Here is a 68,546-nt window from a genome sequence, read left to right as displayed (position 1 = left end):
ACATATGCCTTTATTTTTAAGTAGTTTAGTGTAAATATAAAATAATCGGTGTGAGTAAAAGTTTAAGAAAATTTGGTCAATTTTGTTTAAAAAATTATTTCTTAAAACTTTAGAAGTCATCCACTTATATACTTGATTTGTATTTCAAAATTAAATAAAGAATCTCAAAATAATAAATGTTTTCAGATTCTATATTAGCTAATCTTATCAAATATATACAGAACAAGTATTAATATCTAAGCAATTATAGTAGTTAATATCATAGTCAAAAATGTTAAAATAAAATAGCATAGTCAAAACATAAATATATTATCATACATCCTCTCTACCAACTAACCATTTACGTTGTAAGCCACGCAGATTAAGGAACATATGGTTATATTTGTTACCTTATGCTCTTAAATTCATAACGTTTATGTTATGCTGTTTTTCAACTAAACTCTCTTTTATTTACAGAAATTATGTACATAGTTCCAAAACAGTCAACACTAATAAAAAGCACTTTGCATTTTCTTACAAGTGTCAAAAATTTAAAGATTCTGTATTTCATCATTTTTGCTCACACATATCACCATGTCCTCATATATCTATATAACAACAGAATTAATGAACATCTCCGAACAATCCAAAGAAAAAATTTATCATACCAAAACACACAAGATATGTAGATATGGAGACTGTAGTGGTGAACTGGTGATTGTGGGAGCTGGACCAGCTGGTTTAGCAACATCTGTTTGTCTAAACCAACACTCAATCCCAAACGTGATCCTCGGGAAAGAAAACATCAATGCATCATTTGGGAAGAAATGAGCTTATGATCATCTCAAATTTCACTTAGCTAAAAAAATTTGTGAGCTTCCTTTCATGATGCACGGTCCCAATGTTCCAATCTTCATGCCCAAAGAACTTTTCATCAACTACACCTACAAAGTGGCGTACGTGTCTAGATTTTTACGTGCTCAAGATAAACATATAAATATATTACTACAAACTTTTTATGAAAATCTATTTAGAATACCAATAAAAACATATAAAACCATTTTATATGCATTAGTTTTACCGACGAGATAAAATTATATTAGTAAGAAAATTATCATAAAATTATATAGGTGATTGCGAACATCTTCATCATTTATATAAGTTAACTGAAATATATACAGTTTACATGTCAAGTTATAAGTGATAAACTAATATAAAGATGTAAAAAGAAAATATTTGCTAAAATATAGACAAAACAAAAGAAAGTATTAGTAAAAAGTCATCAAATTTCTAGCAATGCATCCATTTTCATTTCTCTTCTCGTGCGACCTAACTCTCACACTTGTTTGTTTCTTTTATTTAACATTAAAGCAACTAACTTTTTCGATGGTTTCAAGTAAAAACCATGTTTGTAATCGCATTTTAAAAAGGCATGTAGTAGTTTTAAAATAAATATGACACTAATATTGTCTTTTACTACGAATTTAGATAGTCAAGTTAATTTGTAACTATTGTAAACATATGCCTTTACTTTTAAGTAGTTCACTGTAAATATAAAATAATGGGTGTCAGTAAAATTTTAAGAAAATTTGGTCAATTTTGTTTCAAAAATTATAATTTAGAACTTTAGTAGTCATCCACTTACATACTTGATATTTAAAAATTAAATAAAGAATCTCAAAATAATAAATGTTTTCAGATTCTGTATTGGCTAGTCTTATCAAATATATACAAAACAAGTATTAATATGTAAGCAAGTATAGTAGTTAATATCATAGTCAAAAATGTTAAATTAAATAGCATAGTCAAAACAGAAATATATTATCATACATCTTCTCTGCCAACTCACCATTTAAGTTTTAAGCCACATAGATTAAGGAATATATGGTTATATATGTTACCTTATGCTCTTAAATTCGTAACGTTTATGCTAGGCTGTTTTTCAACTGAACTCTCCTTTATTTAGAGAAATTAGGTACATAGTTCCAAAACAGTCAGCACTAATAAAAACCACTTTGCATTTTCTTACTAGTGTCAAATATTTTAAGATTTCGTATTTCCACATTTTTGCTCACACATATCACCATGTACTTGTATCTCTATATAACAACATAATTAATGAACATCTCCGAACAACCCAAAGAGAAAATCTACCAAACCTAAACACACGAGATATATAGATATTGAGACTGTAGTGGTGATTGTGGAAGCTAGACCAGCTGGTTTAGCAACATCTGTTTGTGTAAACCAACACTCAATCCCAAACGTGATTCTCGAGAAAGAAGACATCTATGCATTTTTTGTAAGCTTCCTTTCATGATGCACAGTCCCAATGTTCCAATCTTCATGCCCAAAGAATTTTTCATCAACTAGCTTTACACCTACAAAGTGACGTACGTGTCTAGCATTTTACGTGCTCAAGATAAACATATAAATATTTTACTACAAACTTTTTATGAAAATCTAATTAGAATACCAATAAAAATATATAAAACCATTTTATATGCACTAGTTTTACCGAAGAGATAAAATTATATTAGTAAAAAAATTATTATAAAATTATATAGGTAATTGTGAACATCTTCATCATTTATATATGTTAACTGAAATATATACAGTTTACATGTCAAGTTAAAAGTGATAAACTAATATAAAAATGTAAAAAGAAAATATTTGCTAAAATATGGACAAAACAAATAAATATTTTAGTAAAAAGTCATCATATATCTAGCCATACATCCATTTTTATTTCTCTTCTCGTGCGACCTAACTCTCACACTTGTTTGTTTCTTTTATTTAACATTTAAGCAACTTACTTTTTTGATGGTTTCAAGTAAAATCTCTGTATGTAATCGCATTTTAAAGATGACTGTAGTAGTTTTACAATAAATATGACACTAATATTGATAGTCAAGTTAATTTGTAACTATTTTAAACATATGCTTTTATTTTTAAGTAGTTCACTGTAAATATAAAATAATGGGTGTGAGTAAAAGTTTAAGAAAATTTGGTCAATTTTGTTTAAAACATTATTTTTAGAACTTTAGTAGTCATCCACTTACATACTTGATTTGTATTTCAAAATTAAATAAAGAATCTCAAAATAATAAATGTTTTCAAATTCTGTATTGGTTAGTCTTATCAAATATATACAAAACAAGTATTAATATCTAAGCAAGTATAGTAGTTAATATCATAGTCAAAAATGTTATAATAAAATAGTATAGTCAAAACAAAAATATGTTATTATACATTCTCTCTGCCAACTCACCATTTAAGTTGTAAGCCACGCAGCTTAAGGAACATATGGTTATATTTGTTACTTTATTCTCCTAAATTCGTAACATTTATGCTAGGCTGTTTTTCAACTGAACACTCCTTTATTTACAGAAATTAGGTACATAGTTCCAAAACAGTCAGCACTAACAAAAACAACTTTGCATTTTCTTATAAGTGTCAAAAATTTTAAGATTCCGTATTTCGTCGTTTTTGCTTACACATATCACCATGTACTCGTATCTCTATATAACAACATAATTAATGAACATCTCCGAACAACCCAAAGAGAAAATCTATCATACCTAAACACACGAGATATATAGATATTGAGACTGTAGTGGTGATTATGGGAGCTAGACCAACTGGTTTAGCAACATCTGTTTGTCTAAACCAACACTCAATCCCAAACGTGATCCTCAAGAAAGAAGACATCTATGCATCACTTGCGAGCTTCCTTTCATGATGCACGGTACCAAAGTTCCAATCTTCATGCCCAAAGAACTTTTCATCAACTAGCGTTACACCTACAAAGTGACGTACATGTCTAGTATTTTACGGGCTCAAGATAAACATATTAATATTTTACTACAAACGTTTTGGGAAAATCTAATTAATACTCCAATAAAAATAAATAAAACCATTTTATATGTCCTCGTATCTCTATATAACAACATAATTGATGAACATCTCCGAACAACCCAAAGAGAAAATCTATCATACCTAAACACACGAGATATATAGACATTGAGACTGTAGTGGTGATTGTGGGAGCTAGACGAGGTGGTTTAGCAACATCTGTTTGTCTAAACCTACACTCAATCCCAAACGTGATCCTCGAGAAAGAAGATATCTATTTTACACTTGTGAGCTTCCATTCATGATGCACGGTACCAAAGTTCCAATCTTCATGTCCAAAGAACTTTTCATGAACTAGTGTTACACCTACAACGTGACGTACGTGTCTAGTATTTTACGGGCTCAAGATAAACATATTAATATTTTACTACAAATTTTTTAGGAAAATCTAATTAATATACCAATAAAAATATATAAAACCATTTTATATGCACTAGTTTTAGCGAAGAGATAAAATTATATTAGTAAGAAAATTATCATAAAACTATATAGGTGATTGCGAACATCTTCATCATTTATATATGTTAACTGAAATATACACCGTTTACATGTCAAGTTATAAGTGATAAACTAATATAAAAATGTAAAAAGAAAAGATTTGCTAAAATATAGACAAAACAAATGAAAATATTAGTAAAAAGTCATCCAATGTCTTGCAATGCATCCATTTTTATTTCTCTTCTCGTGCGACCTAACTCGCACAGTTGTTTGTTTCTTTTATTTAACATTAAAGCAACTAACTTTTTCGATGGTTTCAAATAAAAACCATGTATGTAATCGCATTTTAATGATGCATGTAGTAGTTTTACAATAAATATGACACTAATATTGTCTTTTACAGCGAATTTAGATAGTCAAGTTAATTTGTAACAATTGTAAACATATTCCTTTATTTTTAAGTAGTTCACTGTAAATATAAAATGATGGGTGTCACTAAAATTTTAAGAAAATTTGGTCAAGTTTGTTTAAAAAATTATGTTTTAGAACTGTAAAAGTCATCCACTTACATACTTGATTTGTATTTAAAATTAAATAAAGAATCTCAAAATAATAAATGTTTTCAGATTCTGTATTGGCTAGTCTTATCAAATATATACAAAATAAGTATTAATATCTAAGCAAGTATAGTCGTTAATATCATAGTCAAAAATGTTAAAATAAAATAGCATAGTCAAAACAGAAATATATTATCAAACATTATCTCTGCCAACTCACAATTTAAGTTGTAAGCCACGCACATTTAGGAACATATGTTTATATTTGTTACCTTATTCTCTTAAATCCGTAACGTTTATGCTAGGCTGTTTTTAACCTGAACTATCCTCTATTTACAGAAATTAGGTACATAGTTCCAAAAAAGTCAGCACTAACAAAAACCACTTCGCATTTTTTTACAAGTGTCAACAGTTTTAAGATTCCGTATTTCCTCGTTTTTGCTCACACATATCATCATGTACTTGTATCTCTATATAAAAACAGATTAATGAACATCTCCGAACAACCCAAAGAGAAAATCTACCAAACCTAAACACATGAGATATATAGATATTGAGACTGTAGTGGTGATTGTGGGAGCTAGACCAACTGGTTTAGCAACATCTGTTTGTCTAAACCTACACTCAATCCCAAACGTGATCCTCGAGAAAGAAGACATCTATGCATCACTTGCGAGCTTCCTTTCATGATGCACGGTCCCAATGTTCCAATCTTCATGCCCAAATAACTTTTCATCAACTAGCTTTACACCTACAAAGTAATGTACGTGTCTAGCATTTTACGTGTTCAAGATAAACATATAAATATTTTACTACAAACTTTTTATGAAAATCTAATTTGAATACCAATAAAACTATATAAAACCATTATATATGCACTAGTTTTACCGAAGAGATAAAATTATATTAGTTAGAAAATTATCATAAAATTATATTGGTGATTGCAAACATCTTCATCATTTATATATGTTAACTGAAATATATACAATTTACATGTCAAGTTATAAGTGATAAACTAATATAAAAATGTAAAAAGAAAATATTTGCTAAAATATGGACAAAACAAAAGAAAATATTAGTAAAAAGTCATAAAATGTCTAGCAATGCATCCATTTTCATTTCTTTTCTCGTGCGACCTAACTCCCACACTTGTTTGTTTCTTTTATTTAACATTAAAGCAACTAACTTTTTCGATGGTTTCAAGTAAAAACCATGTATGTAATCGCATTTTAAAGATGATTGTAGTAGTTTTACAATAAATATGACACTAATATTGTCTTTTTCTGCGAATTTAGATAGTTAAGTTAATTTGTAACTATTTTAAACATATGCCTTTATTTTTAAGTAGTTCACTGTAAATATAAAATAATGGGTGTCAGTAAAATTTTAAGAAAACTTTGGTCAATTTTCTTTAAAATTTTATTTTTTAGAAATTTAGTAGTCATCCACTTACATACTTGATTTGTATTTCAAAATAAAATAAAGAATCTCAAAATAATAAATGTTTTCAGGTTCTGTATTGGCTAGTCTTATCAAATATATTTAAAACAAGTATTAATATCTAAGCAAGTATAGTAGTTAATATCATAGTCAAAAATGTTAAAATAAAATAGCATAGTCAAAACAGAAATTTATTATCATACATCCTCTCTGCCGACTCTCCATTTAAGTTGTAAGCCACGCAGATTAAGGAACATATAGTTATATTTATTACTTTATGCTCTTAAATTCGTAACCTTTATGCTAGGCTGTTTTACACCTGAACTCACCTTTATTTACAAAAATTAGGTACATAGTTCCAAAAAGTCAGCACTAGTAAAAAACACTTTGCATTTTCTTACAAGTGTCAAAAATTTTAAGATTTCATATTTCCTCGTTTTTGCTCACACATATCACTATGTCCTCGTATCTCTATATAATAACATAATTGATGAACATCTCCGAACAACCCAAAGAGAAAATCTATCATACCTAAACACACGAGATATATAGATATTGAGACTGTAGTGGTGATTGTGGGAGCTAGACCAGCTGGTTTAGCAACATCTGTTTGTCTAAACCTACACTCAATCCCAAACGTGATCCTCGAGAAAGAAGACATCTATGCATCACTTGCGAGCTTCCTTTCATGATGCACGGTACCAAAGTTCCAATCTTCATGCCCAAAGAACTTTTCATCAACTAGCGTTACACCTACAAAGTGACGTACGTGTCTAGTATTTTACGGGCTCAAGATAAAAATATTAATATTTTACTACAAAATTTTTAAGAAAATCTAATTAGAATACCAATAGAAATATATAAAACAGTTTTATATGCACTAGTTTTACCGAAGAGATAAAATTATATTAGTAAGAAAATTATCATAAAATTATATAGGTGATTGCGAACATCTTCATCATTTATATATGTTAACTGAAATATATACAGTTTACATGTCAAGTTATAAGTGATAAACTAATATAAAAATTTAAAAAGAAAATATTTGCTAAAATATGGACAAAACAAAAGAAAATATTAGTAAAAAGTCATCCAATGTCTAGCAATGCATCCATTTTCATTTCTCTTCTCATGTGACCTAACTCGCACAGTTGTTTGTTTCTTTTATTTAAAATTAAAGCAACTAAGTTTTTCGATGATTTCAAGTAAAACCATGTATGTAATCGCATTTTAAAGATGACTGTAGTAGTTTTACAATAAATATGACTTTAATGGATGTCAGTAAAATTTTAAGAAAATTTGGTCAATTTTGTTTAAAAGTTTATTTTTTTAGAAATTTAGTAGTCATCCACTTACATACTTGATTTGTATTTCAAAATTAAATAAAGAATCTCAAAATAATAAAAGTTTTCAGATTCTGTATTGGCTAGTCTTATCAAATATATTTAAAACAAGTATTAATATCTAAGCAAGTATAGTAGTTAATATCATAGTCAAAAATGTTAAAACAAAATAGCATAGTCAAAACAGAAATATATTATCATACATCCTCTCTGCCAACTCTCCATTTAAGTTGTAAGCCATGCATATTAAGAAACATATAGTTACATTTATTACCTTATGCTCTTAAATTCGTAACCTTTATGCTAGGCTGTTTTTCAACTGAACTCTCTTTTATTTACAGAAATTAGGTACATAGTTCTAAAACAGTCAGCACTAACAAAAACCACTTTGCATTTTCTTACAAGTGTCAAAAGTTTTAAGATTCCGTATTTCTTCATTTTTGCTCACACATATCACCATGTACTTGTATCTCTATATAAAAACAGAATTAATGAACATCTCCGAACATTCCAAAGAGAAAATCTACCAAACCTAAGCACATGAGATATATATATATATTGCGACTGTAGTGGTGATTGTGGAGCTAGACCAGCTGGTTTAGCAACATATGTTTGTATAAACCAACACTCAATCCCAAACGTGATCCTAGAGAAAGAAGACATCTATGCATCACTTGTGAGCTTCCTTTCATGATGCACGGTCCCAATGTTCCAATCTTCATGCCCAAATAACTTTTCATCAACTAGCTTCACACTTACAAAGTGACGTACGTGTCTAGCATTTTACGTGCTCAAGATAAACATATAAATATTTTACTACAGACTTTTTATGAAAATCTAATTAGAATACCAATAGAAATATATAAAACCATTTTATATGCACTAGTTTTACCGAAGGTGATTGCGAACATCTTCATCATTTATATATGTTAACTGAAATATATACAGTTTACATGTCAAGTTATAAGTGATAAACTAATATAAAAATTTAAAAAGAAAATATTTGCTAAAATATGGACAAAACAAAAGGAAATATTAGTAAAAAGTCATCCAATGTCTAGCAATGCATCCATTTTCATTTCTCTTCTTGTGCGACCTAACTCTCACATTTGTTTGTTTCTTTTATTTAACATTAAAGCAACTAACTTTTTCGATGGTTTCAAGTAAAAACCATGTATGTAATCGGATTTTAATGATGACTGTAGTAGTTTTACAATAAATATGACACTAATATTGTCTTTTGCTGCGAATTTAGATAGTTAAGTTAATTTGTAACTATTTTAAACATATGCTTTTATTTTTAAGTAGTTCACTGTAAATATAAAATAATGGGTGTCAGTAAAATTTTTAAGAAAAATTGGTCAATTTTGTTTAAAAATTTATTTTTTTAGAAATTTAGTAGTCATCCACTTACATACATGATTTGTATTTCAAAGTTAAATAAAGAATCTCAAAATAATAAATGTTTTCAGATTCTGTATTGGCTAGTCTTATCAAATATATACAAAACAAGTATTAATATCTAAGCAAGTATAGTCGTTAATATCATATTTAAAAATGTTAAAAAAATAGCATAGTCAAAACAGAAATATATTATCATACATCATCTCTGTCAACTCACAATTTAAGTTGTAAGCCATGCACATTTAGGAACATATGTTTATATTTGTTACCTTATGCTCTTAAATTCATAATGTTTATGCTAGGTTGTTTTTAACCTGAACTCTCTTTTATTTACAGAAATTAGGTACATAGTTCCAAAACAGTCAGCACTAACAAAAACCACTTTGCATTTTCTTACAAGTGTCAAAAATTTTAAGATTCCGTATTTCCTCGTTTTTTCTCACACATATCATCATGTACTTGTATCTCTATATAAAAACAGAATTATGAACATCTCCGAACAACCCAAAGAGAAAATCTACCAAACCTAAACACATGATATATATAGATATTGTGAGTGTAGTGGTGATTGTGGGAGCTAGACCAGCCGGTTTAGCAACATCTGTTTGTCTAAACGTACACTCAATCCCAAACGTGATCCTCGAGAAAGAAGACATCTATGCATCACTTGCGAGCTTCCTTTCATGATACACGGTCCCAATGTTCCAATCTTCATACCCAAATAACTTTTCATCAACTAGCCTTACACCTACAAAGTGACGTACGTGTCTAGCATTTTACGTGCTCAAGATAAACATATAAATATTTTACTACAAAATTTTTATGAAAATCTAATTAGAATACCAATAGAAATATATAAAACCATTTTATATGCACTAGTTTTACCGAAGAGATAAAATTATATTAGTAAGAAAATTATCATAAAATTATATTGGTGATTGCGCACATCTTCATCATTTATATATGTTAACTGAAATATATACAGTTTAAATGTCAAGTTATAAGTGATAAACTAATATAAAAATGTAAAAAGAAAACATTTGCTAAAATATGGACAAAACAAAAGAAAATATTAGTAAAAAGTCATCAAATGTCTAGCCATACATCCATTTTTATTTCTCTTCTCGTGCGACCTAACTCTCACACTTGTTTTTTTCTTTTACTTAACATTAAAGGAACTAACTCTTTCGATGGTTTAAAGTAAAAACAATGTATGTAATCGCATTTTAAAGATACATGTAGTAGTTTTATAATAAATATGACCCTAATATTGTCTTTTGCTGCTAATTTAGATAGTCAAATTAATTTGTAACTATTGTAAACATATGCCTTTATTTTCTAAGTAGTTCACTGTAAATATAAAATAATGGTGTCAGTAAAAGTTTAAGAAAATTTGGTCAATTTTGTTTAAAAAATTATTTTTTAGAACTTTAGTAGTCATCCACTTACATAATTGATTTGTATTTCAAAGTTAAATAAAGAATCTCAAAATAATAAATGTTTTCAGATTCTGTATTGGCTAGTCTTATCAAATATATACAAAAAAAGTATTAATATCTAAGCAAGTATAGTAGTTAATATCATAGTAAAAATGTTAAAATAAAATAGCATAGTCAAAACAGAAATATATTATCATACATCCTCTCTGCCAACTCACCATTTAAGTTGTAAGCCACGCACATTAAGAAACATATGTTTATATCTGTTACCTTATGCTCTTAAATTCGTAACGTTTATGCTAGGCTATTTTTTAACTTAACTCTCCTTTATTTACCGAAAATAGGTACATAGTTCCAAAACAGTCAGCACTAACAAAAACCACTTTGCATTTTCTTACAAGTGTCAAAAATTTTAAGATTCTGTATTTCCTCGTTTTTGCTCACACATATCACCATGTACTTGTATCTTTATATAAAAACAGAATTAATGAACATCTCCGAACAACCCAAAGAGAAAATCTACCAAACCTAAAAACATGAGATATATAGATATTGAGACTGTAGTGGTGATTGTGGGAGCTAGACCAGCTGGTTTAGCAACATCTGTTTGTCTAAACCTACACTCAATCCCAAACGTGATCCTCGAGAAAGAAGACATCTATGCATCACTTGTGAGCTTCCTTTCATGATGCACGGTCCCAATGTTCTAAATCTTCATCCCCAAATAACTTTTCATCAACTAGCTTTACACCTACAAAGTGATGTACGTGTCTAGCATTTTACGTGCTCAAGATAAACATATAAATATTTTACTACAAACTTTTTATGAAAATCTAATTTGAATACCAATAGAACTATATAAAACCATTTTATATGCACTAGTTTTACCGAAGAGATAAAATTATATTAGTTAGAAAATTATCATAAAATTATATAGGTGATTGCAAACATCTTCATCATTTATATATGTTAACTGAATTATATACAGTTTACATGTCAAGTTATATGTGAAAAACTAATATAAAAATGTAAAAAGAAAATATTTGCTAAAATATGGACAAAACAAAAGAAAATATTAGTAAAAAGTCATCAAATTTCTAGCAATGCATCCATTTTCATTTCTCTTCTCGTGCGACCTAACTCTCACACTTGTTTGTTTCTTTTTTTTTAACATTAAAGCAACTAACTTTTTTGATGGTTTCAAGTAAAAACCATGTATGTAATCGCATTTTAAAGATGTCTGTAGTAGTTTTACAATAAATATGACACTAATATTGTCTTTTACTGCGAATTTAGATTGTCAAGTTAATTTGTAACTATTGTAAACATATGCCTTTATTTTTAAGTAGGTCACTGTAAATATAAAATAATGGGTGTCAGTAAAATTTTAAGAAAATTTGGTCAATTTTGTTTAACAATTATGTTTTAGAAGTTTAGAAGTCATCCACTTACATACTTGATTTGTATTTCAAAATTAAATAAAGAATCTCAAAATAATAAATGTTTTCAGATTCTGTATTGGCTAGTCTTATCAAATATATACAAAACAAGTATTAATATCTAAGCAAGTATAGTCGTTAATATCATAGTCAAAAATGTTAAAATAAAATAGCATAGTCAAAACAGAAATATATTATCATACATCATCTCTGCCAACTCACAATTTAAGTTGTAAGCCACGCACATTTAGGAACATATGTTTATATTTGTTACCTTATGCTCTTAAATACGTAACGTTTATGCTAGGCTGTTTTTAACCTGAACTCTTCTTTATTTACAGAAATTAGGTACTTAGTTCCAAAACAGTCAGCACTAGTAAAAAATACTTTGCATTTTCTTACAATTGTCCAAAAATTTAAGATTTCGTATTTCCTCTTTTTTGCTCACACATATCACTATGTCCTCGTATCTCTATATAACAACATAATTGATGAACATCTCCGAACAACCCAAAGAGAAAATCTATCATACCTAAACACACGAGATATATAGACATTGAGACTGTAGTGGTGATTGTGGGAGCTAGACGAGGTGGTTTAGCAACATCTGTTTGTCTAAACCTACACTCAATCCCAAACGTGATCCTCGAGAAAGAAGATATCTATTTTACACTTGTGAGCTTCCATTCATGATGCACGGTACCAAAGTTCCAATCTTCATGTCCAAAGAACTTTTCATGAACTAGTGTTACACCTACAACGTGACGTACGTGTCTAGTATTTTACGGGCTCAAGATAAACATATTAATATTTTACTACAAACTTTTTAGGAAAATCTAATTAATATACCAATAAAAATATATAAAACCATTTTATATGCACTAGTTTTAGCGAAGAGATAAAATTATATTAGTAAGAAAATTATCATAAAACTATATAGGTGATTGCGAACATCTTCATCATTTATATATGTTAACTGAAATATACACCGTTTACATGTCAAGTTATAAGTGATAAACTAATATAAAAATGTAAAAAGAAAAGATTTGCTAAAATATAGACAAAACAAATGAAAATATTAGTAAAAAGTCATCCAATGTCTTGCAATGCATCCATTTTTATTTCTCTTCTCGTGCGACCTAACTCGCACAGTTGTTTGTTTCTTTTATTTAACATTAAAGCAACTAACTTTTTCGATGGTTTCAAATAAAAACCATGTATGTAATCGCATTTTAATGATGCATGTAGTAGTTTTACAATAAATATGACACTAATATTGTCTTTTACTGCGAATTTAAATAGTCAAGTTAATTTGTAACAATTGTAAACATATTCCTTTATTTTTAAGTAGTTCACTGTAAATATAAAATGATGGGTGTCAGTAAAAATTTTAAGAAAAATTTGGTCAATTTTGTTTAAAAAATTATTTTTTAGAACTTTAGTAGTTATCCACTTACATACTTGATTTGTATTTCAAAATTAAATAAAGCATCTCAAAATAATAAATGTTTTCAGATTCTATATTGGCTAGTCTTATCAAATATATACAAAACAAGTATTAATATCTAAGCAAGTATAGTAGTTAATATCATAGTCAAAAATGTTAAAATAAAATAGCATAGTCAAAACAGAAATATATTATCATACATCTTCTCTGCCAACTCACCATTTAAGTTGTAAGCCACGCACATTAAGAACATATGTTTATATTTGTTACCTTATGCTTTTAAATTCGTAACGTTTATGCTAGGCTGTTTTTTAACTGAACTCTCCTTTATTTACAGAAATTAGGTACATAGTTCCAAAATATTCAGCACTAATATAACTACTTTGCATTTTCTTACAAGTGTCAAAAATTTTAAGATTCCGTATTTCCTCGTTTTTGCTCACACGTATCACCATGTACTTGTATCTCTATCTGAAAACAGAATTAATGAACATCTCCGAACAACCCAAAAAGAAAATCTACCAAAACTAAACACATGAGATATATAGATATTGAGACTATAGTGGTAATTGTGGGAGCTAGACCAGCTGGTTTAGCAACATCTGTTTGTATAAACCAACACACAATCCCAAACGTGATCCTCGAGAAAGAAGACATCTATGCATCACTTGTGAGCTTCCTTTCATGATGAACGGTCTCATTGTTCCAATTTTCATGCCCAAAGAACTTTTCATCAACTAGCTTTACACCTACAAAGTTACGTACGTGTCTAGCATTTTACGTGCTCAAGATAAACATTTAAATATTTTACTACAAACTTTTTTTGAAAATCAAATTAGAATACCAATAGAAATAAATAAAACCATTTTATATGCACTAGTTTTACCGAAGAGATAAAATTATATTAGTAAGAAAATTATCATAAAATTATATAGGTGATTGCGAACATCTTCATCATTTATATATGTTAAATTTAATATATACAGTTTACATGTCAAGTTATAAGTGATAAACTAATATAAAAATGTAAAAAGAAAATATTTGCCAAAATATAAACAAAACAAAAGAAAATATTAGTAAAAAGTCATCAAATGTCTAGCAATGCATCCATTTTCATTTATCTTCTCGTGCGACCTAATTCTCGCACTTGTTTGTTTCTTTTATTTAACATTAGAGCAACTAACTTTTTCGATGGTTTCAAGTAAAAACCCTGAATGTAATCGCATTTTAAAGATGACGGTAGTAGTTTTACAATAAATATGACACTAATAATGTCTTTTACTGCGAATTTAGATAGCTAAGTTAATTTGAAACTATTTTAAACATATGGCTTTATTTTTAAGTAGTTCGCTGCAAATATAAAATAATGGGTGTGAGTAAAATTTAAGAAAATTTGGTCATTTTTGTTTAAAACTTATTTTTTAGAACTTTAGTAGTCATCCACTTACCTACTTGATTTGTATTTCAAAATTAAATAAAGAATCTCAAAACAATAAATGTTTTCAGGTTCTGTATTGGCTAGTCTTATCAAATATACACAAAACAAGTATTAATATCTAAGCAAGTATAGTAGTTAATATCATAGTCAAAAATGTTAAAATAAAATACCATAGTCAAAACAAAAATATATTATCATACATCATCTCTGCAAACTCACCATTTAAGTTGCAAGCCACGCAGATTAAGGAACATATGGTTATATTTGTTACCTTATGCTCTTAAATTCGAACGTTTATGCTAGGCTGTTTTTCAACTGAACTCTCCTTTATTTACAGAAATTAGGTACATAGTTCCAAAACAGTCAGCACTAACAAAAACCACTTTGCATTTTCTTACAAGGGTCAAAAATTTTAAGATTTCGTATTTCCTCATTTTTGCTCACACATATCACTATGTCCTCGTATCTCTATATAACAACATAATTAATGAACATTTCCGAACAACCCAAAGAGAAAATCTATCATACCTAAACACACGAGATATATAGATATTGAGAATGTAGTGGTGATTGTGGGAGCTAGACCAGCTGGTTTAGCAACATCTGTTTGTCTAAACCAACACTCAATCCCAAACGTGATCCTCGAGAAAGAAGACATCTATGCATCACTTGCGAGCTTCCTTTCATGATGCAGGGTCCCAATGTTCCAATCTTCATGCCCAAAGAACTTTTCATCAACTAACTTTACACCTACAAAGTGACGTACGTGTATAGCATGTTATGGGCTCAAGATAAACATATTAATATTTTACTACAAACTTTTTATGAAACTTTAATTAATATACCAATAAAAATATGTAAAACCATTTTATATGCACTAGTTTTAGCGAAGAGATAAAATTATATAGGTGATTGCTCTTCATCATTTATATATGTTAACTGAAATATATACAGTTTACATGTCAAGTCATAAGTGATCAACTAATATAAAAATGTAAAAAGAAATAATTTGCTAAAATATGGACAAATTAAAACAAAAGAAAATATTAGTAAAAAGTCATCAAATGTCTAGCCATGCATCAATTTTCATTTCTCTTCTTGTGCGACCTAACTCTCCCACTTGTTTGTTTCTTTTATTTAACATTAAAGCAACTAACTTTTTCGATGGTTTCAAGTAAAAACCCTGAATGTAATCGCATTTTAAAGATGACTGTAGTAATTTTAAAATAATTATGACAATAATATTGTCTTTTACTGCGAATTTAGATAGTCACGTTAACTTGTAACTATTTTAAACACATGCCTTTATTTTTAAGTAGTTCACTGTAAATTAAAAATAATGAGTGTCATTAAAATTTTTAAAAACATTTGGTCAATTTTGTTTAAAAAATTATTTTTAGAACTTTAGTAGTTATCTACTTACATAATTGATTTGTATTTCAAAATTAACTTAAGAATCTCAAAATTATAAATATTTTCAGATTATGTATTGGCTAGTCTTATCAAATATATACAAAATAAGTATTAATATCTAAGCAAGTATAGTAGTTAATATCATAGTCAAAAATGTTTAAATAAAATAGCATAGTCAAAACAGAAATATATTATCAAACATCCTCCCTACCAACTTACCATTTAAGTTGTAAGCCACGCATAATAAGGAACATATGGTTATATGTGTTACATTATGCTCTTAAATTCGTAATGTTTATGCTAGGCTGTTTTTCAACTGAACTCTCTTTTATTTACAGAAATTAGGTACATAGTTCTAAAACGGTCAGTACTAACAAAAACCACTTTGCATTTTCTTACAAGTGTCAAAAATTTCGTATTTCCTAGTTTTTGCTCACAAATATCACCATCTACTCGTATATCTCTATATAATAACAGAATTAATGAACTTCTCCGAACAACCCAAAGAGAAAATCTACCAAACCTAAACACACGAGATATATAGATATTGAGACTGTAGTGGTGATTAGGGCTGGATATTTTATCCGTTAAATTTTATTTGATTCGTTATTTGTTTCGACTCGATCCGAAAATTCTGGATATCCGTATACTTTCGAAGCAAAGAAAATACTAAAAGTCAATATCCGTTAAAATCGAAGCAAATCACAAATATTAAATTTTTGGGAAGTGGATATCCAATCCGATCCGGTAATATATAAATACATGTATATATTGATTCATTTTAAATTTTTAATGTATAAAATTATATAATTATTATTCTAACATATGATTTGATAAATTCTATTCACATAATTAGTTATATAAAAGTATTACATAAAAAGAAGAGAACACATTTATGACAATTATAATTTTTTTCTTAAGTTTTGTGTTATCTATATTATTAAAACTGAAGTACCTTTTGGTACTGTTTGGAAACTTAGATAGTAGATTAAATGAAAGTTGTTTGGAAACATGGATAGCAGATTAAATATTTTTTTATTTACATTTTTAGTCACTGTATTTCTTTCTCATTTACAGATTCTGTCGTTTGGAAACTTGGATAGCAGATAAAATGAGAATTGCTTGGAAACACGGAAAGCAGACTAAATATTTCTTTTTATTTACACATTTAGCCATTGTATTTCTTTCTTATTTACAAATCTGCCACACACTTAAAATCAAAAAATTAAATTAATCACAATGAATTGTTCTTTCTTTTTGCTGAAAATAAAAACACAAACTGTCATATATAGTATATATTAATCTGCTACAATACAATTTTCAAAAAAACCCAATATCATAAAATTAATAATAATTCATAAAAACCTACTGTGAAAATTAAATCATTTTAAATAAATAAACAAAAAAAATCAATAGGTTAATATATGAATATTACAATTACATCAAATTGCATCAAATTATAAAATTATAAATATAATATTACGTACAGATAAAAAATTATCATCAAACATCTATATTATAATATAATATATTCTACTCTAAATATATTTTACAAAACATAAAAATATAAATGGACATTTTATAAAATCAATGGTTTATAAATTTACATTGAACACAAGTTAAATCCAACACCCGCGTGGGGACGCAGCTCAAGATCTAGTTATAATTGTTAACTAAGTTAAAAAAATTTACAAAATATGTAGCTTCACTGCTTCTTTTAATTTGTATCATATATATCATGCAAAAAACTATTTTAAAAAATAAAATTTGTATCAAAATTTTAAGATTATTTGTATTAATCAAAACATATGAGATATCCGTAAGTATTTGTAAATATCCGCAAATATCTATTTATTTTTCGGATATCCGTTTTTCCGAATATCTGTATTTTTCTGAAGCAAAGAAAATCGAAAAATTAGATATCTGTGACATACGAAGCAAATCACAAATACCTCCAAAAACCCGGATATCCAATCCGTGCCCAGGCCTAGTCGTGATTGTGGGAGCTAGACCAGCTGGTTTAGCAACATCTGTTTGTGTAAACCAACACTCTATTCCAAACGTGATCCTCGAGAAAGAAGACATCTATGCATCACTTGCGAGCTTCCTTTCATGATGCACGGTCCCAGTGTTCCAATCTTCATGTCCTAAGAACTTTTCATCAACTAGCTTTACACCTACAAAGTGATGTACGTGTCTAGCATTTTACGTGCTCAAGATATATAAATATTTTACTACAAACTTTTTATGAAAATATAATTAGTATACCAATAAAAATATATAAAACCATTTTATATGCACTAATTTTAGCGAAGAGATAAAATTATATTAGTAAGAAAATTATCATAAAATTATATAGGTGATTGCGAACATCTTCATCATTTATATATGTTAACTGAAATATATACAGTTTACATGTCAAGTTATAAGTGATAAACTAATATAAAAATGTAAAAAGAAAATATTTGCTAAAATATGGACAAAACAAAAGAAAACATTAGTAAAAAGTCATCAAATGTCTAGCCATACATCCATTTTCATTTCTCTTCTCGTGCGACCTAACTCTCACACTTGTTTGTTTCCTTTATTTAACATTAAGGCAACTAACTTTTTCGATGGATTCAAGTAAAAACCCTGTATGTAATCGCGTTTTAAAGATGACTGTAGTAGTTTTACAATAAATATGACACTAATATTGTCTTTTACTGTGAATTTAGATAGTCAAGTTAATTTGTAACTATTTTAAACATATGCCTTTATTTTTAAGTAGTTCACTGTAAATATAAAATAATGGGTGTGAGTAGAATTTTATGAAAATTTGGTCAATTTTGTTTAAAAAATTATTTTATGTTGTTTAAAAAATTATTTTTTAGAACTTTAATAGTTATCCACTTACATACTTGATTTGTATTTCAAAATTATATAAAGAATCTTAAAATATTAAATGTTTTCAGATTCTGTATTGGCTAGTCTTATCAAATATATACAAAACAAGTATTAATATGTAAGCAAGTATAGTAGTTAATATTATAGTCAAAAATGTTAAAATAAAATAGCATAGTCAAAACAGAAATATATTATCATACATCCTCTCTGCCAACTCACCATTTAAGTTGTAAGCCACGCAGATTAAGGAATGTATGGTTATATTTGATATTTTATGCTCTTAAATTCGTAATGTTTCTGCTATGTTGTTTTTCAACTGAACTCTCTTTTTTTTTACAGAAATTAGGTACATAGTTCCAAAACAGTTAGCACTAACAAAAACCGTTTTGCATTTTCTTACAAGTGTCAAAAAATTTAAGATTTTGTATTTCCTCGTTTTTGCTGACACATATCACCATGTCCTTATATCTCTATATAACAACAGAATTAATGAACATCTCCAAACAACCCAAAGAGAAAATTTATCATATGTAGATATGGAGACTGTAGTGGTGATTCTGGGAGCTGGACCAGCTGGTTTATGCGCAAAGTTCACTTAGCTAAAAGATTTGCGAGCTTCCTTTCATGATGCACAGTCCCAATGTTCCAATCTTTATGTCCAAAGAACTTTTCATCTACTAGCTTTACACCTACAAAGTGACGTACGTGTCTAGCATTTTTTGGGCTCAAGATAAACATATTAATATTTTACTACAAACTTTTTATGAAAATCTAATTAATATACCAATAAAAATATATAAAACCATTTTATATGCACTAGTTTTAGCGAAGAGATAAAATTATATTAGTAAGAAAATTATCATAAAATTATATAGGTGATTGCGAACATCTTCATCATTTATATATGTTAACTGAAATATATACACTTTACATGTTAAGTTATAAGTGATAAACTAATATAAAAATGTAAAATGAAAATATTTGCTAAAATATGGACAAACAAAAGAAATTATTAGTAAAAAGTCATCAAATGTCTAGCCATGCATCTATTTTCATTTGTAACTATTTTAAACATATGCCTTTATTTTTAAGTAGTTCATTGTAAATATAAAATACTGGGTGTCAGTAAAAGTTTAAGAAAATTTGGTCAATTTTGTTTAAAAAATTATTTCTTAGAACTTTAGTAGTAATCCACTTACAAACTTGATTTGTATTTCAAAATTAAATAAATAATCTCAAAGTAATAAATGTTTTAAGATTCCGTATTACCTCGTTTTTGCTCACACATATCACCATGTCCTCGTATCTCCATATAAAAACAGAATTAATGAACATCTCCGAACAACTCAAAGAGAAAATCTATCATACCTAAACACACGAGATATATAGATATTGAGACTGTAGTGGTGATTGTGAGAGCTAGACCAGCTGGTTTAGCAACATCTGTTTGTCTAAACCAACACTCAATCCCAAACGTTATCCTCGAGAAAGAAGACATCTATGCATCACTTGCGAGCTTTCTTTCATGATGCACGGTACCAAAGTTCCAATCTTCATGCCCAAAGAACTTTTCATCAACTAGCGTTACAACTACAAAGTGACGTACGTGTCTAGTATTTTACGGGCTCAAGATAAACATATTAATATTTTACTACAAACTTTTTATGAAAATCTAATTAATATACCAATAAAAATATATAAAACCATTTTATATGCACTAGTTTTAGCGAAGAGATAAAATTATATTAGTAAGAAAATTATGATAAAATTATATAGGTAATTGCGCTTCATCATTTATATATGTTAACTGGAATATATACAGTTTACATGTCAAGTTTTAAGTGATAAACTAATATAAAAAGAAAATATTTGCTAAAACATGGACAAAACAAAAGAAAATATTAGTAAAAAGTCATTAAATGTCTAGCCATACATCCATTTTCATTTATCTTTCTCGTGCAACCTAATTCTCACACTTGTTTGTTTCTCTTATTTAACATTAAAGTAACTAATTTTTTTGATGGTTTCAAGTAAAAAATTAGTTATGGGTTTTGTGAAGGGATCTAACCCTTTTTCAGACTATCGGTACGAGTCTAAACCGACTTCTTGGCAGACTAAGGTCAAATATGATTGTGATTTTTCACCTTTTTTACTTTCCAAGTAGACAATCTATATATATAAAAATATGTTCGCCTCTCTCCTGTGATGCTACGTCATCTAGTCGTGCGTTATGGGAGTGACACTTGTCCTATTTTATATTTGGGGCCAAAATAAAACAAAAAGATGTCAGTTGTAATTGAACCTAACACCTCCTGCACTGGTAATTTCTCTTAAAACCACTAGGCTAAAGTCACTTTTTATAAATATGTGGCCGCGAAAATACTTATTATCGTGTTGGCTGGAAGTCCATGCTTCTTCTGCTTGTGGCCAGGGCCGGCACTGAACTGACGTCAAGATGAAGATCGTGAAGTTAAAAACTTTGCTCCAAACAGTTTTGTAATGTTTCCAACCTTTATAACTTGATGCATATAATATATATCAAAATACATTTGTTGTACACGCTTTTATTAGTTTTGCTTTTAAAAGAAGGTATTTGCAGTTATAAATGTTTTGTGCCAGTGAAGTAATGGTTGAAAAACCTCTATACATATGTCATTTTAAAATAACACTCAACTTCTATATATAGTCAATACATATGTCCATGTTATATTCTAGACTAAATATTTTCTCTTTTAAAAATATAGAAAACAATTTTTTTAGTCTACAAGCAAATGTTGTAGAGCAAGTATGCATTATACAAAATAATATATATTTAAAATCCATACGCAAAAACATAAAAGTTGATATAGACCTCTTTCTGACACATGCACACTCCACTATAAATAAGAATTATAAAAAAATAGTATTTTCATCAAACTTTATCACAAATCCACATTTGTACATCTATATTATGAGTTGGACAATTAGTTAATTTGATACAATACCAAAGCAAGAATCATCGAAAAACAACTATACCACCTCATACTAATAAGTAACACATAACAGATAACCAAATTCTTGAATCTTAAAACAAATTTTAACTCGAGCATTTAGTGAATATCAAATTAATTAATATCCCGCCCGTAGGACGGACCGACCCTAGTTGAAGATACAATGATTGTGGTTTACACCTTTGTAGACTAGTTTTGAGTGAAACATCAGATTCACAAGTGATTTGCACAATCGATCCAGAAAAGTACACGTCGACCACGGCCACTTCATATAAAGTACATATTTATTTCAAGAAGGGAACATGTTTCTTCCATTGACATACATACATAAATGTGTTCAAAGACTGAGAACCGCTAGTGACTTTGCTATTCTCATATTGAACGAGGAAAATAACAGAGACAATAAAGAGGGAGAGATCAAATGTTTTGTCATGAACTCTTCTCTTCCAATGAGATCTGTAACTCCAAATCGTCACTTCCTCTCTTGATCGCTAGTTTCACCTTATCACCCACACTATACTCATCCAATACCTTCATCAACTCAGCTTTGCTTTTCACCTGACCAATCACACGATCAGAATCTCAGTTCTGAGCAAAAACAAGAGAAACTTCGTTCTTTCTTCAAGAACAAACAAACTGAAACTTGAGAATAAGCAAAAGCTTACGGGTTTATCATCAACTGCAACAATGATATCTCCAAGTACTATATTACCAGCAAAACCACGGGATGTTGGACGCAACCCTGCTTTTGCAGCCAGGCTATCTCCAGGTACCTGCATTCACACTCATCAAATGTTAGAAAAAGAAAGAACACGTTTCTAGGTTTTCAAGTTATCATTATATACATACCTGAAGTACAAGAGCTCCATTGCGAACATTGAGTTGATTAGCTACTTGATCTGGAGCTAACTCTATGTTAATGCCAGCTCGAAGGACCTGTAACTTTGGATTTTTAGTAACAACATCAAGAAGAGAAAAAAACTAAACAATTGATTTTCTGTGTGCTTACTTTGCTGAATTGGATTAGTTGAGGAACAATCTTCAATACAGTTGATGACGGTATTGCAAATCCCACACCAGCAGATGTTCCTGTTTGTGTGTATATGGCTGTGTTGATCCCAATTAAGTTCCCTTTTGAATCCAGCAGAGGACCTCCACTGCAATTTATAATGCATTAATAAACACACACACAAGAAATGATTCCAGAAGAAAACACCCTTTTGTTTGATTTCTATACCTGTTTCCCGGGTTAATAGCTGCATCTGTTTGAATCCCACCACCAATGGTGACACCGGTTTGGCTAAAAATGTCGCGGTTAAGACCGCTGATGACGCCGACCGTAAGGGTATGGTCAAAACCAAACGGGTTCCCAATTGCTAAACACTGCTGCCCAACTTTAAGAGAATTTGATTGCCCAACTCTGATCGGTTTAAGGAGTGTTTCAGGTGCTTCTACTTTCAAGACAGCAAGATCCTTAGCACGATCAGCACCAACAAGTTTCCCTTCGAAATTCTTCTGTACCCTTCAAGATTTGCACATATCAGCAGACATGAGAAACAACACGAAAGATGGATAAATGTTGAAATCATTAAAAACTCACCCATCAGATGCAAGAATATTGACACGACCAACTACATCACCAGGGCTTGGATTTCTTGAAAGAGCATTGCCAATAACTGTTCAGCAGAAGATACAACCACAATCACTTAACCACTTGTTACTCTATCGCGGTTCACTAAGATCATCTTACCGTGATAATTTGTCACAATGTATCCCTGTTCATCCCAAACTACTCCAGAGCCATTTCCTTCAGGTATCTACGATTGAGTTTGAGAGAAACTGTACGTCAAACAATCGATGCATAACATGAACAAGATATAGTTTGTCTTTTTATGGTAGTGAGACAATAGTACCTCAACCACACCCGTCATTTTGAGCTGAGGGCGTAATGTCACATCAAATATGTTGACAACGGAGTAAGTATTTTTCTCAAACAGTTGAACAATTCTCCCCTGTAACAAACAGAGGAAAGATTATTATGAACTCTTAGTGTGACCATCAGAAACCTGAAACTTTGATATCCTCAGCCAAAGAAACTGACCTCGGTAGGGAAGAGAGGTCCAGCTGGGAAAACAACAGGTGGGATTACATCTTCAACTGTGGCAACAGATGGATCGCCAAGTGCTAGTGCTGCAGTTTCATCAAAAGCGTTAACTCAACAACCAACTACATCACTAGGACTAAAAGTGTTATGTAAAGGCTACAACAGTTGATGATTGATACATGTTCTACTAGACCAATAAATAGCATTAGAAATATGATTTGACACCGTAGTTTCTGTATTAAGATTCTGAAACTCGAACACTCTTTATTTCAAAATGATTTCTAATGTGGGCTTTAGATCATCAGTGGCTAAGAAGTATAATGCTCTGAGTGTGACAATTAAGGCTCCTATACAGACTTTGCCTCATCAATGTGTTGAAAACAAAGCTGAAGAAGATGACAAAAAGGTGCAGACCTGATAAGTACCTTGAAGGATTACAGCACAGATTCATGAATACACTTGTCAACCAGATTCGCCTTGGGACACTTTTCATGGCTAACTCATTCAAACTCGACTTCCAATCTCGACCAATCCTATCATCAAAAAGAATACAAGAAGCTACATGAAAACACAGCTAATGAACCAATGTTCCAAATCTCAAATTGAGCATTTTCTCAATTTTCTTTTAAATTGAAAACTTTATCATTTGAAAAAAAAAGCTTTATGTAAGTGAAACTGAGAATGGCGTTACATGTCTCATTCAATGTTTATGAATTGTTTCTAACAATGGTACTGAAAAATCTTAAAGCAACCCAAATCAAAAGCTAATGCTTTAAGGAACATAAAGTTTCACAATCAAAAGGAAACATCTTTTAAGCGAAAACAGAATAAATTGCAGAAATTAAGCGAAATGGCTGATTACTTCACTGAAGAAGCTGGTCGGTCTGAAACGACGTCGCCTTGGGAGATTCTGGAGCATGCGGAGGAGAGAAGCTGTCGTCGACCCACGAAATCATTCTCGGAGGGAGTGAACGCATCAGGTCGCAAAGAGCAGGACGCAATCACCTGCATCTTTCTGCGACTAACTCTGACCAACCGATCTCACAAAGCCTTGGATGATACAATCTCTGATTTTTTTTTGTAGCTGAGTAAGTAGGAGTCAGCCGAAATACCGTAAGTACCCCCCCCCCCCCCCCCCCCCTCAAATTTTTTCACTTATTTTTTTTTGTCAAACCCTCTAAATTCTAATGAAAAATACAAATTAAGACTTAACTGTTAAACTTGCACAATATTTACAACATAATACCATTAAAATAATTAAATAAACTTATTTTTAAGTATTGTCTTTTCTAAAATTAATGAAGTAATAATTACTCCTACTTCTATGTTTTTCATGTCTTTTTCAAAATTAATAAAACATTTTCTAAATTAAATTCACAATCAATTCAATATAAATCTTTTAACTAATCTATTTCACATTAATATTATAAACATTAATGAATATCAATAATATACATAAAATATTTATGTAACAATATAAGTTACATTTTGTCTCATTCTCTCCCCCCCCCCCAACAATTCACATTACTCTTCATTTTTTTGAACAAATTCTTCTTCTTACCAATTTAAATATATTACATGCACCATTATAATTATTTACCAACTTACCATGTATATAAAATAATTTATTAGACATTATCGTAAAATTTTGATCCACAAAAAAAAAAAACATTTGTATAAATGCACGGATAATATTCTAAAAATTGTGGTAATTCAATTGACGGTTTCCAAGACAAAATAAAATTAAAATATATACTATCATTTAGACAAAATAATTTATTTACAAAAATAAAAGAAAACATTCGCAAAGTCATGGTTTAAATATACACAAACTTAAGAACATTTATAATTTCTTATCAGTTATATCAAATTTATATTTTCATTTTATTTTCTTACAAATTTAAATCTTAATTTGTATTTATTCCAAATTTGATAGAATTTTAACAATCATTTTCTTTTCTTACAAATATTATAGATAATGTATCATTTATAAATAGCATGCTAATTCACAATTGTCTATTTCGAACTTTTTATTTAAAAAAATTGTTCGCTATATATCTTAGACATGGATCTAATTACATAAATGTTATAATTTTTTAATATAATATCCAATATCGGTGATAAATTTTACTCTAAAATTCTAAAATATAAAATTAAATACAAATATAATATTTACATTTACAAATATATCATTAAATACAAACACAAATTAAATACTCGCGCGGATCAAGGTCTAGTTTCACTTATTTATTTTTTTATTTTTGTGAAATGATTTTATCATAGTTTTCTTTTTGTCAACCGATTTTTTTTATCATAGTTATTACTGATTATGACCAGTTGAACTACCGGGGTACCCCGTCATGCGAGAGTCAAGCTCCCTTCATCTCCCTGCGAGTTTGACACCGCAGTAATCTGTCTTTGCTCCGTTTCACTGATGTTGCTCTCCATTGGATTATCCAGAGCTTCATCTCGTAACTGCAAAGGTCTGGGGGTAAAACCACTTCCTTCCACCACCTCTCTAAACGCACCACCGGCTCTCCCTACTTCAGCTTTCTCCACTCGCAATCTTTTTCCCGACTCCGATAGACTGATCTCTCCTTTCGTCGGGCCAAAAATCAAACCTCTAGTGGGCCTATTGCTTAACTTTTTGGGTTTTCCTCTCGCTCCCTCTGCCATTTTCTTATTTCCGGCCCATTTCTCCTTATGACCCACTTTCGAAAGATTCATTAAATTCGTTCTCCCGCCAAAGACTAGAGATTCCTTCCCTCGCAAGATTTCCTCATCTTTGGTATTTTCAATATTCGAATCTTGATTCTCCTTATTTTCCTCACCAGACCCCATAACTTCCCGTGATACACTCAGATCCGTATCCATCTCCAAACTGCCATATTTGTTAGACAACGAAATATTCCCGGTTTCCTTGCTTCGAGGGGTCCATATCATATGTTTTCTTAGATTTTGTAGTTACCAAATCCACGTGTAATAATCTTCTTTGTCAGATATACATTAGTAATTTATTCTTTCTTTTTGTCATCTGAATTTTGTTATAACACAACATTACAAACCCTTTCAAGGGAGATTACAAATCCGAGCATAGGAACTAAAGACATCTCCAACCCTACTCCATTTTTGACTTCAAACTCAATTGTGAAGTAAAATCTTTTCCAACCCCACTCCATTTTGGAGTTGAACTTTTTATATTTATGAAATAATCCTTTTAATTTTAATGTTTTTATTTCATACTTAAAATAATATAATAACATAAAAAAAATATAATATTCCGCAAAAGATTACTTTATAGTTTACAGAAAATATGCATAAACTCATAAAAGTCAAAACTAAAAATAAATAATATAAAATAAATATAATATACTATAAATAAGTAATTTAATAATTAATTTGGTAAATTATTTTCGAAACTACCAAAATCGGTGAAGTATTATTCAAACGGAATAGATGAGTTTTTTAATCTTGTGGGTCAAAGTTTTGATTGATAACATTTGTACTTGTTGAACTTGATATATGCACAAACAAACAATATAACCCAATACATAATTCAAATTACAAAAAATAACTTTGTTTTTTTCTTTATGTTCTTTTAATGCATAAAAATATTTTTGAATTAGAAAAATTGCATATGATAAAATCTGCATGAATTGAAATTGGAAGATAATCTCTCGTTGTATTTTTTGTGATAAATATTTAATTTAAATAAAATATATTATTATGTAAATTTTGTAAACATAAAATAGTTGGGTTAATTGTTAATTTTTTATAAGTTGAAGTTACTAATAACAATTATTAACTAAATGAAAATATAATCCTTTTGTTTGGAGTAAAAAATGGAGTAATACATTGGAGTAAAATTCAACTCCATTTTGGAGTTACACTATTTTGGAGTAAAATTTGGAGTAATACATTGGAGATGCTCTGAAAACCACAAAGAAGAAAACAAGCAGTCGATTAAATACTTGATTCTTAAAGTGGATAAGACAGTGGCCAAGCTAGAAAGATGCTAAAGGGTGTGTTGGGTGGGTGCACATGCACGGATGCACCCATAATTTTTCAAAAACTTGTTTTCTTTAAAGGAACTAGAGTCTTTGTCCGCGCTACGCGCGGAAAATGCTTTTAAATATTTTAATTTTAAATAATAATCTACAATAATTTGTAGTTAGCTTATATTATTTAATATATCATTTATTTAATTTAAATCTTTATACATTTTAGGATTAATACTCTTTGTTTGATTTTCTTTTCCACTTGCTAATGTTCAATAATTTTATAAAAAAAATATTCTTTCATCCTATATAATTACTCTCACAAATGTGTATTTCCAATAGAATTTAATTTATTAAACCTTCAGTTTCATTGCATTGCATGTTTTCTATTGTCTTTGTAGTTAGGTGTAACCTCCTTCTTACTTCATTTTTATTCTCGATTTAGAAGTTTATCTTTGTATAATGTAAATTTTGTCATTTATGTTTCCAATCTTTTTTGGGCCATCTTTTTTTATATGTTTAATTATATTCAGCTTTTAGGTATTTTTTACCCAAGAGAAAGATGAGTTTTTGGGAGAGTTTGATTTTTTTAAAAAAAATTATTTTCCCTTTTAAAGGATATAGTCAAAGATCGTAAATGTTGGTTTAGCGAAATATATTACCTTCCTTTTCAGCTGAAGATTTTTGTAAATATGGGATTTTATATAAAGATTCCTTACAAAGTTAGTAACCACGTATCCTTAGAAAATTTTGTGAGTCGTGATTTTTTTAAAAATCTAGAAGAATTATTGTGTTGGGTTTTAACTTTTAAAACAGCTTCATGGGCTGAGGAGAGAATTATTGGTGGTCAAATATTTAATTTTTTCCAATCACAACCTGTATGCTTATTATGGTGCATAAGAGTTAAATATGGTTTGTGTGTGTGTTCCTGACTCTCTATTAGTGTTGTTGTGAAACTACAGTGTTCAACAATCTTATAGGCTTGTTTTTTGGTGGTCATAGACCTCATGGAACTCCATATATCTGCTGGAAATTGCTTCTATCTCTGCTATTGAGATTGTCAAATCTAGAAATTTTAATCCTGAAAAAATGTTGCAAACAATACAAAAAAAAAGTTAATGTAAGTAATGGTTTAATGTTGTAGTTTTTAATATGTAATAACCCAAAAAATTCAGAACATGAAAAAAATTATGGAAATGAAAGTTTAATAAAACTTTGATTGATAGAAAATGAAATATTTTTTTAAGAGATGAGGAATATAGAGAGAATTATTGTAGTAGACTTCAGCTCAAAGTTTAGATGACCACTTCATGAGTGATTACTAACTTTGTATGAGATTAATAGTGCTGTCACACTAAAATCGAGTAGCAGGAGTTGTGGCGAGTATCAGTTTTCCTGTAGTCATGTAAGAATAAAAAGGGTGTTACAATTTAAAGACAATTTTATGTTCTATCAAACAGAGAAGCCATTGTGAACCACAAAGTAAACCAATAATCCATATAAATATATAAAAAACATGTTGAAGTGGAAGTTTATTCATTCTAATAACTAAACAATATCTATATATCCCTAAAATAATTGATAATTATTACCTTTAAATACTCTGGGATTGATGCTTGTAATGATTACAACTTTGTATTTCATGATTGTCATGCTATGTAAGTCTCTAAACTGGGCAAGCAGACCATTTTTGACCTGCAGGAATTGTGTGAATATATATAAGTTGGCCTTACGCAAAATTTTAAATAAACGGTTGGGTTTAATGTACATTTAAAAAAAAAAAAAAGTTTGGTACCTGTTTAGTAGTAGAACAATTCTGACCTCCGTTGTTGCCCTCGGAGATCGTTACCTTGAAACATTCTTATTTGTCCAACTACATCTGGGATAATGTTTGTCTTTCATGTCAAATTTTACTTTTTAAGAAATAATCAAAATAAGTGGTTGTTTACCTGGTAAGTTGTTGGTACCAGTGGCTATGTCAATCAACTGTTTGTATCGGAGGGGATGGAATGTGGTAAGAGGCATCATCGGGATCATTTTCCTCTATTTGTATAACCGTTGTGAACCTTGTTGCTGAAAAAATAAGAGAAAACACATTACTTATATGGAGAATAATTTTAGATTATCGGATCACCCAATTTGATATTAGATAAGAATAGCACATTTCTTTCAAATATTTCATAGAATAGAGTTTTATGAACAACAACTTCATGAAACTCCTAAAGTTTTTGCTTAATACAAAACCTAACTAAATAAGTCTCTATTTTCTGTTAGACAACAGATGGTTGACCGTTTTGTCATTTAGTTACATTATCTTTATATTGGCTAAGACGCAACTTAGTCTTCCAAGTTAAAAAGAAAAGCCTGAATACAGATTGCAATACGCTTTGACATTCATGGGTAGCACTATCTCTAGGTTACCATTTTAACTTTCTTATGATTGAAAGATTATCAATGTGTATGAGTCAGAGACTGATAAATGATCCAGAATTCTCACCTTTTGTACATAATATATAATTCTCGATGAAGACCTTAGCCATCCTTTAACAAAAGCTAATGCAAATCCACCGACGAATGTAGATACCAGCTGAATAAACTTCCCAACCTGCAAGATTCAAGAAAATATAATCTCTTTGTTAAAAAAAAAAAATTTAAGCTTCAAAGTTTTATTATTTTAAGCTTCAAAGTTTTATTTATTGTGGTATTACCTTCTCACCCATGGCGTCTTGTATAAGAACAGTATCTCCAGACATTCTACCAACAACCTCTCCTGTGTTTGTTTCCACATTGAAAAATCCAATGTCTTGTCTGAGAATTGTTTTCAGATACATACTCCTTATCCTCGCTGCTTGTCTCTCTACCGTGACATCCAAGAAGCCACCTCTGCAGCAACAACAACAAAATAAAAACTTGTGTAAAAAGCAACGAAGAAACAAAAAAAAATGATAAAAACTTGATGAGCTCATCCATGGACGGGAGTATAACGGAGCTAAGCGATTCTCGAAGCATCAAACGGTGGGAGAGGTTGTTGATGTCCTCAGAGGTGCAAGCGAAATGGAAAACTCAAGAACCTTAGCAAACTCTGGATGAGATTCACATTTTTGTTTCAAGAAGTACTCCACTGCCTTGACATCGTGGTTGGTTACTTTCTCGATCTTCTTGACTTCCAACGCGGCTTCCACGTTGAACCCATCGATGATCGCTTGCAAGTAAGCCTCAGCTTCTTTACTAAAGCTTGGAACTTCGGTGAGTTCGGGAATTTTTGAAAGCCTAAGAAGCCATTTAATCTAACAAACACAAGAACATGGGTGCATTAGGACCTATCAAAGATCTCTCAAATATATGTTTTTCACTTTCTGATTCAAGAAGCAAAACCATAAAAAGGTTAAAAAGGAGATTTGTACGTGAATGGACCAAAACCAAGAAAGCTGGAGTTTTTTAGATTCTAACAAACAGAGCAATGGAATGAAATATCATAATTTCCACCTTTAAAAACAAAGCAGAACATGATAAGATCTCATCAAAATCCTTACACTCTGGTGAAACCAAGATTCACAGATGAGTAATGAATGACCAAAACAGAGAAAGCTCAAGCCTTTCATATTATAAAAACAGAGCAAAATCAAATGAAAATCATAACTTCACCGCATAGAAACAGAGCAGAACATGATATAATTTCATCAAAAGCCATACACTACGGTGAAACCAATCTACACAAAACTGACCAATCTGAGACTGAACAAATATTACTGTAACAATACCTGTTGGGAGCAGGTGAGAATTGGAGAGAAGCGTCTGGTTGAGGGAGGTGTTGAAAATTTATTGGTTAATAAAATTAGTTAGGTTAAGTGGTTCTTTCTTACTAAGCAAAAGAAAATTTCATACCCGTAATTGTGGTTTCATCGCCATGGATTGAGCTTTGAGTGGTTCTAGGGTTCTGGTTTGTACGAAAGAGAGAAGATCAGTACATACAGAAAGAGGAAAAGAGGAAGATGAAACGGAATCATTATTGAATCGAAAGTATTGATTGTGTAGAAGTGGTTCTCGGCTTCTTTGCTCTTGATTGGAGAAGACGAAGTGGTAGAGGTGAGGTGAAGGATTTCAACGTTTTTTTTTTTATCTGTGAAGTCTGTCTGACGTGTCCAATTACATCGTTCCTGATTTGTTGATTAAATTGTCCTACGTGGACACTCTCCCTAATGCTCATATAACCCTTTTAGTATAGGTTAGATTATATATATACTAGGTTAAGATTCGCGCCTTGCGCGAGATTAACGTTATATATATATATTATTTTATATATTATATGTTTCTAATCTATTATGAAATAATAAATATCTATTGAATAATTAAAAATTCAGTAACTATTACCTATATAATTAAGTTGGTGCAAACATATAAATAAATTTTATTAATCCAAAAAAATATTTTTTTCTATTTGATATGATATATAATTAAATTTAAATGATAGTAACAAATATATATAATATATTTTAATATTAATATTTATTAAATGATGTTTTTTGCTCATGTTTTTTTATCATTTGTATCTGTTATAGCAAAAAAAAAAATTACTGATAACAAAATTTTTATTGTGTGATTAATAGTTTAAGTAATTTATAACATTTTTAAAAATTAATTTGTCAATATTTTTTTCAAAATTTTTAACCAAAAAAATTGTTCAAAGTAACTTTCAAAATTAAGATATTTATTTATTTTCTTATATGACATATAATTTAATTTAAAATGATATATATATATATATATATATGTATATTTATATATTTTTTATTTTTAATACTTATTAAATGAGACTTTCAACTTATATGATTTTTTAATTATTTGTATCATTTCATAACAAAAAATTTAAACTATAAGTCACAAAATTTGAATGTGAAACTTTTAATGGTTTTAGTAATTTATACTCGTTTTAAAAAATTCAAAATATAACATATAAAGAATTTTTTTAATTTTTATTAAATGGTTACTATGGTTATTTAATTTATTTTAATAGTTTAAAATTAAAAAAAAAACATAATATAAGATTTACTTATTTTTATCAAATCTTTATTAATCAAAGTCATTAATTGTAATATATACTATTGCCATATTAGATAATTCTGGAATTTTATTTATGGAAATAATGAAGCATATTAATAATATATTTATTGTTAGTTTAATAAAAAATTTATTATATATTTAGATGGACCAACTTATTCCTCTAAAGATTCTAAGAATCATTATAGTGATGACATGTGGCTATAAAAAAATGTTATAATGTTTCTCAAATAATATATAGGGGATATATATTATAATGTGTACGTAAGTTTATATCTACTATACTAATTGTGCACCCACTGGAAAAGAGGTCTGGATTCACCCTTGGCTACGAGGCAAATGATGAGTATAAACAAGTAACAAATAAGTAACCTGAAGGTAAGTAACGAAACTGTGTTACAAAAAAAAAAGGTAAGTAACCAAGCTTATATATTAAATTAAAAGAGCGATTTCAAATCCCAAACCAAAAAATTACTGCAAAGAAACAAACCAAGCGACATTTAATTTCGCCCACGTCTTGTTTCATGCTTGCAACAAGATAATCACTGAGATTTGAAAGAGATAAGAGGATCAATTTATCATTTAAGAAAATAAATCTCCGTAAACCAATAAAACTAGAACTTTGAGGACTAGATTTGAAACATTATTTCCCACGGTTTCCATATGTTTCTTCATATTTCGAAAGATTAATTTAAAAAAGGTTTAATCAAAATTATGTTGCTGCCAGCCACACAGAAATATTTTAATTTACTTTCTCGAGTTTTGTTCGTCTTCTTCACTCGTCCATCAGTCTCTCCAAATCAGTTTATCACTCGCCTTTTCTGCTACAATATGAAGCACTTCTGTACAATTCAAGGTTGGTTTCATTCTTCTTCTTCTTCCCAGCAATCTCATTGGACAGTCTATCAACTAGTTTCAGCCTCTGGAATGGGGGGTGGAATTGGATTAAAGAACCCTAATTTCCGTTAATTTTTGAATGCAGGTTGTGTACCCAGAATGGAATTTGGATTTTTAAGGTAAACTAATTTGATTATTTTGTTTTTTGTTTTTAACTCATAAAAAAATAACCTTTTCGACACTGATCTTGTTCATGTTCATGTCCTTGTTCTTGTTCTTGAACACAGACATTGTCTTGAGCAAAATCTCACTCTTTCATGGAACTTAAAGGCATCAAGTTTGGCCACAACTTCATATCTCCAGAGACTTCCTTTATCTATGGTAGCTTCTTCACGAAATCATTACTACAAGAACAGTTTGCTCTTGAAGAGATATTTAGTCCGTGTCGGCAGCAGCACTGAGGAGGAACACTCATTGTCACAAGATTCACTCGATGACTCTGTTTCTAGACCTCTCACTAGTGACGAGGTTACAAGCTTTATTTACGTTCCTCTCTTGTTACATATAGATATATGTTCTTTACATGATGAAAGGAACTTGCAATGGAGATTGATTGATGTAACAAAAATCTCCCCTTGGTTATTGTAGTTGAAGTCGTTGCTCATCGATAACCAGAGATCGAAGCTTGTTAAGAAGTTGAGTGAAGCTAATCAACATAACCGCTTCCTCAAGCGTCAGGTGATTGTCTAATATGTACATTATCTATCTTTTGTTGTTCTTCGATGGTTGTTTGTTGAACATTCTTTTTTTAATAACTTCAAAATATATAGTCATGTTTGGTTAATGTTGGCAGAAACATGTTTATTCACTTTTGACAGTCTTTTCCAGCTTAAAACACAGGAGGACGAGATAACTAACATCAAAAGTGAGCTTGCAATCATGGAGCTCGAAGTTCAGGTCTTTATATCTTAGATCTTTTTACAGTGTCAAGATTCACCATCTCCTTCCCTTAAGCTGATCTAGTAATACATGTAGGCTCTGGTCAACTTGGCAGAAGAAATAGCAAATCTTGGTATTCCACAAGGGTCTAGAAAGATTAGCGGAAAGTACATTCAATCACACCTTCTCTCTCGTTTAGATGGTTCTTCTCTTCTCCTCTTGGTTTTGCATCATTACATAAGTTTCCTTCAAGGAACTATATACTAACTAAATCTTCTTCTTTTGTTCTCCCATTAAAGCTGTTCATAATAAGCTGAAGGAACAAATAAAAGACGTGGAAGCTGCACAATCCAAGGAAGTTAATGTCTTCTGGATTGGTATGGCAGAGGTAAATAACCTTCACCTTCTGAAATGTTCTTTCTTACAGTATATTGATGCATTTGACATTAAACATCATTTATTTGATAATCGTCACATAAGAGTGTACAAGTAATGGGATCTTTCGATGGATGGAGCCAACCTGAGGATCTATCACCCGAGTACACAGCTTCTTTTACTAAATTTTCCACCACATTAGTCCTTCGTCCTGGGCGGTACCATTTCCTCTTCTAGTTTCTTTTTTTTTTTTTTTTTTGCATTCATCATCATTTTTTCGTGTTTCAAACTAGTTTTTTTTTTTAATTCTTGAAACTTAAAGGTATGAGATGAAGTTCTTAGTGGATGGAGAATGGCAGATCTCACGTGAGTTTCCTACTTCCGGAGAAGGAATGTTGGAGAACAATGTTCTAGTGGTGGAATAGTTGCATCACCCATTTTGGTCATACATAACCCATCTGTTTTCAGACCGGTGTAAATGAGATGCTAGACACAACCCATGTAACTAGGAGGTCTTTTACTCGCGGATTTTTTTTATATTTAAATGCCATTCTGAGGTGTTTGAATGTTTGATACAAGGAGTAATACAACAAATAGGTGACTGAGAGGGATACCGGATTAAGGGGTCTTTGGATCAAGAGAGACTCTAAAACAAACTATTTTCTTTTGGGTTAATCAACAAGTATTGTTTTAGATCTCTGAGTACTAAAGGGTGATCTTTTTCCTGAAACCCATCAGCTTCACAAAGGAATCATTTGCCTTTCTCATATTTTGTTATTTTTCTTACATCAAGAAGTTTTTGATTTTGTATGAAAGAGCCACATGGCCATTTTATAAAAGAGTAAATTATTGGAAGCTATATCTAATCAGAGACATTAGATTCTCTGTGTGATTTGGACCGCTTCTGCATTAATGCGACCTGTTGTCTTCCAACTCTTGAGATCATGATAGAAAACACAAAACGCTTGCGTTTTTCTTGGGAATATAATTTTAACTTCATGTGCATCACTGAAATAGTCTTTTGAGGAGTGATTCATTTGATGACCATCAAGAGGTGATGAAGATGGTGCTGATGCTGAGTGGTAATGGTGAAGCATGAAGCAGCTCCCACTCAGTTTTAATATAATCTATGTCATAGAATAAATATTCTTTTCAGTTACGTCACTCAACGGGAGTTGTAAACGTCCTCTTTATTCATTTGCTTTTTAAGTTCATATACAAATACTCTGCTTCAAGACGGATCTAGTTAGGCATCATTGCATAATAAAATCTACAAGTCAATACAAAAATCTCAACAAGGGAAGAGACAAAAGGAAGGATCCAAATGTAACCTTCTATTTACAAAGCTAATCTTGGTCAACTTATTATGACACCAAACCAAGTGATCCTTGGTCAGCTTGGACATGTTCAACACCCTTGTCACAAGTTTCATGTCCACTTGTGAGAAGAAATGAAGCACTTGTTCTTCTGTTGAATCCTCTTCCTTATGCTTTTTGAATCTTCTTATGATACATCTCTCGCTCTTCAACACATCTTTCAACCTTTTCTCCTTCTGCGATCGCATCAATCAAATGACAAATAAAAAACCGGCTAGCAAATAATTTTAAGAAATTAAAAAAAGTTTAGTGAAAACTTACATTTTGAAGCTCTGCTTTAACATCTGCGAACAACTCTAGATCTTCTGAGTTTTCTTCATGATCTGGCTCTATCTGTGACTTGGTTCTAGATTTATGATCATGAATGGAGCTAGTTAACTTATCAAAACGTACAAACCGCCAGAATAAACGAATGGTTTCCTCCATAATCTCCACAAGTTGTTCACTTTTAATCGCACCGTCATCACTTTCCTCGTAATCTCTTCTTTTTTCCTTCCTCTTGTCCTTGCTTCCATCTTCTGTTTACATCATCAGCATTCCAAGAACCGGTTAGAAACTCCCGAACCGGTTTAAGAGTTTGGTAAGCTTCGGTTTAAGGATTCTTACCTCGAATAACCGGGACTTGAAGTAGGTTACGAAGAACACGACGTTTCTTGATGTAGTGTTGCACTCTAGGCTCTTCAAACGGCTCGTTTTCAAGAAACCTCTGAAGCAAAACCTGAAACTGTTGAAACTCTCCGGCGACTTCGTTGTACCGACGAGAACCGTACACGTCGGATTCCAGCAATTTAATGGCCTTCTCGTATTGCCAGTGAAGAATTTCCCACGACAAACACATGTGACCAACGTATACGTTCTCTAATTCTCCATGAGTCTCTTTTCTGAATTGAACCAATGGTTCGGTTTCCGGTTTCTTCAGTTTCCATAACCGGAGATTGAAAACTGATGAAAACGACGCCTGGGAGGGAGAAGATCCAACGGTCGAGGGGTTCGTTGATTGAAGAAGCCCTTCAAGAAAAATGGCCAAGAATCAAAGTTAAGTTGACGAACCAAATAAGACAATTACTAGTTCACAAAAATGTCAAATTTAAATCATGAGAGCATAAAGGTTCCCAAAACCAGTTTCTAAGAATAGTATAATATAATACTTTTAGCTTGCTTAATTATATAACTAAATTATATACCAAAAAAAGAAATTAAACCACTTAAAATAATTCATATCCAATGAAGATGCTCTAATAACTCAATAAACAAATGGTAGAATATAAAATTGGCGCACATAAGTCATTAAATAAATGATTACTGGCCTAGTAAAATTTCCAAAATCTAATTTTTAATAAAAGAAACACACTTGGAAGTAAATAGATTGAAAGTAAGAAAAATAGGTTCCACTAGCAAGAAGGCTCAGTGAGTGGAGAGTGGGAAAACTTCGGTAAAGAAGTTTCAAAAGAGAGCAAAGCAATAAAAAAGAAACATAAAAGCTAACTCCCAAAATGACACATTTGGTGACATAGGCCAATAAAGATGTGCATGTGTGCATTGGCTTAACAAATAAAGAAAGACAAATTGGTTAGACTAAGTTTTCAATTCCCAAAGCAGTATGGTTGAAACAACATTTGTCACATAGCATCTACTGATCTACTCATCTAAGAAGTTTGTTTCAAAAAAAGATTGTGGGAGAACTTCCCAATGAAAATGTTCTAATCAATCAAACAAATTGTAGACTGTAAAATTTGTACACAGAAGTCATTAAAATGCTTACTGACCTAATAAATTTTTCCAAAATCTAATTTTGTTACTAGAAGAAACAAATTTGAGAGTAATTAGATGGAAAAGAAGAAAGGTAGGCTCCACTAGCAAGACTAAGTTAGTGGAGAGTCATAAGAAAATTTAGGTAAAGAAGTTCCAAAAGAGATCATGCAATAAAGAAGAAACATAAAAGCTAGCCCCAAAAAATGACACAATTGGTGAAATGGGCCAATAAAGATTTGCATGTGTGCATTGGCTTAATAAATAAAGAAAAAAAATTGGTTAGACAAAGTTTTCAATTCCCAAAATCTGACTTTATAGTTGAAGAAGCAACATTTATCATATGCTAGCATCTATTGATCTACATGTGATCTACTTATCTAAGAAAGGTAAAGAATACTAAAACGTCCTATACAAACCCTAAAACTGTAAGCGATTTAAGACAATGCAATTACTTTGTCAAAGATCCGTTCTAGTCTCCAACCTAAAACAATAAATAGAATGAAAGACGTTTAATTAATTAATTAATAAAGTGTGTTTGTTCACCGATTAAAACAAAACACTACTACTAAAAAATCACTAACTTCTTCTAAAATGACATACTGTTCCCTAATAATCTTATTCCATGTAATTAATAAACTAAATGTAAACACAACTTCCAAGAAAACATTTATTCAAAAACTAGTAAGAAACCCATAAAGAAAATTAAATAATGGTTAGCTTTTAGGTTTGGTGCAAAACGCGTCATCAATTGCTAATTAGAAAAATAGAATTCTATAAACCCTATTCGTGGGATCTAATGGTTTTACGAAAAAACAATCACTACAAGAAAACTCAAGCTTAACGAGGAAAATTAACGAGGAAAAAAAAACCTCGTAAGTTTACGTCAACTTTACGAGGATTTTACGTGAATAACGGTATCATCGTTATTTCCTCGTAAACTAACGACAAAAACCGTTCGTCGTAAAGTCGATGTAATGTGACGTGTCATTTACGAGGAAATAACGATGATATCATGTTTCACGTACGTTCCTCGTAAAGTGGACGTAAACTTCGCGTCTTATTTACGAGGAAACTATTTACGTGGATTTAGCGAGAAAATTTTGAATCCACCAACTTTGTAAGTGACACACGTTTTTTTTTTGCACCTAATTAATTTTGAATCCACCAACTTTGTAAGTGACACACGGAGATTATTGAAGTCGAATTTCCAGGGATACTGAAGCTGAAATGCGTCCTCTTCAAATGTGAATGGTTCGACCCCGTCGTCAACAGAGGTGTTCGGTCTAACAAATTCGGTGTAGTTGATGTCAACGGTGGACGACGGTACAACAAATTCGAGCCTTTCATCTTAGCTTCACAAGCAGACCAAGTTAGCTTCCTTCCGTACCCTCGGATGAGAGATTCGGGTATTAAATTGGTTAGCAGTGACAAAGTAATACCTCGAAGACGAATCATCAGTGGAGAAGAACCACCATTGCAAGAAGAACAGATAAATGAAGTCGAGGAACCTGAACAAGAAATTGATGACATCCTTCTCATTGATCCGCATAATCACGAGTACTAAGATCTTACCGATGATGCCACAGACGAAGCTGTTGAAGACGAGTTTAATGAAAATGAAGATATTTCTAGTGATGACGAGAATGTCGATGAATCCGATTGATGTATTTTCGATTTTGTGTAGTTTGTTTTATGAATAAGGTAATGTGAGAGTTTGTTTTATGAATAAGGTAATGTGGGAGTTTGTTTTGTGAATAAGAAAATGTGGGAGTTTGTTTTATGAATAAGTAAAAGTGGGAATTGTGGTTTGGAATATATGAATTAGAAGATAAGGAATTGTGGTTTGGAATGAAAATAAAGATAGGGTTTGGAATATATGAAGTAGAAGATAAGGAATATGGGATTTGGGGTTTGGGGTCTCGGATTTTAGGGATTTAAACGGAATACTCGTTAATTCCTTGTATGTTGACGTCGAACTTACGACGAATTCCTCGTTTATTCCACGTAGGAGAGATTCGTCGTAAATACCACGTAGGACAAATTCGTCGTAAATACCACGTAGGAGAGATTTGTCGTAAATACCACGTAAAATAAATGATGAACGCGGCTCACTTTAATTCCACGTAGGACGGAATCGTCGTAAAAACCACGTAACCAAAATCGTCGTAAACACCTCGTACTGTAAAAACTAGAAAAAGAAGAAATATACTCGATTTTGTGTAGTTTGTTTTATGAATAAGGTAATGTGAGAGTTTGTTTTATGAATAAGGTAATGTGGGAGTTTGTTTTGTGAATAAGAAAATGTGGGAGTTTGTTTTATGAATAAGTAAAAGTGGGAATTGTGGTTTGGAATATATGAATTAGAAGATAAGGAATTGTGGTTTGGAATGAAAATAAAGATAGGGTTTGGAATATATGAAGTATAAGATAAGGAATATGGGGTTTGGGGTTTGGGGTTTCGGATTTTAGGGATTTAAACGGAATACTCGTTAATTCCTCGTATGTTGACGTCAAACTTACGACGAATTCCTCGTTTATTCCACGTAGGAGAGATTCGTCGTAAATACCACGTAGGACAAATTCGTCGTAAATACCACGTAAAATAAATGATGAACGCGGCCCACTTTAATTCCACGTAGGACGGAATCGTCGTAAAAACCACGTAACCAAAATCGTCGTAAATACCTCGTACTGTAAAAACTAGAAAAAAAAAAGAAAAAGAAGAAATATATTGGATTTACATGTGGCAAGACTTCCAGCAATTATATTACTTAAGTCTCACCAACATAAATTCCAATATCATCTTCTCTTCCTTTTTTCTCAAATTTTTATAATTTGAATAGGATTGGATTTGAGAGTATGATGTGAGATAGGGTGTGATTTGGGAGTTTGGGTGTGGGTTGAGAAGGAGAGTTACGGGTATATTTATATGGAAGCTTTCCTTGGTAATTCCACGTAAGCAAAATCGTCGTAACGTCCTCGTACCTAAAAAACACGGGCCTTTGTAATTCCTCGTAACTTCCTCGTATAATAAAACGCGGGCCTTTGTAATCTCTCGCTGTTTCGTCGTAAAAAAAAACACGGACCTCTGTAATTCGTCGTAAAATTACGAGGAATTTGCGACGGAATGTAATTTTATATATACACCCCGAGCGCTCACTCTTTCTTTCCTCTCTTCTTCCTCTCCACTTCCTCCCTGTTTCGTTGCAATAGTAAGCCTCTCTAATTCCTCTTTAATTTGGTTAGTTTAGGTAGATTAGGTGGTTAGTATAGGGAATTTAAATAAGTTTACGGATCTTATGTTATTTAGTGTTGATTAGGTGGATAATGTTGGAAAATATACTGTTGACGAAAATTAAAAAAATTAAATTTTTTTCTCAGGTTCGAAAAGGTAGACTTACTGCCCATTACAGAGAGATGTTCGGTGAGCCGGGTAATCGTTTAGACCCGTCGTCTTCATCAGCTCCCGGTTCTTCGGGACAAGAGACTGTCCCCGAGACTCAGTACACTCAGAGAGTCTTTGGGTCTCCTTCTTCTAGAGGACCATCGGTTCCTCCTCCCCCGATGACCATGCAACAACGAAATTCTATTCCAGGCGAGTCAACATCCGACACACATGCCGAGGCAGATGTAACGGCGAGGAGTGATGAATTTTATCGGGCGATTCACGACCCTTAGTTCTTTTTAATTTCGGTTCTTGTATTATGAATTCAAAACTTATTTATATATAAAATATTTTGGTTTTGATTTTTTTAGATTTTTAATTTTATTAATAATTTAAATTATTTAAACTATTTTTTTAATTATAATTTTTTATATTTCTGTAAAATAACGAAACGAAGTAAATTCGTAGCTAATTTTGCGACTTCTTTACGTGGAAGCTTAACGAGGTTTTTACGAGGAATTGTTTACAAGGAAATGACGTGGAAAGTTCACGTGGTCTTTACGAGGAAAGCTATCAAGGTATTTACGTTTACTTTACGAGTATTTACTTTCGAGTTATTCACGTGGGTTTTACGAGGAACGTCTTTCGTGGTATTTACGAGGAAATTTAGCGACGTCCTTATGTGGAAGCTTTACGTGGTCTTTACGACGAAATATTCCTCTTCGCTTTTACGACGAAATTATTTCCTCGCTATGTTACGACGAATTAGCGAGGATATATGCGTTACGACAAACGTATAACGACGAAACGGGTTTCCTCGCTAATTCCTCGTAACACTGCTTTTACGACGAAGTCACGAGGAAAACTGCCTTCGTAAAAGTTGTGTTTTCTTGTAGTGAATATTCTAACTTATAAAACACTACAAAATAAAATTAATGTAAGGCCAAGTTATTTGACTAATAACACTAAAAATGAAAATAATTTTATAAGATAAGAGAAAAAAGATTGAGAGAGAAAATCGATGCCTAAAAAAAAAAAAGATTGAGAGAGAAAACATACCAAGAGCAAAGGACTTTTGAAAACTCAAGATATCGAGTTTTCTCATTCTTTCTCTGTAGCTTCGATGGAACTTATGAACTTCTCCAATGGTATCAACATGTTTAGACCTCTTCTCGTCTTCGATCCTCCATGGCTTTAACTCCTCCATGATCTTAGGACAATCATCTTCTTCTTCCTCTTCAAGAATTGTCTGAAGCCCACCAATCGCTTTGACTTTCTTCATCTCCATCTTGAGTTGCTCTATCAAATTTTGATGCTCCCATAAACTCTCGAACCCTTCTTCGTCCTCTTCTTCCTCCGAGTCAGAACTAGAACCTGAAGAATTGGCGGTTTTACGATTTTGCCCTTTCTCCTCGGGTGGTGATGTTTCGCCGAAGTCGGAATCTGACAAAAACCCATCTTCGTTGCTTGTGAATGTTTGACTCGAGTCAACGAAATCAGAATCCGATTCCATAAAATCTTCCTCGGTTAAGAATCGGAGTATCTCGGAGTTCTCTTTCTTGCCAACGGTGGAAGAAACAGAGTGATCCTCTGTTTTTTCAACCGTGAATGTCGCCGCCTTTGGGTTTTCGAGAACGTAAATGAGATTCTTCGCCGGAGATGGTGATCCGTACTTACTATCCGCCGTTGGAATGACCGGAGAAGTAGAAGAAGAGCCTAAAACCCTGCTCAAACTCTCACCGGAACCGCCGGAGAAATCCTCTGTTTTTTCTCGGTTCTTCAAACACTCTTCAATCCTAAAAGTCGCCGACTTTGGGTTTTCCACAACGAAACTGAGATTCTTCACCAGAGACGGAGACTCGTATTTCTTCGCCGCCGTGGAAACCGCCGGAGAAGTAGACAAAATATTGCTCTCACCGTAGTCCTCTGTTTTTTTCCGGGGTCTTTAAACAATCTTGAACCCTAAAAGTCGCCGACTTTGGGTTTTCGACGACGAAAGTGAGATTCTTTGTCAGAGACGGAGACTCATACTTCTTCTCCGCCGGAGAACAGGACAAGGAACTGCTCTCGCTCTCACCGGAACCACTTAACGATCTGTAACCTCCTCTGCTTAACTTCTCGAAAGTTTCCGTCTGAAACTCGAATTTGAAAACCAATTTCGACAGTTCACTGATCCCTTCTTCTTCTTCTTCGATCATCTTCGCTTCGTCTGATCCTTCAAGTTCTGACAAGAACCGAAACTTTGATATGTCGGTTCCAACAGGTGAACCTCTTGAAGCACTGTTTTGTTAATATATAAGGAAAATAAGTAAAGTGTTTTCCTTTTCATTTATTTAACGCGTCTGACAGTATGAACATAGAAACTAGTAATAAATATCATAAATCGGAATTTAATTAAATCAAGTACCTGGAGAATAAGATGAATATTGGTTTGAGCAAAGAGATGATAAGGGTGAAACAAGCATGATGTGGTGAGATCAAGTTCTGTAAAAACAAAAGGGAACTGATCAGAATTTTCTTAAGAGAAGACATATAGTGGGGTAACTTTTGTTTACAAGTCATTGTTATGTCGGTCAAAAAAAAGTTTCAATGAAACACTTTATTTCTAGGTTGAAAAACTCATGCAGAAAGTGTGAATTTGCAGAAAAAGAGACTTTTCACCTAGATACCCAAAAGAAACGTTAGTGAAATCGAAGGATGACGGCGATGATGTTGATGATGATGCATGAATGAAAGATAGATTTTGAAGTGAGAACTAACAGATGAGAGATTGAAGGGAAAGGAACAAGTGAGCTAATTTTATAATTGTTGAGAAAAAGAAATCAAAAGTGTTCTTTGAGCTAATCTTATGGTTGCTTTGAACCGTGGATTTCTCCACTCTGTTATTGGATGCCACATACACATCTATTACTACAATAATCACAATATTTTTTATATTGACAAGATTTCCTTTAATTTCTTTTGTCGTAATTTGGAGTTTTTAGATATGAAACATGCCGTTTGACCTTTTCGGTCATGATGCACACCTACTTTCTCATGGCTTTTTTTTGTGTCTTTTTGGGCAATTTATTTAAAAGTTTTGAATCTTATATAAGACACACGGTTCGAAATATATACATGGTGTGAGAAGGAAAAAATGAGCACATATTTGAATGGAGGCCCATTAATATGTCATTATTTGAGAGCATGTATATCGAGCTTGCAGCCTAACCTATGGCCCATGATACCACGATATGAATATGAACTGGACTTCTTGTGTGTGTATTTATTTGGTTCTACACATGGTTTTTGAAGAATGGGGGAAATTGGTGTGTATTAAGTATTAACCGAATTTTTTCTCTCTGGAATTTAAATTTGCCTCCTAAGATCAAAACTTTCTGGTGGAGAATTGCACATAACGGAAGCTGTAGCAGAGAATATTGTTAAAAGAGGGATTTAAATTGATACGCAATGTCTCTTATGTGGTGAAAAACCAGAGAATTTATATCATCTCATGTTTGACTGTAGAGTATCCAGAGAAATATGGCCCTTAGCTCCCACAAACTGCTCTCTATCACAGCAGCAAACCTCTACTTTGCTAGACCGTATGAAAGCCATGATCAAAGCATCTAAAAGGGATAGAAAGGAACTTCTTAGCTTCTTCGTTGGATGGAGAATCTGGAAAATGAGAAATAGGTTGCTTTATGAGAATAAAAGAGAACACATATTGTTCATGTTGTTCATTCCTCCATCTCAAATTTTCAATTATGGCAGGAGGCGAATAGTTCAACAGAGGATATGGACACTATTACAAATAAGCAACCTAGCTCACTCCAAGAAGTTATTCCAGAAGAAGCAGAATACTATTGCTTGACAGATGCATCTTGGATAACACCGGCAACCCCTGCAGGTATAGGGTGGTCCTTATTCAGAAAAGAAGGCACTCTAGTCACCCAAGGTAGCTCTGCAATCTTGCCTACTGAATCAGCTTTTCAAGGAGAAGCGATATCACTGTGTATGGCTGTTATTTTTTGTTTGAAATTTTCATTTGCCATATTCACTCCAAAAATTTAAATTATTCACGAAAATACCATAATTTTTTTTTTAAATGATTGTTTTACTTTATCATCCTTATCTTCCTCTTTTATTTACAACTTTGTCATTATCATCAATACACCATCCACCATGAACAACCAATTTCAAGCAATAAATGCACTTAAAATTGACATTTATAACTTACACATACAAACCCTTTCTCATTCACTTTTCTCTTATTTCATTCCAAAATTTTTATTTTTTTTTTTATTTTTGAATTTATAAGCTTATTGGAACTAATCAAGTTCATCTTTCTTGGTCAAGAATGTGCGAATAACTTTCACTAAGAAGTTATGTGTGCCTGGGGAAGCTAAACGTGAATCTTACCGAATCTAAGAATGATATTTAAATTTTCTTCAGATTTGTTTCACGAAAAAGACTTCTCTAGAAGTCAGAAGTCATCTGGTCAATGCATATATTAGTTTTGCAATTGACTATGTTTGTGTGTTTTTCATAGAATACTCCATTAGAATTCTTCTAACTTTTTGTTGTAAAAAACAAATCTGGTTCTGATAAGTGATTAGTTTTGCAATTGACTGAAGTTTGCAGAAATTTGACTTTTCCAAAGATGACTTTTAAAGAAGTTTTCTACCATAAGTCTTCTTATAAGTTACAATCATGTGAGATCTCCAAAGTCTGGCAAGAAGTCTGCAAAGGGTAGGTTTGCAATTAACACTAAAAATTAAACATTTAATATTAACTAGAAATTTTTTTTGATGTGGGAAAGACTTTTCAAGAAGTCTTCTTTAATTTTATTCTAAGACTCTGGTCAAAAATTTGGTTTTGAAAGCAAACTTCTATGATTTTGAAAGCAAACTTCGATAGAAATCTTCTCTTGAAGTGTGCTCTTAAAAGTCAAACATAGTCAATTGAAAAACTAATCTCACAGACTTCTTGCAACACTTCGAAAACTTATGTGATGGTAAGAAGATTTTTATAGAAGTCTACTCCGAAAATATTTCTCCAGATATCTTTTTTGGAAAAGACAAATATTTTAAAAACTGTAGTTAATTGCAAAAATAACCTACTTATCAGAGAAGATCTTTCTAGAAGTTTTTTTCTAGTATAATCAAGAATTATTCAGATACAAAAGGAAGCTAAAATTTACAAAGGAAGACTATTCTAGTGAAAACTTGTTAACTTTCTTCGTAAATTTTAATTGGAAATAACCTAAATCGAAGACATCTGTAGAAATTTGACTTCTATAGAAATCTTCTCAGATGAGACTTCTTTAGAAGTTTTGTACGTCAATGTTTATTAAATTTTCATTTACTCCAAATCTAAAATGACTTTTTAAAGATTTGTTTGATAATTTATGTGTATTAGTCAATATTGGGGATTCTGAATTAAATTCATAACTTAATTGGTGATAATTATAATGTTACAAACATTCATGTTTATTAATGTTTCTAGCTAATGAGAGAATGAAGTCTTCTCTGAAATTATGTGGTTGCAATGTCAAATGAGCGAGAATGTTCTTTTTGAGTGATGGTTCAGCAAATGTTGAATTTGTTGAAATGGCTCGAGAAATTATAACATGAACACAGAGTTGGTGAAGTTAGCCCACTAATAACCAAAGTCTTATATCAATATATAGTGTTATGAACTTATTTTATGTTTGTTATACTTTGTAATTATATATATTTTTGTGTTATGAACTTAGTGTTATATTATTATATGTCTTCCCTTTAAGTTTCACAAACATAATCTTAACAAAATATTTACAATGAAAACAATAGGTTATGATTACAAAAACTTGAATGAATGAATAAAGCACTAGACAAATATTTTTTAATAGATTGGAGACAAAGTGAATATATTATTTACTATATAAACATTCAAAACAAGAGTCTCCTAACCCTAATAGAGAACTAAAGTTTCCAGTGAAATTTGACCGACAATTTGTTAGAAGCCTTCTACTTCACGATTAAATTTCATTTAAAATTTAAGTTTTTCGCTTAACTTTTAATTTTCTGTTTAATTAACGTGAAGTCTGCCACGAAGTCTGCTTGGGAAGCTTGTCGTAAGTCTCCAAGTCTGCTGTGAAGTCTGATGTCTTCAGATCTTAAAAATCCTACATATCTAAAAATGTTTAAAATGATTTCAACCAGAAATGTTTTTGCAAAAAATGAAAATTTGAAGCTTAAATTAGAAGAAAATAATTACAATAAATTTAGTATTGTTTTTTAATTAAATCTAACACGAAATATAATTTATATTGAAACTATATTTATGAATAAAATAATAACAAAAATATATAGTCACAGTGATTTTCAATTTATATTTTTTTTTTGGTTTTAATACACACAAGAAATGAATTTATCAAAAATTTAATGATCTATATTTTACTTTTTAGAAAGAAAGACAAACCATGCAAAATATTGTTTTTAAGTTAAAATAATAAAAAAAATATCAGATTAAGTTGAATCTATAACTTTATTAGATTTAGCACACAAAACACATAAAAATAGTTGATGAAAAATAAAATCTTACGAATTTTGGTAATTTGTATAGTAGAGTTCTCCAGAAGACTTAATCTCCTAATGAAGTCTTCTAGAAAAGTCTGATATTGTCCTCGGATCTAAAATCCACAAATCCAAAAATGTTAAATTGCTTTTAAAAAGAGAAAATTTTCAAAAATACTTTTTATACTTAAATAACAAGTAAAAAATCACATTTTAGGTTGAATTTATAGCTTTTTCGAATCAAATATATAAATATTTTTATTGTATTTAGATTTTAGGTTGAATCTACATTCAAACTGTCTGTGAAAAAAAAATCGTTCAATAAAAACCGTGGAAGACCAAATATACTAAAAATATAAAAGAATTGATCACGTAAATATAGATTTAAAACAACAAAAGTTCAAGAGTTACAGATTTTTGTGTTGTTGCTAACTCTTTTAAATATATTCAGTTATGGCAGACACGGGTCCATGTCTCTCTGTTGAGCATGAGCGTTCCTCTTAGTTTTAGTTACACATGGGTTGGAATTGTATTGGTTTAAAAAGTGTTTTAGGTTGTCATATTTAATGGAAATCTTTCAGATGGACAAAAAAATGTCTCTCTGTTTATCGATATTGGATAACTTTTTAGAGTTGTTCCTCTCTTATTCATAAGGTTAAAGTTAAAGAACTGAATCAGTTTCCAAAATGAACAATAGGTATACACATTGTTACCCTGCTATCAAAGTCAGTTTATCGACTTCAATTTCGTCAGATTAACTCTAACTAATTTTAATATTATGAAAATTTATCTTTGTATTGGACTTGGTCCAAATCAATTATTTTTAATTAAGAAATAAAATTAATGATAAAAATATGTTATCAGGTCCAAATCAATTATTTTTAATTAATAAATAAAATTAATGATAAACATATGTTATCATAAAGCAACATATAATATATATACATGATTTAATAATATTAGATCTGAAATATAAAATTAAAATATCCTAAACTGTTTTAGAAAAATGATTTCAAGTAAACATATTATATAATTGTGTTGGGTTTTAATAATTATGTAGACGATAAATTTCATAGGCGATATGTACATCAAATTGTAAACCTTTCGAAAGTAAGATAATATATTTTCAAAAATAAAATGATATACATTGATTTATATTTGTTGGCACTTTATATATTATCTTAAATATTTTGATTCGTAAAATTAAATGATGTTTTACTAATGGATGTAAGAACTTTATTTAGTATAAATTTACTTTTTAACATTTTATTTTTCTACTTTATCATTTTATTCTTATAACTACAGCATATAAAATTACAAGGGGGAATTTTAACTGACACCACCTTTAAAATTTACCTTTAAATGATAGTTATTTTCATAAATACTTTAAGTTTATTATCAAAAAGAACAAATTTGACCCTCTTAAATCATTAATAAATATTTAAGAATTATTTATAGAAAATTTTAAACTCAACCCCGCCCCCTAAATAATAAAGCCTAAACAACAATCACTAAATCAACCCTAACCCAAATGTTAATGTATTTTTTGATTGGGTGTTTTTTTGAAAGATTGGTATCCAACTTAGGGTATTACAGAAAATCTTAAAATTAAATTTCTGAGAAAAACTGCTTTATTTTATAATTTTGTAGTTAAATAATTTTTTCTAATTTTTTTAATATTTATTTCTAGGAAGGGAATATGAATGCAAAATTTAAGTGTTTTTGCTTAGATATTTAAGTGTGTGTTTAAAACGTGTTTAGTTTTTGGCTGGTTAAGGATTTTTTTTAAATGATCTTTAAAAAATAAATAAGATTTGGAGATCCAAATCTTATGGAAGATACGAACTAAGGTATAAATGAGCCGAGAATAAAAGGACTACAAAGTGAACGACTCTTTATTCCTATTTTTATAAAATCCTGGTTTACATATTCCTTTCTTTACCTACCACTACATAAACCTTTTACACATTTCACTTTGGACTGTTTATCAATATATGATTACTTAAAAATCTTGATGAGAGATATTACCTGTCCAATAAACTATGCACTATATGCATGTTATGAAAAATTATAGATAATCAGTACAAAACAATTTATAGATAAATGAAATATGTAGGATGATTCAATCAAAAATCATATTCCGTCTAATCCAAAATTATAGAATATGATCTGAACAAGGATATATAAGTCTTCAGATTTTGATAGTTAGATTTAAAGATTAAGATCATATTATATTGTTCACATATATTTTTATCGAAATTATTTATCTATTACAAATAAAATATGTTGAAAATTAAAATATTTTTAAAAATAAAAGTTGGAATACTGTTTTAAATATGTATTATGTTTTAATATAATAATTTTATAATATATATATATATATATATATTATTTTTTAAATAGTTTAATAATAATATTGTAATAATTTTATCTATTTTGAAATTTTAGATTCAAATAACGTGAAATTTAAATGTTTGATTAGTATACATCCTTTGTTTTTCATGCATAACTTATTGTTCAATGGTATCAAGAATTAAAAGTATTTGTAAAAATGATATTTCTATAACAACAAAATTATAAAAAATAAAATATATAAATCATTTGATTAATATAATATTAGATAATATTAATACTTTTATTTAAAAATAAAATTATAGAACGAAATATTATTTTCTTATACGTTCCAAATATTACGACACTGCTGCATAACTTTTATGAGTTTATGAGTTGCATTGTTCAAATCATAAATATGAGAAATTGCTTGAAATAACATAAGTGGGATACCATTTTAAAAAATATATATTGAGTCAAAAATATCCAAATATTTGGATTTAAAATTTAGTGATTATTTTTTTATGGTAGATATAAATTTTTGTGTGTGACATATTCTAAAAAAAAAAAAGAGAAAATAAAATTGAATAAAAGAAATATTATATCTCCTCTAAAGCCTATAAATATGTTTCCATATGAAGATTTAGTTATCAACTAACCATGTCATCATCCATTGGATTAATTACTAATTGAAAAGATGTCACTAAGAACTAGTAACTCTGTGGTGATTACAATTTGTCCTTGTTCGGAACTACGCTAAGCGCTAGTCGGGCGGTAATCCCGGACTAGCGAGTTACCAAAAAATTGGGAAATACTCGGAGATTACATGGGGCATAGTTGTAAATATAATTTAATAAATTTAGCTAATTTTAAACATGATAATACAAGTTCTTAGACATAATTATATAATTTTTTATATATAATTTTAAACAGTTTATTTTTGATTCGTAAATAGTGGGTTTGGTACGAAACAAATCCCTAAATATAGTATGTATGTGTTTGTTTTGGGTTTGATAACTAATTAGACTTATTTAGTAATGAATAATTACAGAAAATCTGTCAATAATGAGTAAATAATAGTCAACTATGTTTTAACTTACACGGATGAAAAAAAAACTTAGCCGGTCAACGCAAGATTAGACGGTCAACGCGGAAATTATGCGGTCTTACGTGGATCAACGCCTGGCTACACTGATTTGGACATAATCACCGCGGTCAACCCCGAACAGCGGCTAGGCGGCCGCGTTTTCGAACAGGGCAATTTGTATGGTTAATTACATAAATAAAAATCTGATGTAAGCATATAGGTTGTTTGCCCAAGACTTATTCATTCGAGCCTGAGCTTTTCCGGATGCTGACTCATGTAAGTGCACCCAAATATATTAAAGAAAAAAGTGATTCTACTCCTTTACTGTGTAATAATCTGTGTTTTTCTATTAAATAATTATTTTTATTTTTTTTACATAATATGTTTTAATGTTTTGATCAAATTAAAAATGTAAATGTATTTAAATTTTATCAATTAAAGTATGATACATATTTTTTAAAATTTGAAATTAAAATATTATGAACCTTTTGTGTAGTATATATACTGTATTTTAATCTAAATGTCTAATGTCTATTAAATGAATATTTCTACTCATATGTTTTCATAATTTTATCCTTTTTACAACAAAAATTCTAAACTATTGATCAGAATTTTTTTTAATATGAAACTTTAAACAATTTTAGTAATTTATGACTGTTTAAAAAGAAATCATAATATAACATATGCGAAAAAATTAAATTTTATTATATTGTTAATACGATTGTTTAATTTACTTTAATAATACAAAATTTAAAAAATATAAATTATTATCAAATCTTTATTGTTCAATATCATTAGTTTACATATTTATTATATAAATTATATTAGATGAGAATGATGAAGATTTTTTTGTAGAGCTAATTAGTGAATGATTTTTAATATGAGATATGATAAAAGATGGGTTGTTGATACCTCAAAATCATAGTCATGTTACAACTTAAAAAAGTGTTTCTCAATTAACATAACGGTCTTAAGTTTAAAATCATATTAATAAAAGTGTCTTAATTTAAATTCAAATACGAGATGTTATCCAATTTAAAATTTTATTTCTCATTTATTTTTATTCTGATTTAACATGTAAGTAAGTAGTTTGTTTGCGGAGATGAATAAAGATGTAAGATGTCTGCTCTGAAGTAGTCGCTGGCGTAGTTACTGAAGCAGACGTCGTGTTGAGTGGTGAAGACCATGTGGAGTCAAGGTGCTGAGCTGGAGTCGTGTAGACTTGGAGAGAAAGAGAGTATCTTGAAGATATGAGAAGAAGAATAAACTTGAGAAGCAGGTTTATGACTTAAAGACAGAGGAATAAAGGCATTTCAAGAAAATGAAAGTTACACTTATTGTTATGGAAGATGTCCATATATGTTGCCTTGGAGACTAAGGTTTCGGGAACATGGAGAATAACTATAAGATAGCTATGGAGTCGTCTGTATAGAGACATAGACACAAAGACTGATCTTATAGAAAGAGAGAGAAGCTCTTGGAAGTGTTCGGGGTCGTGCTGAAGCAGTGGCTGAAGTACTCGACGGAAGAGAGATACAAGCAGGTAACTTAGGAATCTTTCAGTAGCAGTTGTTAGGGTATAACAGACTGTGTAAAGCTGATTAAGCAGAACTTGTAATAGAGTGTACAAGACGATTTCTAATAAAACTTAAGAGTTGCTTGTAATTGTTTGTCTCTTGCTTTACTTTATGCATTAACTTATTGTGTTTGCATCTTGCACTTACAATGAATCCGTCGCTTTCAAAATCTTGCAATTCGAACAAAGAGGTTTGCCAAAAATTCCTATAAATTTTGTTCGGAGTCACTTGTCAACATTAAGCTCCAAAAGATATTTTCAACTGGATACTGAAAATGGAAAAAGAAAAAGTGTTTGTTTAAAACTTTGGGTTTGATTTTGTAAATCAAGTTGATTAGAAGTGTTGCACAAAAAAAAAAGAGTTGATTAGAAGTTTTTATTCAATTCTTTTTCTATAAGTTTGTAAATCAAGTTGAATAATAACATTGGGTTTAAGTTTTGGACCTACTGGTTTACCATATCCAAAATATAAATTTATTGAAGCGGTGATTAAATAAGCAAACGTCATATAAAGCGGTTTATATCATTTAGTGATTCTGTGGTCCTCTCTAATTGATTTTCAACTAAGGATGTTATCAAGATAGCGTTCACATGTTCTCTTTATTTTAGCTTCTTTTGTTTTCATCTCACACGAAAATGTGTTTTTATGCAAAGGTGGTGGGCAAAAGATTCACGAAATTTGGGCTTTGATTCGAAAATCTCAGCTTTCTTTAAATAAGCATATACATATCTTCCAGCTTATGCCATTCAACGTCATGCATAACCATATTCCAAAAAAACAAAAACTAAATATAGTGATTTAGTTAGTTTGTTTCTTTCCTTTTTACCAAGTGACTATTGCTTTAGCCTTTATTCGATTTGTGATAGATTCATCAGCCTATACTACCAAAGAAAAATAAATTGATTCCGAGTTAGATGTTAGAACTTAGACCTAGCACGGAAAGTGCATGGGGCTGTTGGAGCAATATCAAAATTAGGTTTAGGTTAGAAATAATTTTAATGGAAAAACCTAACGTATTTTGTGCTAAACTTGAATAGAAACTATGGGATTTTATTTTACCACTCATGTCTCTATCGCAGTGGCGGAGCCACCTTAGAGGGAGGGGGGTCACCTGACCCCTATAAAATCTATAAAAGTTAAATTTAAAGCTTATATCTCAAGGTTATTATTGTGGTGCGTTGGTTAAAGCTTAAATTTTCGATGTCTATGTCTTGTTTTCAATACTCATATATGCATTTTATCTATAATAAATTAGTTTATGACCTCTGTAAGATCAAAGGCTAACTCCACCACTGTCTATCGTTCAAACTATTTTCACCCAGATTTTTACTATTGCGTTTATTTCAAAAAAAGAAATCTATTCATTTTCATAAGTCATAATCTATCTTATTAATTTAAAGTTTTAATTTTATCTACCGATAAAAAGTTGTCATTTAAATTTGAAATAAACCGATCTATTATAGGATATATCTTTAAAATGCTGAATCATTGTATTTCAAACATGTAATCTAATTAATAATGGAATACTAGCAAAACACTTAAATCATTTATTTTGTAGATTGTAACCAAATGGTCACCTGGGCCATTCTTTTAGAAGTTAATTAGATCACATTATTACATACAAGTCATTTTCTTTTGTTAAAGTACCACATTATTTGATTCACTATTTTTACCTGATCAAATAAATAACTATATATACTTCGTCATCCATTTTAACTATTTTAACTATATATTTCATTTTACAAGAATAAAATTTGTTGTTTGTATATTATATCTGATCATATCAAAATATGCAAATCAATTAAGATAACAAGAAATGGATGATATAATATATTTTACGAAAATTGCCTACCAATCACAATTGATTATACAAATATATAAAATATATCTTATTTATAATTTTTAATATTATTTACAATATAGTTAATGAATATCGAACAAGTCTTATTTTGATAACAACGTATTTTTTATAACAAATCTAAGTAATGATTCAATAAACAACCACTTTGTAAGTATTAATAGAAATAAATAACAGTTTCTTAAAAATATATACACACACACATATATATATCCAAGACCAAATTATTGTTTATCATAGAAGAATATTGAGAAAATCTCGCAATTTATAGAATTTACGTTGAAATATTCGAATATCTTAGAGCATTATATATAACTAACTGTAACAATAAATTTTTATATTAAATCTGAAAAGTAATTTACAAGTAGTTTGATAAATGGTTCGTAAAGAAAAAATTGAATATAATTTATGGTTACGTATAAAGAGAAGATTAATGACCTAGAAACATTAAAACGAACGGTAAGAAACCTAGAACTCAATATTTTAAGATATATCAATTTACAAAAATTTCATGCAAAAAACCATCTACTATATTATTTATTTATTTTAAAATATTCAAATAAACAATACACAAATTCCATTTACATATTAAAATTTTTAGTCTCTTTCTCCTATTAAATTTTATTTAGATAAACATATAAGAAATATTATCAGCGTTTTTACGCTGGTTGTATCCTAGTTTTCAGTTTTCTTTATATAACAGTTTAATTATTTTTAATCTATTGAGAATGGATAAATCTTTGTGTTGCATGGATTATTCAACATATTTGAATCATAATTTTGTTTCCTATATATAGACATTGCTTAGGGCTATGTATAACGTCCATATAAAACTAGTCACACATATACAAAAATATATATAATCGAACCTAGGTTAAATTTTTTTAATTCTTTCTTACATATTTTAGGTACGGTGAAACCACTAGTAAAAAATAGGGCCATGCCCACAAAATTGCCACACAAATTTTATGGCTAAATCAAAGAAGCCATGAACTTGCCGTGAAAAGTAAAACATGGCAAAACGTATCCATTTCATAGCAGTTTTTCCCACAAATTTGCTATGAAAGTAAACGTGGAAAAAATAGCCACAAAATTTCTTTGAAAAAATCGTGGTTAGCTTGCTTCAAAAAAAATCATAGCAATTCGTGTTAGCAACTAGCTACAATTTACTATGATTTAGCCGTGGCAAATGATATTTATAATAAAATAATGTTATACAGACGAAATAACAAGGTTGCCACGAAATGTAATCGTACGTAGCAACATTTAAGAACCCTAAAACCAAATTATGTATTTCAATCGAGATCTTACCCAAACAAATCTTGATTATTTCAGAAAACACAGTGAGTTAGTATGATATTTTTTTGGGTTGGACATGTTGGTGTTGATGAAAAAATAGAGAGGAAGATAATCACTAATGTAAAAGGTAATATTGTTTTCCTTTGCATACATAAACAAAGTTATTATACCAGCACAAGTGGTTAATGATGTATTATTTACTCTAGAGGGATACGGATTTGATACTAGCCAAGTGCATTTTATTCACTGATTAAAACGACGTCGTTTATTCCACATCACTACATCTAGGGGTGGCCGTTCGGGTACCCGTTCGGGTTCGGATCGGGTATTTCTGTACTTCGGGTCGGGTTCGGGTATTTTAAGTTCGGTTTCGGTTATTTCGGATCGGGTTCGGATATTTAGATTTTGAAGAAAAAAAAATGAAAATTTTCATTTCTCAAATTTCTTGTATTTAAATATATAACTTTTCACTTAACTATTTTTTATTTTTAATAGATTGCATGGTTAATAGATTTGGACATAACATTTTCAAACTAAAAAGACATTAATTTGGTTATTGTTTTTAAATTTTGGATGTAACTTTTTGTTAATAGCTGAAATAAAAAGTTTGACATGCATTTTAAGTGAATAGCAAATCATCTTCTACGTAATTGTATGTATATCATATGAATTTAAAGTATATGTAGTATCAATATAAATATTTTATATAAAATGAAAGATGTAAACTATAAATATAAGGTTAATTATCATATGTTCGGTTATTTTCGGATATCCATTCGGGTTCGGATATTACCCGTTCGGGTTCGGATATCCAATCTCTCCGAATTCAATACCCGTTCTGATATTTTGCTACTTCGGTTCGGATTTCGGTTCGGGTTTTTCGGATCGGGTTCGGGTGCCACTTCGGATTTCGGGTAAAATGCCCACCCCTAACTACATCAGCATATCACAGATAAAGATTACCGTTTATTTGACACCGTTGTCGGTCGTAGGCACTTAAAAGCCTTTTATTTCTAATTTAGGTGTTAAATTCAAACTTTGTGACAAAAAAAAAAAGGTATTAAATTCAAATTTCCTATTAGTTTACGAATCAGATTGCACATGCAAATAGTTTATGTATCGATTAGACGATATGACCTTAGTTCAAGCACTGATCTGCCGTTTTCCCCCTTCTTGGTAAGTAATCTCTTTAAACAAATCTTTAATGTCACCCATTTAGTTGGTGTCAAACTTTAATAATAAAATATTTATGTGTGTTTACTAATCATCAGTGTTGTTTATTATCACCTAAATTTGGCAAGAATCTCAAAATAAAAAAAACTTTAAAACAGTTTGATGTATAAGGTAATTAGGTAATTTCCAGTTAGGTGCACAAGAAAGATAAATCACAACCTTACTATATATGTAATCACAACCATTTAATAATAGAAAACCATTGTACATAATCGCGCGTATATAGTTTTCTTATAAGTAACTTCCATAAAATTGAAAAAAAAACAACAGCTTCCACGAAACTGGAGCACAAAAATCATGATGAGTAATATAGTTATGTCCGAGCCATATTTAAATTTGAAGATCTAAACATTTATGATAAAACATGGTGGGCCATTTCTTTTCAAGTCTACTTATATGAGTTATATCTATCATACACAAAGAACCGTACTTAAGACTTCGAATAGTGAACATCGTCTCGTCTCGTCCGCCCTGCAGTTAAAATTAACAAAAATCTTTACATATATTATATATACATTTTTATAACTGTTAAAACTGCACCGCAGTTAAACCGCTTGTCCTGCACCGCTCAAACCGCAGTCACTATTCAAAGCCTTAAATGTAATAAATTGTTTTTTACGGTTAGCTATTTTTCATGGCTTTACTAAAATACTCACTCCATTCCTAAAAAATCTATATTTTAAAATTTTCACACTTCTTAATAAAATATATTAAAATTTAGCTATAAATGCATAGTTTTTTGTATTTTTATATTTCTTATATTTTTAAACCAATAATATTTAAAAAATATAATTAATATTCTTAAACTTCATAATTTTTCATTATTAGTTGACAAAAAATATATTGAAAATATTAAATATGTATCTTTTTCTTTAGAATATAAATCTTTTAGGAACATAGGGAATATAAGATAGTGTGACATTTTTTTATCAGTATATCAAATTTCCGAGATAAAATTGCTTGTTACTTTTTGAACGTAAAAAATAATTTAGATCTGCCTTTTCATTATTAGGATATATATACGTTCATGCAACAAACAACTTACGTATACAACAAAACATAAAATAAAACAAAATTTACAACATTATATCTTAGTATTTGAATGTATTATAAATTTATAATCAATACCGGTTTTGAACATTATTCAATAAAATATTAGTTTTAGTTTTCAAATTGTAAAAAAGTAATATGTATAGTTTCTATTAATTTTCAAGCTTTTCAAAGCAAATATTAAAATATATAGTAAAATGTTTATATCTTAAACTCTCAGAAACAGCCTTGATTATAAATTAGTACTATATAATTCTGTATGTTTTGTTATTTATTTTGTAGTTCAAAATATATTCTCATTTCTAAACATGATATTTTCCTTTGATAAAGAACAGAATAAAATGCTGACAAGAAAAAAAGTGAAAAGGTTTTCCTTCTCATTTTTGTTTCACAAAAAGTGAAAAGGTTAGAATTATTATTTTATGGATAATTATATCGTTTTGTTTTGATAATGTGTATTGATGGCTAAATTGTTACGTTAACGAAAATAAAATATACTTAATAGGCGGTGCACATGGTATATGGCAGTTAGGGCCATAACCTCAGCTTCTGTAAAGTTTTGACCCTACAGACAATGCGGAAAGATATATGTGACTTGACGAAAAAATATTAAAATAATAAATACTATAAATATTAGTTTAATTGCTTAAATTGTTGTAACAACCCGTATGGAGGTACCATATCTTAATCTCAATTATAGTATTTTTTTTTATTGTGAAAGCCGACATTTCAATACTAATCCCTACGTTTCCTCAAATGGAAAGTTATTCTTAAACTATTCAATCTACTCAATGATTAGTGTGTGCGCCACGCCTTAGACCCTATTTAGAAATTGTCTAGTTATAAGCATATATTTTACTTATTAAGTAGTTGGTGAGAGCCACACTAACCTACGATGTGATAAAATAATAGTCGTATAATTTTAGTATGAATTGTACCAAACTCTAAGAAAAAGTTATGTCCAACCTGATAAATGAGTAATTAAAACTAAAGTATATACTAAAAAGGGTTATCAGGAAGAATCCATGAGAAGGACATAATTAAAGAGGAAACTGATGGTAACAAAAAAAATGTTAATCAAAATGATGGCTATTCATTTGAATATAATAATAAATGGCGTATCATATAACCTTATAATATAAAAATAAATTGGACCTAAGATTAGAAAGAAATAGTACACATGTATTGTAGTTTGGTCACAAATAAAATTTAGAAAATCCTCTTGAAGTTAAAGATAAGAAACCAAATGAATATTAGAAATTAAATTATCTGACTATCTTTGTGTTTCTTCATTAGAAACAAGATAATTTATTGGAACTTAAATTACATTGAATGGTTCATTTAATGAAAGCAAGATTTAGTTAGAATTAATTCTCAATGCTATTATTCCTCATCAAGCGAGACAACGTCGTGGTAAAGTAAATTTAATTAAAACTAAAAATTAAACTACAAACCAAACACAGCTTAAGGTTTTTAATTAAAATTAATAATAGAAGTTATTAACGATGATAATACGAGTGGCTTAGTCTAAAGCTACAGCTTCTTTATTGAATCTGACTCTGATCTTTACTTCACGACGACGACGACCCGTTTACGTCACCGCCGTGAGCTCCTCCACCGCCACCACTATCACTATCAAACCCTCCTCCGCCGTTACTAACACTGTGGTGAAGCTCGTTGCCTCCGTTATTGTTAGTTTCACCGGCGGGAATCGGAGCGTGGATTTCTCCAACGCCGTTATCTATTTTGTGAATCTCGGTGGCTCCGGCGGCGGCGACGGAGAACTGGATATCGCGGCGGTTGAAGTTGTTTTTGTTGTTGTGCATCCAGACTTTGAGAACGCTTTTGTCAACTCCGATCTGCCGGCAGAATTCTCGGACATCGTCTTCGTCGCGTTTCTGCATCTTCCACCCGACTCGGTCGGCGAACTCGTGCATCTTCTCTTTCTGAAACTGGCTGAACTTCGTTCGGAACCGCTTACGAGATCCGGTTTGGTGGTGGTGGTGGTTGTTGCCGGAGAAAGCTAAGTTGTTGTTGTTGTTAGTCCCGGAGAGAGATAAGAGCATGTAAGATGAGGAAATCGGCGGCGGAGAAGAGGAGTTAGGGCTGCGAGGAGGAGGAGGTAATTGTGGTGGTGGTGGTGGATGGTGACGGTGGTGAGGCTGATACTCAATTGTGGCGGCGACTGAGGAAGGAGGCGGAGGGATTGAGGAGTCGTTGCCTGGTTCACGGCGGTGGAAGTTACGGTGGCAACCACAAGCTGCGCATTTGAGAGAAGTTGGATCGGTGGAGACTAACGACGGAGACGGCATGAATTCGCCGCAACCGTCTAGCGCGTGGCTACCTAAAGCTGCCGCGTGGTTTTTGAGACATTCTTTGTAAGTGAAGAGGAGAGTAGGATGGTGGTGGCGTTTGATGATGCCGTTGCTGAAGGAAATGGGTTTGGCCGGTTGGATCCGGTTCGGAGTTTCGGGTTCTGGTTCAGGTGATTTAGGAGGAGATGTTATTGTTGTATGAGTCGCCATATCCATAACAGCTCAAAACATTAATAATGTTCCACGAAAATGAAAAAAAAAAAAGAAAGAAAGAAACTTAGGGTTTAGATTTTAAGCTGGAGACCTGAGAGGCTATGGAGTATGGAATATGAGTTCTTGAGAGAGTGGAGAAGAAAAGATAAGTAAAAAAAAGGCTCTTGAGCTTTTGGAGATTTATTATTATATTATAATTTTTACTCAGCTTTATTCGTTTTTTAATATAAAATCTTGCAGGAAAATAAGAAAATGACATGAAGAGAGTGACGAATGTTGCTGAAGCAAATAAAGAAATTAAAAAGGACAAATAATAAATTAATGAATTTTATTTTCTCTTACGACGTATCCCTTAAAGGCTTACATAATTTTAATAATAAGGAAGGAAATTAAATAAAATACGGGTTGAATTTGAGGATATTTAAATCTCAATGGAAAGGTTGATGTTTTAACCATGGTTAGGTTAGGTGTGGACGTTTAAGAGATGTGGTGGGGGACCACAAGGAGAGTGCGTGTTAGATTTTGCAGTGAAAAGCGTAATAAATGTCGCTACTGAGTTGTGTCTTAAACCTAAAGACAGTCTCATGGAAAAAGTCAAAATCAAAAATATAACAGTCTTATGGTAAAATGGTAATGCTTGCTATATTTTCTCTCATACATTTCGAGATTTTTTTTGTTTTAGAAAAAACATTTGCGACATTAACTCCTTTCTTTTTGTAATTTCTTTTTATTTTACCTTTTCTATTTATATTTTATAAATACTTGATATTTATATAACGATGGCTATATCATATTCTATTCAGTTTAATATGAGTTGCCATTGTTTTATTTTATCAGAATATGTTGTGTTTGTGGATGACTTTTCACTTGACATCAGTTAGGAGGTTAATTTTTTTTAAAAGGTTAGGAGGTGTATTAAGCTATTGATGCTGCAGATAAGTTGGACTCCAGTTTCCTTCTTTTTTTTTTCATACTTGTTAAATATTTTGTGGACACATCTTTAGTAAGTTACAACTTACAACACATGCAAACAACATAAAATGTGGATGACGACTTTCGTGGTTGGCCAAAGTGAAGGTTGTCACTGAAAGTCTAAATAACTTCAGATTAACTGAATTTGAGGTCTTGGATCGGGTCAGTTTACAAAAGAGAAAAAGACAGTTTAGATCGGGTCAGTTTCTAAGCCCACACAAAAGGATGTTTAAGAGAGAAGTGTAATACACTTCGATAAAAACGGCCCAATGATGTTGCATCACTATTAACATATGAAAAAACAGTGGACTGTTTAACATATTTATTTTCTCCTTCTGTCTTCTTTTTTCTTTTTTTGAAACTTTTTTTTGGACAAGTTCTCATTCTATCTTCTTATTCGCTACGGTGTATTCAACCGAGAGTTTTAGACAATTTATATTAAAATAACAAATATACTGTTACTAAAATATAAAATTTTTAAAGTTTATTAGTTTTTTTTAAATTAATTTTAATATATCATAAATACTATGAAATCTACTATAATTGAAAATATTCTAAGTTATAAATTATAGAGATTTTCTAGTGAATTTAAAATGTAAGGATAGAGTTTGTAGTTTGAAAAAAAAAACAAATCTTATGATTTTAAATGAGATTCTAGATTTGGTTTAACAAAAATCATATGAATTTTACCAATTCATCTAGAATCATTTAAAAGCTCACTGAAAAACAAATTTATAGATTTGTGTAATTGACGTGAAATTGAGTTGATTCATCATTTCAGCTTCCTCTTACATAAACATCTTGAAATTAGGAGTTTTAGAAATTTACAATCTAATATAGCATAGTTTTGCCGTGATTTATGAATGTATAAAGAAAAAGAGATTTACTTCATCAAAAGAAAAAGAGATTTACAATTTAAAAACACAAACCAAAATCAGTCTCAAAGAAGAAATAATTACTTTGGCTTTATATAGTTTTTAACACTAAACCTCTATTGACCAATGCAAACGAATTTTCTTTTGTTTAACTCTATAACCAATTACCGGTTAAATTATGTGAGTAATCATTTTCTGATCCCACTACCAATGTTGACAGGGCTAAAACGATTAGGCGTAAGCCTCAGCCCTCAGGGTGAGGTAGTGTCTAATCATACATAACGAGCTTGAGTTTGAATACCAAAATTGTGAATACCAGATTAAGATCCACAACCTGCATGAGATAAATATTATATACATAAATTATTTTTATATATTATTATTTATTTTAGTTTTGAATATATTATAAAGTAATTAAACAATATATATATATATATATATATATATATATATTGAATAATTTAAAATTCAGTAACTATCTATCTATCTATTTATATAAAATAGAGTTTGCTTTCTTCTTATAAAGCCACCTAGGATTCTAGCTAGATAAGTCACTTCATACTCTTCCGCCACGTGTCCCGAGCATGAAACTCACCGTTTCATTAACTCTGGTGCGGGCTTGGACTGTGTAATCGCGTGCCTGGGCCTAATCCTGAAGAATCGATACATTGGCGTTCGTTAGTCATCTTCGTCCGACTCCTTCGCGGCCAGGAGCTCAAGCCTTGCCTCTTCGAAGAGTGGATGGCCAACAACATCGCTCCCAGCGGTCAGCTAACCACCAACACCGACGCCGAGAACCTTCCCGGCTTCCCCAAAGGCATCCTCGGCATCGACATCGTCGACAAGTTCCATAAGCAATCAGAGAGGTTCGGCACCGAGATCTTCACGGAAAGGTCACCAAGGTCGATTTCTCCTCAAGGCCATTCAAGCTCTTCACCAATTCGAGAACTGTGCTCGCTGACGCACCGATGCCGTCATCATCTCCATCGGAGCTGTTGCGAAACGGCTGAGCTTTGCCGGATCTGGGCATGTGCTGTATGTGACGGCGCCACTTCGATCTTCACGAACAAGTGATATATGGTATTTTATACATCTTGTATATATGCTTTTCAATTGGCTTTCAAGTTTTTATCGAGTCTTTCTAGTCCTTTTCGAGTCATTACAGGTCTGGAGTTGCATTGGATGGGAGATGGACCAGCTGGAACAAAAGAGGCAGAGAACAATGCAATTTGGTGATTTTTACGCAGAACAGTCTTGATGACTGTTCCTGATAGCGGAGCAACCCGAGTGACTGTTCCGGATAGCGGAGCAACCCGAGTGACTGTTCTAGATAGAGCGGAACAACCCGAGTGCATGTTCCAGCGGCAGAGATTTTTAAGGAAACTACAACCTATTTCGGGATTTGCCCTAATCTCTCTATTTTCTCTCCCAGCCGCATGTGGCTTTGATATATCTTCTTTTTCTGTTTCTCCTGACTATTTTGCACTATTTTTGGAGAAGAAACCAGACCTTAGAGTTGGAGACTTGAGATTTTGCTACTTTGTAAAGGGAGAAGGCCATCTCTCTCGACTTAGAGAAGAACCCCCCTGAACCCTATTACTTTATTTCAGTCATATTTCATGTTGCTTTATATCTCTGTCTCTGTGTTTTCTTGCTTCATGGCTGAGTAGTCAGCTTGCTTAGTCTAGGGTGTTAGGGTGTTAGATCTGTGAGCTTGACATAAATAAGTTAAATCTCGATTGTCTTCATTCACTGTTGTTCTTAAGGCTTGCATCAAGTTAACCACTTAGTGCCTGATTCTAGGTTTAATCTATTCATCAAAAGTGTTATAGGTTGCTAGACATAACTTGAGTGAGCATCATATCCCTAACTAGCGAAAGTAGATGTTAGGGTGTTTTGTGAACATATCGGACTTGATCTTAATGTTTGTCATTGCATCTCAGTCCAAACGACAGTTTAGGTACTGAGATCGATTGACAAAAGGTGAAGCACCACGACAGTGGGCTGATCTATCTTAAGTGATCCGAGTTCTAGACTGGTATTTAATCGAACTTGAATAACTGTTTGGCTCACACTTGTTTAACACCCGACCAAACTACCCTAGGCTAGCATTTTAATCATCTGAAATCTTTAATTAATCTTATTACTTGCTTGTTACGAAACCTTAATCTCAAAACTCCATCATTGTTTTAGCTAAGTATTGATCCCATAAAGATAAAGTGTACTCGTTGGTCTCTGTGGATTCGATCCTAAAGTGCTACATCGACATACCATTCGATTGTGGTAGTGTGCACATTAGGTTGTGTGTATACACGTAATATCAACAAGCCTCTGGTGGTTATCGGCGGCGGAGACGGGGCAGCGGAGACTCGGCGATGGAGGAGGCGAGATACGTTCAGGGCGTCGAAGATCATGCAGCAGAGAAAGGCGTGCTTGGTGGTTTGAAGGTGAAGAACGTTGTTACTGGTGATGTTTCGGATTTGAAAGTGTATGGGTTGTTCTTTGCGATTGGTCATGAGCCGGCAGCGAAGTTCTTGGATGGGCAGCTTGAGCTTGATGAGGATGGGTATGTGGTGACCAAGCCTAGTACCACTAAGACTAGCGTGGTTGGTGTGTTCGCTGCTGGAGATGTGCAAGACAAGAGCTATAGGCAGGCCATTACAGCTGCAGGAACTGGTTTGTTTTCCACATCTCTATTTATATTTATAGAAAAGTAGATAATAGAGTATCTGATATTTAATTGTTGCTTAATTACATAGTGGTTTGAGGAACCCTTTTTAGCTTTTTGAAAGTCATTAGCTTTTATTGATGGAACCTGTTCATCTGCTCAATGTGGTTTGTGTTGTTTACTATTTCATTTGTGAGACCATTTTAAGTGGTTTCATGAGTAGTTTGTTGAAGTGAACAATTTTTTAAAAATGTATGATTGCTCTGTTCAAAGTGAGTTGGTTTTTTGAAGTCATTAGCTTTTTATGGTGGAACCCATTCATGTTCTCAAAATGTGTGGCTTTGTATATCATTTGGTTGAGAAATGATTTGTGTTTGCTATAGAGTGTTCATGTGGTTTGTGGTTAAAGTCAAAGTGCCTGCTTTTATCTGTATATCATTTGATTAATTTAAGTAAGTAGTTTGAGACATGATTTGTATTTGCTTTATAATGTTCATGTGGTGTGCGGTTAAAGGGGTATATCTACTTTCATACTCACACTCTTTAGTAGACTAATAGTGGTCATTAGTTGTTCTCGAGAAGCATGCAAGTTAAATTGAACTGTTTCAAGATTTCTTATCTTAATGTTCTCTTGCTAAAAAATAATAATAATTCAGACATATTTTAGCTATTTACACGTTATGGTGTGTGGTCTTTGAACTCTGACTAAGATGAAATCAGATTGTTCTCGAGTGGCTACTTGGTTCCATGAAACCCAATTTGATTAAAATATGGCAATGCAAAAACCGCAAGAAAACAATAATTCAAGGTGGAGTGGATGAGTCTCAAGTTTATTAATTTTTCCCTTTTTAAGTGTACTTTCTTGAACCTAAATTTAAGATACTTAGATATTTTTTTTGTTTATAATATCGTTTTTAATCTACAATTATTTTTTAAAAATGCTTCATAAATTAATGTAAATTCATATAATTTGTTTTCTAGCTTCCCGCCCGTAGGACGGACTGATCCTAGTTATATTTATAATTAGGTCGGTCTGCATAAATAAAAACAGTCATTCTTGTTTCTTTACAACAATTGTATGATAAATAAATCCAAATAATATTTTTATTTATTTTATGTAGTATAATAAATTTAAATGATATTAATATATATATATATATATATTATTTTAATATAGTTATCTATTAAATAATGCATCATATATATATATAATATTTTAATATATTTATCTATTAAATAATGCATCATATGCTTTTATAATCATTTGTATCTTTTAAAAAACCATTGATAACAAAAATGTCAGTGTGTGATTTCTAACAGTTTTAGTAATTTATAATCATTTTAAAAATTTAATGAAAAATTTGAAGTTCAAATTTGAAATTTTTGATACTTTTTCATTGCAAATTTCGAAATTAAAATTATATATGGTATATAATTTAATCAAACGATATTAAAATATATATATATATATATATATATATGTATATATGTTTAATCTGAAAATATATTAAATGAAACTTGATATCCATATGGTTTTATGATCATTTATATCTTGTAATAACAAAATATTTAAACATAAATTTTAATGTGAGATTTTTTAACAATTTTAGTAATTTATAGTTTTTTTTTAAATTCAAACTATAATATATACAAAAAAGGATCAGTTAATTTATTTTAATAATACCCCTAATTATTATACTATTTTATTTGTTTTTATTAATAATAAGCTGAAAGATAAGAATAAAAATAGAAAAATTATTATACATTTGCATCTAGCCTTAAGGATTCTAGGACCGCTCTGTAACCATCTAGTCTTTAAAAGTAATGAATGTATCAGGGTTTTGAGTAAAGTAAGTTTAATTTTCATTCATCCAATTAGGAAATAAAACCAATAAAGGTTCTTCAGTTGTATAATTGTATGTCCCGTAAATTTTTCGCAATTGGAAGAAAACACATCATACGACGCACCAGTATTTATACATATATTTTACATAAATTGTGTGCACTGTAAGGTTGTCATGTGGTATTTTGGCAAAATTCACTTAAATCTTAATGACAAAAATATTTAAACACTATTAATGAATACTAGGTGTTATGTCCGTATATGTGTGCTTAATATTTTTATGAATACTTACAAGTTTATGTTTTATTAATTTAAAAATAAGCATGATAAGTTAATATTTATGTTTTCATAAAGTTTAATCAAACATCAAATTATTTATATATAAAAATTTATTAAAATATATAGGTTTATTATTGTGTTGAAATTTAAAAACACTTACAAATTAGAAATATTTAAGAAAATATATTTATACAAATTTATTGCTTGATTAGTATTTAATTATGATTTTTTATATCTTAATTTTTATGATAGATAAAATTATTTCAAGATAACACCCTAATATTTAACAACTATTAATATTTAATTATAAATTGTTTTAGATTTAATTTAAATTTTAAATTAGAAAATATTATTTAAAGCTAAAAACATAATATATAATAATTATAATTTTCTTAAACCTATATTATTGATATAATTTTTTTTTAATTATATATAAAAATTCATTAAGGGTATCA

At 30.6% G+C, this 68,546-nt stretch overlaps 4 protein-coding genes, 1 long non-coding RNA gene and 1 pseudogene across 7 annotated transcripts; 2 read left to right on the top strand and 4 right to left on the bottom strand.

Annotated features, from left to right (window-relative positions):
* Positions 1-22,394: 22,394 nt before the first annotated feature.
* LOC106446029 (protease Do-like 8, chloroplastic) lies at positions 22,395-25,345 on the bottom strand. Its single transcript, XM_013887698.3, has 11 exons — positions 25,095-25,345; positions 24,647-24,765; positions 24,230-24,318; positions 24,042-24,140; positions 23,879-23,945; positions 23,729-23,804; positions 23,366-23,650; positions 23,138-23,285; positions 22,978-23,064; positions 22,794-22,901; positions 22,395-22,686 (listed from the first exon to the last, which is right to left on the bottom strand). Exons 1-11 carry the CDS (start codon positions 25,241-25,243, stop codon positions 22,558-22,560), a joined length of 1,356 nt encoding a protein of 451 aa, XP_013743152.2. The 5' UTR covers positions 25,244-25,345; the 3' UTR covers positions 22,395-22,557.
* Positions 25,346-29,070: 3,725 nt separating this feature from the next.
* Positions 29,071-32,369, bottom strand: LOC125607920. 3 transcript variants are annotated; one of them, XR_007338977.1, is made up of 8 exons: positions 32,116-32,369; positions 30,939-31,517; positions 30,728-30,835; positions 30,180-30,303; positions 30,026-30,109; positions 29,823-29,925; positions 29,557-29,625; positions 29,071-29,311 (listed from the first exon to the last, which is right to left on the bottom strand). It is a non-coding gene; the product is annotated as an uncharacterized LOC125607920 (long non-coding RNA). The 3 variants fall into 3 exon arrangements; XR_007338975.1 differs by lacking the exon at positions 29,071-29,311 and adding an exon at positions 31,992-32,025 and having other exon boundaries at positions 29,321-29,625; positions 32,116-32,366; XR_007338976.1 differs by lacking the exon at positions 29,071-29,311 and having other exon boundaries at positions 29,321-29,625; positions 32,116-32,368.
* A 1,607-nt stretch (positions 32,370-33,976) lies between these two features.
* LOC106446030 (protein PTST, chloroplastic) lies at positions 33,977-36,206 on the top strand. The gene is made up of 9 exons (XM_048777439.1): positions 33,977-34,144; positions 34,271-34,304; positions 34,413-34,653; positions 34,774-34,863; positions 35,014-35,082; positions 35,161-35,266; positions 35,364-35,452; positions 35,545-35,657; positions 35,762-36,206. Exons 1-9 carry the CDS (start codon positions 34,003-34,005, stop codon positions 35,862-35,864), a joined length of 987 nt encoding a protein of 328 aa, XP_048633396.1. The 5' UTR covers positions 33,977-34,002; the 3' UTR covers positions 35,865-36,206.
* Positions 36,207-36,612: 406 nt separating this feature from the next.
* On the bottom strand, positions 36,613-44,571 carry LOC106446031. Its single transcript, XM_048777440.1, has 6 exons — positions 44,360-44,571; positions 44,036-44,232; positions 43,012-43,878; positions 37,422-37,823; positions 37,077-37,333; positions 36,613-36,991 (listed from the first exon to the last, which is right to left on the bottom strand). Exons 1-6 carry the CDS (start codon positions 44,512-44,514, stop codon positions 36,731-36,733), a joined length of 2,139 nt encoding a protein of 712 aa, XP_048633397.1. The 5' UTR covers positions 44,515-44,571; the 3' UTR covers positions 36,613-36,730.
* A 15,763-nt stretch (positions 44,572-60,334) lies between these two features.
* Positions 60,335-61,648, bottom strand: LOC111215027 (zinc-finger homeodomain protein 10-like). The gene has a single exon (XM_022718062.2). It carries the CDS (start codon positions 61,455-61,457, stop codon positions 60,498-60,500), a length of 960 nt encoding a protein of 319 aa, XP_022573783.2. The 5' UTR covers positions 61,458-61,648; the 3' UTR covers positions 60,335-60,497.
* A 1,863-nt stretch (positions 61,649-63,511) lies between these two features.
* LOC106448271 lies at positions 63,512-67,012 on the top strand (annotated as a pseudogene).
* Positions 67,013-68,546: the final 1,534 nt, after the last annotated feature.

This window comes from Brassica napus, chromosome A4 (assembly GCF_020379485.1).
Source record: "Brassica napus cultivar Da-Ae chromosome A4, Da-Ae, whole genome shotgun sequence".
NCBI classification, from domain to species: Eukaryota; Viridiplantae; Streptophyta; class Magnoliopsida; order Brassicales; family Brassicaceae; genus Brassica; species Brassica napus.
The sequence above is the reverse complement of the archived record's forward strand: the minus strand, read 5'-3'. Positions and strand labels throughout refer to the sequence as shown.

Bases quoted from the DNA above. Each gene is read 5' to 3' on its own strand.
- LOC106446029 (XM_013887698.3), bottom strand. From the start codon at position 25,243: ATGCAGGTGATTGCGTCCTGCTCTTTGCGACCTGATGCGTTCACTCCC. The intron at 23,946-24,041 runs GTACTATTGTCT...ACTCAATCGTAG, and splicing joins AAATGACGGGTGTGGTTGAG to ATACCTGAAGGAAATGGCTC. The intron at 22,902-22,977 runs GTATGTATATAA...GTGTGAATGCAG, and splicing joins ATGGAGCTCTTGTACTTCAG to GTACCTGGAGATAGCCTGGC.
- LOC106446030 (XM_048777439.1), top strand. From the start codon at position 34,003: ATGTTGCTGCCAGCCACACAGAAATATTTTAATTTACTTTCTCGAGTT. The intron at 34,864-35,013 runs GTGATTGTCTAA...AGTCTTTTCCAG, and splicing joins ACCGCTTCCTCAAGCGTCAG to CTTAAAACACAGGAGGACGA. The intron at 35,658-35,761 runs GTACCATTTCCT...TGAAACTTAAAG, and splicing joins TTAGTCCTTCGTCCTGGGCG to GTATGAGATGAAGTTCTTAG.
- LOC111215027 (XM_022718062.2), bottom strand. From the start codon at position 61,457: ATGGATATGGCGACTCATACAACAATAACATCTCCTCCTAAATCACCT.
- LOC106446031 (XM_048777440.1), bottom strand. From the start codon at position 44,514: ATGACTTGTAAACAAAAGTTACCCCACTATATGTCTTCTCTTAAGAAA. The intron at 37,824-43,011 runs GTATGTTTTCTC...TTTTTCTTGAAG, and splicing joins TCAAAAGTCCTTTGCTCTTG to GGCTTCTTCAATCAACGAAC. The intron at 37,334-37,421 runs GTAAGAATCCTT...TGATGTAAACAG, and splicing joins TCAAGTCCCGGTTATTCGAG to AAGATGGAAGCAAGGACAAG.